This window comes from Spea bombifrons, chromosome 7 (genome assembly GCF_027358695.1).
Source record: "Spea bombifrons isolate aSpeBom1 chromosome 7, aSpeBom1.2.pri, whole genome shotgun sequence".
NCBI lineage: Eukaryota > Metazoa > Chordata > Amphibia > Anura > Pelobatidae > Spea > Spea bombifrons.
In genome coordinates, this window is record NC_071093.1 from 32,695,680 (window position 1) to 32,767,768 (window position 72,089).

At 40.3% G+C, this 72,089-nt stretch overlaps 1 protein-coding gene across 13 annotated transcripts; it reads left to right on the plus strand.

Moving 5' to 3' along the window:
• Window positions 1–2,137: 2,137 nt before the first annotated feature.
• LRRFIP1 (LRR binding FLII interacting protein 1) lies at window positions 2,138–52,081 on the plus strand. Of its 13 annotated transcripts, XM_053470442.1 has the most exons (27): window positions 2,227–2,370; window positions 2,636–2,823; window positions 23,950–24,036; window positions 27,702–27,719; window positions 28,619–28,666; window positions 29,076–29,120; window positions 29,980–30,030; window positions 30,783–30,839; window positions 31,424–31,486; window positions 32,679–32,759; window positions 33,317–33,361; window positions 33,727–33,792; window positions 34,456–34,533; window positions 35,106–35,210; window positions 36,000–36,035; window positions 36,754–36,879; window positions 38,637–38,708; window positions 38,899–39,069; window positions 39,436–39,528; window positions 40,084–40,176; window positions 40,884–40,976; window positions 41,105–41,213; window positions 47,385–47,434; window positions 48,613–48,712; window positions 48,822–48,901; window positions 49,972–50,076; window positions 50,658–52,081. In XM_053470442.1, the coding sequence occupies exons 2-27, from the start codon at window positions 2,734–2,736 to the stop codon at window positions 50,766–50,768; spliced, it is 2,073 nt and encodes a 690-aa protein (XP_053326417.1). In that variant the 5' UTR covers window positions 2,227–2,370; window positions 2,636–2,733; the 3' UTR covers window positions 50,769–52,081. The 13 variants fall into 13 exon arrangements, with proteins under 13 accessions (XP_053326405.1, XP_053326417.1, XP_053326404.1 ...); XM_053470430.1 differs by lacking the exons at window positions 2,227–2,370; window positions 47,385–47,434; window positions 48,613–48,712; ... (1 more) ...; window positions 49,972–50,076; window positions 50,658–52,081 and adding exons at window positions 2,138–2,216; window positions 42,356–45,670; XM_053470429.1 differs by lacking the exons at window positions 47,385–47,434; window positions 48,613–48,712; window positions 48,822–48,901; window positions 49,972–50,076; window positions 50,658–52,081 and adding an exon at window positions 42,356–45,670 and having other exon boundaries at window positions 2,229–2,370.
• The last annotated feature ends 20,008 nt before the right edge of the window (window positions 52,082–72,089 follow it).

The following is a 72,089-nucleotide window of genomic DNA, read 5'->3' on the forward strand; positions in this document are numbered from 1 at the left end:
GGCACCAATACATTGTTGCAGTATAAACTAAAAAGGCTTCTAAAAAGTGTGTGATTATTTTACGTAATTATGAATAGAATGGCCACCAAGGAAGAAAATGTACCAAGACTACGTCCACTAAAAAGGGTTAATACTTAATATGCTACTTTACTGTATTAAACCGGTGTTGTAATATAGCTACAAAACATTGGTAGACCTTATATTGCCCACATGTCTGCAACAGAAATTTGGTCAAGACAGTCCAGCAAGACTCCTATCATTACATAGTGAGCCAGACACTGAGGGTGGTACAGTATGACACCTATCATACAGTGATCCAGACACAGGCAGTGATACAGCATGACTCCCATCATTAAATAGTAAGCCAGACACGGATGGTGGTACAGTATAGCTCCTATCATTATATAGCAAGCCAGAAACAGACGGCAGTACATAATACTTCCATCACTGTATACTGAGCCAGGCTCTGACGGTGGTACACTATAACTCACATCACTATATACTGAGCCAAATATTGATTGTGGTACACCATAACTCCCATCACTATATACTGAGCCAGACACAGAGGGTCTCACTCACTCTCTCTCACGTACTGCCACTCTCTCTTAATTTTCTGCCAAGTGATTAAGTGTCCTTGTCTCTTTTACTGCAGCTCCACGTCTTCTGTCTTCTTTCTTCCCTCCTCTGCTCCCCAGTATCTGCTCTGCTGATCAAGGCCTCACGGAGCACTTCTTCAAAAGGAAGGAAGCAAGGTGCATTCCTCAGTATGCTTCTCACACATGCTCAGTAGAAATTAGATCTATGTTGAATCACTTATGTTAGATCCTTACAGTAAGATTATATTAACCAAGAAATTCCCTCAGAATCCTCACAACAGCAGGTGAATCCTGTCACGCAACTGGCTGGAAGTCAGTAATTCTGTAACTTTGTCTGGTAAGCCCTTCAGGACACACCTCTGGGTCCTTCAGGTATGATCTGGTCTCCAGTAATTTGGTTAAACTGATAACTATTTCCAAAAACTTTTCAAATAGACCCAAGTTGTGTGCTCTTCATTTAAGATGACAGAAATCATAAAAAAAATTATGTATTGTTAAAGTCTTTTAGGGAATATAATCAGATAATTTATTTACCAGAAAGTAGAGTTGCATCAGGTTGATATATTGATACCTTATAGGAGCTTTCTGGAAAGGCTGCATTTTGAAGAACTTGAAAGAATCTCCAGGCAACCAAACTTTAGATTTATTCATCATCATCATCAGATCTGACATAAGCAAGGGCTACCTCATAACTTTTTCCAGAGGTGAAGAATTATAGTTTTCCTTTAAACTTGAGATGTATAATATTGCAAACCTAGCCTCTAGCCACTATTGCCTCTAGCTATACAACCCAGCACCCTGCTTCCTTTTTGTAACACTTTATTGTATCGCTCGCTTACCTTTAAGTCATCAGAAATAAAGACTCCCAAGTCCCTCTCTTCTAATGTCACAGACAATACAGTGTCCCCAATACTATATTTTGCCTTCGGATTTTTACGTCCCAAGTGCATTATTTTGCATTTATCAACATTAAACTGCAGCTGTTCAAGAGTGTCTCTACAATAGGAAAAATAGACTAGTTGAGCCAAATGGTTTCAAATTCTATGCTTCTATGGCATGAAATTGGCAAGCGAAATAAAGTGTTGCAATACTGCTTATCGTCTCTCATCTTACGAATGTTTGTGCTGACAATGCTTTGGCTTCTGTGCTGTCGCAGTACATGTTGTATAAATAAAAAAATAAATATTCAATAAAAAAATTGTTCCCCCATATTCACCCCCAAGTATTTAAATATACAGGCTCACTGGAGCCAGGACAATAATCATCTTTGTCCTTTGTGGTGTTCGCCATTCTGCAATAGAACGATGAAACATTGGTGGATATCATTTTATGAAGGAGTATGCAGTGCTATACTAAGGGTAATGACTTTACCATCTAATAATAAAGCTGATTTACAATGAGTCAGTGTTCTGAGACTTTATCTGCCTGTCCCTGCTGCATTTACCCCTTCCTACTATTCAATGCCTCACCCCCTATGATGCAAACAGCAGAGCTTTGGGGGGAAGATGAGGTTAGTGAGGGGGAGGGAGGAGGGATGTACCCTGCAGAGGAAGAACATCTGACCCATTTCCTCTTGTAGTCTCAGAGCAAGAAGCTGTGTCTGGTGCCACAGAGAGGAAGGTACTGTCACGCGTGGGGTGCACAGCTTTATTGACAGGGGGATCCACAAACACTGCATGCAGAGCTGAGCGCTTAATAATCATACACGTTATCAGCAGGGATCGTACGAGGACACGGTGACCGGGGCAGGCACACGCGGTCAGTCCCGCAGCAGGTACTCCTGGCCATCGGGAAGCAGGGTCCGGGAGCAGCGGGGGGGATTTTAACAAAGAAGCCAGAGGCAGCAGGCATTGCAGTGTACACTGCAGCACTGCATCCGCGAGCCGAGAAGCTGCACTGGGTGAGGGTCACATGAAGGGGCAGGAGGGGACAGAGAAGGGGTAGAGAAGGGACGGGGAAGGGGCAGAGAAGGGACAGGGAATGGGGCAGGAAGGGACAGGTCACACAAGTGCTCAGCTCTGTTATTGCCGTCCCTTCAGCTCTAGGACAGGAGCCGTGGATTAATCTACCCGGAGGCTGCATGACGAGATTGCGTTGAATAAACACCCCCTCATCCCTTCACCATCTTGGCAAGGAGATGGGCACCCAAGGGCCTGGAAGGAAGAGACACCCTAACAGGGAAGGACTTTCCGCCGAGGACCATGCCTTGAATCAGATAGCTCGGGAGGTGAGTTCTGTGGCAGAGAGTGGCAGCTGTCACTCATCCTTTATAACCGCTCTCTCTATCTGTGGATATTTTGTATAACGTTAACCTGTGGTGTGCCGGGGATTCATTCACCTCTCGGAGGTCTTTGTGGCAGACATTAACCATCCCACCCGGGGGGGTCCTGAGCCTCCCCTGTCCCTTGTCACATGGCGCAGTCTGTCAGCTGTCGTGTCACCTGGTGTGGCTGTCAGGCTTGGATGCCTTGAGCCTCCTGTGCCAGCTCTATTTAACTCTTGAGTGGCCTGTTTGTGTAGTGGGTTTGGCATGGTTATTATGGGATGCCTACTGATCTGGACCTACATTAGTGATAACTGGTTCTTTAGTTTTACATTTGGGTCATCTTTGTGCTTTTCTACTGCCCATAAGAAGCAAAACAATAGAAACTATAGAAGAAAGAAACATTTAAATACGTAAAGGGAATAATAATGATTATTTCAAAGGAAAAATGTTAAAAAAAAGATTCCATAAACCAGAACTAGAGGATCAAAGGTTTAGATGTAAGGATGTTTTACTTTACTGAGAGGGTGGTAGATAAATGTCACAGCCTCCCATCAGAAGTGGTAGAGGCCAATAAAGTGAGGAAATGTAAAGATGCATGGGATAGGCATAGAGCTATCCTGAATCTAAAATGAGATTAAGGTCTGAATCTTTGGATTAGGAAAGGCGAGCACTGGACTAGATGAGCCGAATGGTGCCGTCAAGTCCTATGGTTCTAAATTTACATCTACAGATTAACCGTTTGGTTTCCAGAGCTTAAATCTGTGTACAATAGTGCAAAGACACAAGAGGGTTTGTCACCAGTGAGTGGGTTCTGCATTTTTCTGTGCTATACATCTATATATAAATATATTACGTATTCATGTAGTTATCTAGTGTAATCCTGATGCATGGCCTGTTTATTAGACTCCATTGTGCAGGGACATGGCCCAAAATAGCTTTGGCTGTAATACCAGCTCCGGTCTCAGCAGAGGGTCAGGGCCATACCTTGTCATAAAGCTCTCTCTATCATCATCAACCTGATATAGAGGGGTTCTGTAATCCTGTATTCCGATACCCCAATGCTATGCCAGGCACAGCTGGCATTACCCGGGTTATATATGGAGGCAGGGATGAACAAATGGTTGTTGGAGACAATGCGATGATCTTAGGATCCCGGCAAAAATGCGCATCACTAGTTCTATTTCTGTACTGACCCAGTTGATGACATCCTTGTACCAACCTAGCATATGCTGTCAAGGCATACGAGTGATGTATTAGTGCAATAAAAATGACAAATGTCACCCAATGGATCATAGATCTTCACATATTCAGCTTCTGATATTTAGTTTCCCAGGAACTACTGAGTGGCAGAACCAGTGGAATTTCCTGCCCTTAACCCTTTCTTTGGCAGAGAGCCAGGGAAACAGTGTTATTAACCAACATGCTTTCGCATATCTCGCTTGCCAATTCAGATATTTGTTTGGGTGGTTACATGGCCTCGACCCGTCCACACAGTCAAAACAGACCTAAGAAGGTTTTGTTTTTGTGTCTAATAATACACATTTCAGTAAAATAATGTCCCCATGTCCAATAAAGTAAAATATGACATATTTTGCAAGCATTGCTTGCAGGGAGTTTAACTAAGTCAGATAAAGAGAATTAAGGGAAGCAATGAGGTGCTCGGATGTTATTATTGAATATGGTGAGTGCTCAAGGTCAGGTTGTCCAGATGTCATGTATGAAAACATAATAAAAACCTAATTAACCCTTGATGATATTTTAGCCATTAGCTTTGTATCCTGGAGCAATATGTCACATGGCAGTTTTGAAGTTGCTTATTAGTACTTTTAATGCTGGTTTCCAACCAAACATGGAGGTACTTGTAGCCGCTTGCAGCTGCTTGCTTGTGAAAGGCTGTTGGAAATGGCTGAAGGTGGTTTTAGTTTCCCAATTTCTGCTCACTTTTGCATAATCTCATCATAGAGATTACACACATTTGGCCACTTATGGTTCCTTATTTTTAACCTGTGAGAGCATTATAGTTACATAGATAATATCAGCGGAAAAGAACCAATTGCAACATCTAGTCTGCTTTTTTAACATTACTTTTCACTTTTTTATTATTAATATTATTATTATTATCTTTATTTCTATTATTCTTGGTTTTTTTTTAATTCCAGTTCAGTTTTATGCACTTCCTAAACCTTCTTGAATATTTTCACTATGTTTGCATAACCTACTGCCACAGAAATCTAAGTATCTACTACCCTTTCTGTAAAGAATTCAGACTTTTGGAAGATTTTGGGGAAGAGGTCCCATAAAATACAGCAGATTAGCCTCAACAGGCTCATTGATTGTGAGCTATATCCAAGGGTTAAACAGTAGTGGCCCTGGTAGCATCGCTGCACTACAAGTCTCAGAAATCTTAGTTCTTATCAGAGAGACATTCAAACTCGATTTCAAGGGAAAACAGCGTTCTTAACGTAACCCATTGAGCGGTTCTTAACGTAACCCATTGAGCGGTTCTTAACGTAACCCATTGAGCGGTTCTTAACGTAATTCATTGAGCGGTTCTTAATGTGACCCATTGAGCGGTTCTTAATGTGACCCATTGAGCGGTTCTTAATGTGACCCATTGAGCGGTTCTTAATGTGACCCATTGAACGGTTCTTAATGTGACCCATTGAGCGGTTCGTAATGTAACCCATGGAGCAGTGATGTTGTCCAGCTGTAGCTTCTCTATGACATTTGGTTGGCTATAAACTATCTTGTTTACTTTCTTTGAACTGTGATGGCTAGGCCCAGGTTTCCTAAGCTGTGTTCTACTACATCATGCTTTATGATCGTTAACACATCGTAAAAGTGACTATTGCCATTGCTGACATTCTGTTCATGTCCTTGTTTGAACCCTATATGTTAAGCTATGTTAAACTGTTTGATTACCAGTTGTGGAATTACAGCATATTAGTTTGATAGGAGTTGTCTGATAGCGGCTTTGTCCCATAATGTCCATTTCTTTTCCATGCGTTACCTATGGATGACTTTGTAACATAGATATTAGACTACTTCACTTAGCTGATATGAAATATGTGTTACATTTTGACAACATTAATAAAGTAATCACGGCTTTAGCTTTATGCGACTTGTAAAATCACATAAACCAGACACGGTCTCATTTGGCTGTATCCCGTATGGGTCGTGTTCAGCTCTGATCACCTACAGTTTGAACTGGGCTTTTATCTCAATCCTGCCGGGAGATTCATATTTGGGTGGGGGGAGGGGGTATTGGTGTGATCCTCGTCAATAGAATGGGCTCCCAGCCCCCACCATCCCAAAGTCCTTGTGGACAAATAAGGCAAATAAGTAGAGGCCTGGCACTGAGCTATGCCTGGCATGTACTGATAGAGACAGCTGGGCCTCTCTGTCAGGCTGTCCCCGGTGACTGAGCTGTCCTCAGCTACTTGTAAGATTTCTGCCACACAAACTCTTGCGGTCAGACACTTTGATGAATGGAAACATGCTTTGCCTCTGTGTGTTTTCGCTTTTAGGTGGGAATTGTTGACTATTAGTCTGAAACAATATGAGATTACTCGACAAGACGTACAATGTCATCACGCGACTCTCCTGTTAACTCTCTGTGTCATAGGAGTTGATCAGCAAATTATCACCGGTGGCCACGACACGGCTTGCCGAAGTCACTGGTGCCTATAGAGCATTTAGTGAAAGATCCACTGCAAACCTTGTTTCTGCTACCCATGAGTTTTAGGAGAGCAGCATGAACAGTATTGTACAAACATTTTGGGCAGGTGTGAAAAAAATGGAGTAAAGCTGGAAGGCTTTCAAAAATAGTGACATTAATAGTTTATTTCTATCACCAAATTCCCAACTCCTTTTGCAGAAATGTGGCACCAAACTTACAAGGAACCTCCACCATGCTTTTTTGCCTCCAAACACTCATTCTTGTACCACTCTCCAGACCTTCGCCTAACAAACTGCCTTCGTAAATAGCCTTGTTTCTACGCCAGCGGTGTGGCTTTTTGGTTACAAGCCTTTCATGAAGACCACTTCTGACCTGACAGTAGATGGGTGGACCAGTGTCACATTGTTCTCTGCCACTGCTGTGACTCTATACACTATATGCTGATATATATCAAACTAATGGCATACAGTAACACATAACACCACACTCTTATACACATGTACATCCTATCCAACAACATTAACACATGAATACATGTATACATATACACATGCTAACTCTAACACTATTTACCGGTATATATATACATACATATACACATGGCCCTGCAGGATGCCTTGGGGCACCTGCCTCAGCACACACACCTGCAACCAAGACTTCCCAGCTCTTGGCCATGGCGATGTGGCGCCTGGTGTTTGTCGATCCCCGATTATTATCATTATTAAGTATTAAAGCTCAACAACTACAAAAACAAAACTGGCGGATTTATAAAATTAAGTCAGATGATGTACAAAAAAGAATTGTTAAGTGCCGTTGATTATTACTTCCTTGATATATCTGCTTGTCTCTGGAACAGACATATTCAAGTGTGTAGCTGCTATGTGCCTGATTTACCCCTAATTTGGCAGATGCTAAACTTGAGGGTTAGTACATTTCCCTTTTAGATTGCAGGCTCATTTGAGCAAAGCCTTCCTCATCTTTTGTTTCTGATATGTAATGTACTACTTGGGATGTCCAGTTCACCCACTGAACATGTGACGGCACTATAATAATAGTAATAGCATTACTGGGGTACTCTAGAGCCCTTGTTCATTTTGCCTGAGACCCAGATTGCTTCCGAGGTCCACGTCAGATTAGCTGAGCTAGAAACCAGAGTCTGCATATATTACTAAACCTTAAGGTGAAAGAATAAAATGACAGCTCTACTAAGATTTATTTGTTTAGCAGACTAGCGAGAGCAATGAATGTGTTATCTGAGTGGAACAGCACCTTTAACGCACTGAAAGCCAGAACCATTTCCGATGCGACACCCTGCATGAGTGGTTGCATCAGGCAGAGCGATTGTGCGGTGACAGACTGCATATGAATATAGCTGGCATGGCGGCTCGCGGTGCGTTCACAGCAGGTCGTCATGCAGCTTGTCAGTTAGGCACTGTCACAAGTCTGGATGACTTGCCAGAACTAAGCCCGGGGCGTCTCACACAGACCTTAAGCTGAAGTGTCTGATTTGCATACAATTCTGAATTTATGATTCATACTAACTAGAGAGATCTCTGGCAACATGGCGACATGTTTCACTTCCTCGGGGCTCTGTATTATACGTCTGATATTACTCTAGTCTTGGCAATGTGCCAGAAGCAGAGCTGAAGAAACACTAATTAGGCATCATTTTAGTGAATTATGGAGGAATGCCCATTGTTTAATTATTTCTGACAAAGGTTTTGTAAAGGTTCTGGTGAGGTTTGGTGTACCAGAAGCCTGTTTGGTAGGCTTACATGTTGTTGAAATGTCAAGTGTCCAGAGCCAAGCAGTTATGTAGGACAACAAGGAGCCACATGCCTCCCAACCGTCTCACTTTGCATGGGACAGTCCCAGTTTTGTCTCTCTGTCCTGCCGAGCTCTACTTCTGCCCTGTTATTATACCCCCCAAGCTCCACCCCGAGGTCCTGATTCGCCAGGGGTAGAAGTTGGGAGATATGGAGCCATCATACAATTTCCTCCAATCACTGATGCTAGTCATTCACTGTACATGTACTTTAATGTCAATTTACACCAGTGATGCACACTTTAGTGCGTAAACTCTCTTGAAGTGCTCAGGAATTAAGATTGTTGGTATTCTGCTTTAATTCTACATCATCAAGTAACCAAAGATCATCAGTCATAAAGCATACAAAAACAAGCAATATCGTCTCCCTCTTGTGGATCTACATAGAAGTTCCCAAAGCTTGGAAATCCAACATCATGAGGCTAGGGGATGGCTTTGGGAGTGTGATGATCCCAAACTATTGTTAAACATTGACAAAAAACAGTCAATCCATTTGCAATGTGCACAGTTTTGTTAATAATGTTTATAAAAACATTGATATATTTCAATGATTAATACATAAGTCATGGGAACCCATTAAAATTGGTCAACTTCCTCCATTTATGAAAAGGTGAATGACGTAGCGGCCAACCTTGCGGACAACAGATATTTAGTACTTCCAAAAAACGGACCACCCTAGAGGTGCACAAGCAGAGTGGGCATGTTTTGATGTTTTGCTGTTCCTCCCCATTCATTGCTTTGTTCAGAACTCAACCCAGTACCAGAACCTTGTCTGTGATATTGCCAATGAAGTAATTTGAATACTCTGTTGTTACTTTCTATTTAAAGGCCGCTGGAACTATTATTTTATACGTAGTGTGAGGGGTTATTTGAGATGACAAGTTCCATGACTTTAATATGCGTTATTCGTTGGTGATGCTGTGGGGGTCGGTAAACTGTCCCTTTAAGCTGATAAGGGAACGGAGACACTTAAAATCATTATTTCTGGATAAATGTTCATTTCCACTAGATGCAAATTAGCAAAGCAGTTTCTCTAAGAGCGCTTACATCATTACAGTAATCTAATTAGACTGATAAGCTGTTTAATTTTTAGTTTGCAAATAGAATGACCTCTTAGTGCTCTCTGAGCACCAACTTCCAATATGATGGTTAACCGTGTCACAGATTAGAAAGCAGCGTTTCCGTGCCAGGTCCCTAAATGCCCTGAGAATTATTTCTGGGAAGGGCAATTAACAGTCATCTTTCTAAGGCTGCGTTTCTGAAATTGCAGAAATCACCAGAGAGGTAACACAGAAACACAGAATTTGACGGCAGATGAAGCATTTGGCCCATGTCTCTTGTACTGAACTCAAACCTTATTCTGTCCTTTCTGTTTATGATCTTATCTCATGTATGTTTAAATTCATTGTATTAACTTCTATCACTTCTTCAGAAAGACTATTTCACGTATCCATCACCGTCTCTGTGACAGTAAAACGATAATAAATAAAGAACGCAGCTGGACTTGACCATAAAGAGCATCCTACGGAAACAATTGGGATTTAGTAAAACATAGAGGGTAAGGTAATAAAGCGTTAGATCCTGAGGCCATGTTATGATAGACACTGATAATTGCTTCAACATTCTGCTTCTTCTTCTGTTTCATCAAATTCCAAAAGACTACCTTAAATATACCATTTAGCTTTGGAGTCTGAATGGTGGGCATAGCTTCTCATGTGCCCTTGGTTCTAGATCAGTGCTTCTGCATCAGAGGTGGCCATTCCTGTGATGGTACCAGGATTTACCCACAGCTTTCACAGTTGTTGATTCCTGGACCATTAGTGCTTCTGTCCTACATCTAGAGCTGGCCATACTTATGCTGCTTCTGGATACTTCTGCATCTTGAAAATCCCCAGGAACTTTAATTCTCTAGCAAGAAGTAAAAACTCCTCCAAAAAAACTAGGCATGACTGTAATCCACTAATGGCCAACCACTGCTTAGAGAAGGGAAAATACTGGGAACCATATATAGGTAGCCACATCTTGATGAATCTTTTGTTAAAGAGGATCAGGAAAGTAAAAGGCTGACGCAGTACTGAAGAGGGAATACCGAGGAAATAGGCATATTCAGGCTGTACTAGAGATATCCTGCGTCGCTTATCAAACATATGTAAGCAGGAGGAAACACATCAGCCTCTCAGAAGTTGTGCTCAGTGAGCCTGTACGTTGGTTGTAATGTGTGATGAGTCCATCTAAAGGAAGTGATTTTAAGGAATCCGGGGCTTGAATCAGCGACCCGTGTAAAGTACTATATGTGATTGCTGAAAATGAAGATCACATATGAAAATCATACTCAGAAGTATACACTTATAGTCACCCAGGAGCACGCAACGCAGACGTTCTTCACCCTGAAACACCGAGCAAAAGGTTGAGTCCCAGGATAAGAGAACAGAAACTTTGATGATCCCAACAGTGTGGAGGCTCGGGGGCAAATAGGCACTGAGTATAACAGGCAAACCACAGAAGAAATTTCCGGATACCTGTATAGGTAAAACTGCAGGAAGATTTGATGACCAGGGAATACAGGGTGCCAGGTGGGAATACAGAATGGAGACAGCCACAGCCAGGTAGTCAGACCAGGTATGGTACAGAGATCGGGATAGTAAGGTAAATGCGCAGAGAAGGGTGAAAAACAAGCCCGTAGTCACAGTATTTTGTTCAGAAATCAGTTTGTCGGGCAGAATACTCAGGACCACACTAGGGGGCCCCTGCGTGGCAATTCCAGATTTTTAAACGCGGCACCTAGCCTGCCCCGCCGCAGGTGCGTCCTCCGCTGCACATCATTGGCATTATCTTTCCGATGGGATCAGGCAGCCGTTGGGTAAGTGCATGCCGCCTGGAGTCCTCGCGCTGGCTACCAGCAGTCTGCCTGCCTATAACTGGTATACTTTTGTATATATCTTTTTTAACATTTTTTGTAACATTTCATGTTCTCTTCTTCACATCGGTGTTAATATAAAAATTCCGTCTGTCATTTTCCTGTTTAGCTGTATCTGGGAGCTGCCATTTTGCTGGTCATAACATAATAATAATAATAATAGGCTTACACAGGGACTGCGTGGTTATAAATACATTGTAGCCGTGGAGTACTGCTATATTCCCCGAAGGGGTCATGGGCTGTGATGGAAAATATGCTCAGCCCATGCTTTTTGGTGGATGACAAAACTGGAAAAAAATAAAAATGCATAATTTAAAATATTATGTTAAATAAAAGCACCAAAAGTTCTAGGTGGTTTTCACCTCTGGATTCAATTATGATTTTTGTTCTAATGATCGTTCCTCTTTGTTGTTCCTCCTCAATTTAACAGTTTTCTAACTAAATGCCGCTTTAGAGACATCATCCTTAATTAATGGCCAAAACCGTCCCAGAAATAAATAATTTCTCATGTAAACTAAAAACAAATCTTTTATATGAAAATTATTTTACTTATCTACAAAAGCTAATGCAAAACCCTGCTAAATAGATTCTAATATTTTGTCCTGAGTTTAGAAATGTTTTTTTTGCACATTGTAATTTTCCACTCTCTCCACCTAATGTATCAGTTTGTCTTAGTCTGTCAATTCTCGTCTTGTCATACCCCTTGAACATATGTATTGTATTTAACGGCTGCGTAAATTGTTGGCGCTATATAAATAAAAGATAATAATAATAAAAATAATAATACTCCATTTCTAGTGGGAGGGGCACAAGACATTTTCCAAGGAGTTTTTATTATTTTACATTTTTTTGTAAAACATTTTTGTTTATGTTTTATTTTTACATTTTTTATTATTTTTAAAACATTCATTTTCATAGTTTACTGATCAACGTAAGGCTCCCATGCCCTACATTGCTCTAAGTACCTGTAATCATGCTGCAGGGGGGTCTCAGAGGTCTCAGGAGGGTCTGCACAGGCCCTCTTGGAACCTTTTTATTTTGATTGTTTCTGGCCAGCATAAAGGGGGCCGCCATCTTGTTGCGAGACATGTTGCCATTCACTATGGCGTATGTGATTGCTCCGGAGAGCGTTCACACAGCACCCTAAAATATGTTTTTTCTTAGTGTTATTGATAACTGAATGCCTCGCTAATGCATTTCAGCAACTCTGGCTTTGCCCGTCCATTGTTGTTAACTGTATGTTTTCCATGATGTGCCTGTGCCGTCAATCATAATGAAGGGGTTAAAGGTGATTTGGTTAAACCTTCAGAGGAAATAATACATTGCCAGATCTGCTAAAGTTTATTTGCTTAACAAACTAGATTGCCACCAATGTCTTGCCTGTGGAGTGGAACCTTTAAGTGTTGTAAAGGATATAATTATTTATGCCCTTACTAGCTAAACGCAATTAGCTTGAGGGCATCTGGCACTAACTTTGGAGCTCTGACAGCTGCTGACCTCGGACTAATGAGCAATATGATCTCTGGCCAGCGTGCAACCTAGAACTTGTCCCGCTGATGTCACATGGTGTAGGACGTCATGCAATGTCACGATAAGCTCACATTTCTTAGTGGAACCAAGCCCTCTTAAACTTGGATGACATTAAAATGTATTGCCTTCAATGAGTTAATAGCTGGAAAAGCAGTTTCCCTGCACACAAAACAACCCAAACCAGAACTCTGCCAAGAGACAGAGAAGGTAAAAAAACAAGAGCTTACTTTAGAAACGTAAGGAATGCGTGTACTCACAGAGCACTTTAACATGAATTCTTCTACAGTGGCGGTGTTTTGCACAGTGGGGGTGCACATTATTCATTTTCTTGGACAAATTTATTTTCTTTAATATATTGGTGATCAACACCTGTAAAATACTGCCTCTTGTGTTGATCATTGGCGCACACAGACTTTAGTGGAATCCCCCATAAATGCATATGATATACTTATCGATAGTTCATGAAATGAGTATTTGATCATATATAAAATGATAATATATTGTGCTGAAGTTATTGTAATCTAATGATAAGTATTGTGACCAAGGCACGCAGTGCAATGCAAAATACTTGCCAGCAGAGGGTGGTAGCGAGACAAATCACAGCTCAGTACATATATGCGCTTACCTAAAAATATAAATAGTTTAATATACGATGTGAGGTGCGGGCTTTAGGAACTCAAACACAGTTAAGAAAGATTAAGAGGACAGCCTTAATAAATGATAAAATACTAAATAAGAAGTTTAATAATCATTCTTTACCTGCAACGATAGGAAAAAAAATGTACCTGCAGAAGATACTGGAGCATACCGGCTCCTCCGCTCTCCACAATTTGCTGTGGCGTTGGCATCTGATCGCTGGTAGAAAAGCACTCCTGCTGTAATAAACAGAAGCACTTTACATGCATGACTGCAGGGGTCTCCTTAGACCCCACTGCAATTCCCACGCATGCCAGAACTGGATCTCGTCTGGTGGGGAGTATCTGCTCTTGAGCAGGAGATGCTTTTGATGGAGTGCATCCTCTTCCAGATAGCTGGAGGGGGATGCAACTAAAGATAAAATATAAGGCGACACTCGATTATCATATGCATTAAAGTTCACTTGATCGTACCTGGGAAGTCTCCACTTCTGCAGGTGAAGCTCCCCATTTTTAGGTCCCCACGGAAAAACTTTCCGTTGCAGGAGCGATGTTGCGGAACATCTCACTCCCTGTCCACTTCCCCTCCAAAAAGACCAGTGGGACCCCCACTGACATTAGCAGACCCCATTCATAAAGTGGAGGGCTCGGAGCTGAGAAAACCTTGGGTGCTGGGCCTTGGAAGAATGATATCTCTGACATCCAACAATTCCTCCATAGCACTTTACCAATGTGTGCGTTATATCCTGGTTCTCAGCAGCGAGGAATGGCGGCCATGGGGTGCCTGAGGACTGTGCCCATCGGGAATACATCGCTGCCTATGATAGCTGGAGTGTAACATTAATGGCTGGACCTTTATGAAGTTTTCTTTGGTATATTTTATATACAAATGTTTTGCCAGAAGGACTGTGTTTTCTCTTCGTAAGTTAAGCTCTCGGAAAATCCTCTGACTGATTGAAGTAAGCGCAGAAAGCGTATTCTTGCAAGAGAAGCCCTGTTCAGAGTGACGTGGGATTTATGCAGCTTAAGAGTTATTATATCAGTGACATTATGTGTTCTTCTCTCCCTAAAGTTAACTCAGTGTTTTATAGATCTTGTTTAGATTTATCACGTCCTGTAAGCCTTTTGTTGTCTACCTTATTAACTTTTGTTTTGTGTATCCTTTGCAGGTCTTGCATAGAAACATAGAATTACATCTATTCGGCACATGTAGTCTGCCCAAATTTCCTGATGTAGAGACAGATTGTAAACGGTCCTTGGTCTTGACCCTCTAATTTTAGATGATGACATCTTGTTCTAACTTTTCTCCTACTTTGGAATAAACTTCCCTTCTGTACTTTGTTAAATCCCTTTATCTATTTAAATGTTTCTATCACATCCCCCTTCTTTCCTCCAAACCATACATTCTGAATTCTCTTAGTCGTTCCTGATTTTTTTTTACAGAAAACCATTCACCACTTCGGTAGCTCTCCTCTGAAGGCTCTACAACCCATCAAAATCCTTCTGCAGGTGCCGTCGAACTGTACACAATACTTTAGGTCTGCTGGGTTGTACTGTTGTTAGTGCTCTGCAGGTCTGCTGGGTTGTACTGTTGTTAGTGCTCTGCAGGTCTGCTGGGTCGTATTGTTACACAATCCAGTAGACGTCCACCTCGTTGTGTTGCTGTTAGTGCTCTGCTGGTGTCTCTGGCAGTGTGGGAGTTAATGCTTAGCAGATGATTGCCAGGGTAATCTCTCCCAGGCAGCGCTGGCGGCTCTGAGCTCTGATCTCTCTTGTGTTTAGACACGGCTCCTAACTTGACCTTATATGGTCGCACTCATGACATCACCAGCAGCAGCTATGGAAATGGCCCTTTATCACAACCTGCCCTGGATTCTATGGGTAATACAGTCTTTCTGCGGGTGACACAGGTAACCCCTACACACCCAGAATGTCACCTTGTTTGAAGCTTCACAGGTCACAATATATGTATATATCTTGGTGAAGCCTTGGCCACATCTCTAGACCCATCCTCTCTTTTGCCATTTAACATATGGGGTGTAGCGACACTGTTGTTTGGACAGTTGTCTGTTCTAAATGTATGGCTGCACTTATGGTTCTGTTTGTGGTGATTGTGCTTGTTGTGTCTCCATTCACCTGTTTGAGCTGACTTGTCTCAGTTATGTATGTGCCGGCTGTGGTGTCCGCTATTAGAACTGTATTGGTTAACGTAGAGCTCACAGTAATTAGGCCAGTATTTTATTAGCACAGCCGTCCTAAAGTACATTATGGAGTGTTGTGCGTACCTGGGACATGTCAGGGTGGGCTACCTCTTCTTAGGACGTGGCTTTGTGATGGGACTACCTACCCAAAGGGGTGGGGCTAGTCCCAGAGAGCATTACACGGGTTAGGAGTGGGCAGGGAATTAGGCAGAGAGTCAGCAGCTCTTTGCCCGGGGACCCCGGGTGAAACCCACAGAGTTCCCAGGTATCCCCATGTTTAAAAGGCTAAGGGGGCAGTTTCTAACACAAGGCAATGAAGTGTAAACCAGTCTGTTCAAGCTTTATTATAATGCACCCTTAATGTGAGCAATAATACATCCTGCATTATTATTTTACAAATGCTGACAATCCTATGATTAAGGGGTCCTCAAACCCCTCTACCTAAAGAAAAAATATCCTTCTGAAGCAGGGGGTGGCAAATAAAGGTGAGCCAGACACACTGCTTTGAGAGCCATTTAAAAACTGAAGTATCTGCATTAAGATTTTTAGTGCTTGATTTGGGCAGCCCTGCTGTGTGTATGATTTAGACCACAATTTCATCCTAAATAGTGCACGCTAAGGTACATTCTTTCTGATTTCATGCTCAGACGTTTTATCCTCACTGGCGCTTTTGGTTGACATGTCCTGATATGCCCATACCTTCACTTTGCCTTGTGGCATACAATACATTTTCCTGGTTCCCAGTATGTATTCCAGGTACCAGGTATACTGAACTCCAGTATACCCCAGAATGAAAGTCATGCGTCTGGTGGCATGGTGGACTTCCTGCTACTTTAAGGGACACTCAGTTGATGTGTTTGGCTGAACACAGCTCCTGCAGGGCAAATATCTGACAGGCTTCTGCGTTGGGTAAATGTTAATGAAACCATAAACGAATAACATAAGCAAAACACCCAGATACACAATGTTACACGTGTGAGCAGCTATAACAAAAGCTTCCAGGCAAGTTAAGGGTGTGATAGAGTTAGCATACTTAAGTGCGTCTGTATGTATAGGTGTGTGTTAGTGGGAGGAGGTACTGTATGTGTAACTGCGTTAGAGTGAGTGTGTAGGAGTGTAAGGTAGTTCGTATTTTACCTGAGTGGGCACTCGGCTTTATACGTTAAGGTGCCAGCCCTTCCATGCTTTCAACAATTGTGAAATACAAGCCCGAGGTCTAAAATCCATAGTACAATCCTTTATAAAACCAAACCCTCTTTTGTTGACGTGCTACAGCTAGGACACCGTGTGTACGCTCTTCTCTGACATCATTTTCATAGTTTCTCATAGTTATGGGTTTCACATAATCCCAGTGTTTTGTGAGTGATGTTCTTTGGGGTCTGTTCACTATAGGAAGAGTTGGTATGGGAGTTCTGGTTTTAACTTGAAGGTTTAGCTGATCCTGCATAATGCATTGTTCAATTCATTAAGAGGTTATGAGAAGTCTCAGAGGTTTAACTATGCATTACACAGGGCCACCCAAGCTGCTCCTGCAGCGGAAGCTCACTGGATTTGGACCTTCATAAAGGATAGGGAACTCTCTTTCCAACTCATTGTTTAGTGAATAGACTCCTCTGTGTTGCAACCATTTGCCTTGTTTTTTTCCTGCTCTAAAGACTTAAATCCGTGTTACTCAAAGTGTTTAAATATGATTTGTGTGCGGAGTGTCAGACTCACTGGGCTGTATAATGGGTATTATCTGCGCGTGACGGTCTGCAATGTCCTGGTAGAGTGCGCTCTCTGTATAGAATAACTGCTCATTTCCAGCCCTTTTTTATTCCTCCAGTTTCCCAGCCAGATTTCAAAAATGGCATTTACCAAAATAGCTACAGAACGGGTGTGTCTGCGGGAGTCGTCACACCACCCGCCGCCTGAAACATTTATAAATAGATTCCGACGACTGTCAACATTCCTATAGAGCGTAATAAGAACATATACTATATTATGGAGTACTACATGTACATGCACAGAGTTCATTACAAACATGTCTGGAAAAAAAAAGGAGCACAATGGGGCGGCTGAGGTTCACCTCCATGACTTCACTAAACATTGTGAAGAGCCGACCCCAGTGAGCTTCTGCTGTAAGAGGAGCTTGGTCAACCCTGTATAATGTATGGTTAAATCAGGGAGACGTCTCCTGTCTGCAGTGTGTGGAAAAAGACAAACTTGTACAAAAAAGAAATTCTGCTGCTATGGCAACAAAAGCTTCCTGTATCTTATTGTAACTACAAGCTAGACTTGTTCAGCTCCTTGAAAATGTCAGCAGAACAAATGTTTACCCAACTAAAGACTTGTTTCCGTGTCGGGCTAGAACATTTGACACAAATTAGCTTAATTGGGGAGGATTAAGGGTTACTTGTGCCTTGTGCAGAATAACAATTTGTTAGGTACTGTTCTATCTAGTTGAATCTGGAACAGGGTACTCACATTAAGGAATTGTTAGGAGATATCCTGCTTATTATGTCCTGCTTACCCATTGTACATTACTGCGGAATATGATGGCGCTATATAAAACAATACGTTTTATTGAAAAGTATTATTATTATTATATTATTTTTATTTGTGAAAAGGTTCTATTCAGCAAACTAAGCGGGACGACATCTCCATCGCAAGCCGTGGCGTTGTATGTACCTGAGGTCAGCGGACACCTTAGTTGGAGTCCCACTCCGGTGTCTTTCCATCTTGGGCTGATCCGCGCGAGGATAGAAACCCAGCAGGCTTTACGCAGCGAGCGATGCGGTTTGCAGCACGTTGCTTTCTGTTAAAGGGATGACGGTGTACAGACACAGGCTGTTATTGTTATGTGGCTCGGCAGGCTTTCTGGGAGGTGTGATGTGCGGAGGGCGGGCGCTGAGTCACCCAGAGGAAACTGTTGCCTGTTTGCACAGTTCCTGCACCTCCCTTCATAGTCTGAGCACCCTGTACATGCAGGCATCACGCCAGGTCATTCACCTGTCCGGCTGGTTGTGTGCGTGTCGGCCCTGCGTGGCCTGTTGGAAAGTGAGTCACCTGTGAGCCTTACCACTCCTACTCAGGTGGAGGCAGCAGAACAGGTCCTCCTCCTCCTCCTTCACAGCTGACGCCAGCTAATGACAGGCTGCAGAGAGCCAAGGATTAAATCCCCCTCTAAGCACCTGACCTCTGGGAAGTCCGCTTTCAGACGGTGGAATCCAAGTGTGGGCTGTTGTGAATGAGAAAACTACACCGAGAAGACAGGAAGCCATAGAGATGCAGGATATCTCAGACTGTCTAAGCCAGGAAGCACAGAATGTGGTAAGAAAAGCGTGTGTCCTCTAATCCGGCATTGTCAGTGACAGGCCCTCTCCTTCCTGAGACGGTATCGGGTCGCGTTCATGGTGACGGCTTTTTCGATCGAATGCCTCCTTATTGCTCCCTTTAATACTTGGAGTCTATCGTTAAGTAGGCAGTCGCTCTCCCCTGGAAAGTGTGCGGTGTGCCAATACCCTCGCAGATTTGTTATTTTACTGTTTATGGTATAATGTGTGTAAAGTCAAACACTGAGCTGATACTTGGGTAAGCGCTTGCCTGAAAAGCTTCAGCCGCCCCAGTGTGCGTCGGCTGTAGCTTCCATATACCTCGGCCAACCTACTCCTGTCTAAGGCTAATGGGAGTTTGATTCCTAAACCTGAAGCTCCTTAATATCTTTCTGCGTCTCGGCTCCAAATCTACAGGCAGGGGAACTGGATCTGCCCGGTATCGCTTTTAACGGTTCGGCTACCTGAACTGGTTTAAGAAAGGAAAGAGGAACTAGTGAATTTCAAGAAGCTTGTGTACAGGCAATGCAAATGTCTGCGTTAAAACACAGACCGTCTCTGCAGCCACCATCGAGCAGGAGCTCTCACTCCATGGCGTCCGACAGGGCCCCCTCGTGCATCCATAGCTTAATTTAAATGAAGAGAAATGTTGGAAAAATAGGTCTTAATGTAAAACTACTGGATCAGGCTTAGAAATTATGTAAGGAAGTTTTACTTTACTGAGAGGGTGGTAGGTAAATGGAACAACTTTCCAGCAGAAGTGGTAAACACTAAAACAGTGAGGGAAGTTGAACATGCATTAAAGCTATTCTCACTCTGAGACAAGACCAAGGACTGATTAAAGCCTGAGTCCTTGCATTTGGTACAATGGGCCAAATGGTTCTGATAGCCGTCATACGCAGAGCAAGAATAAACAAAGCAAATCACACGTTTTTCTATGTGATGCAGTGGCTGTTCTGCAAATATTAAAAAAATATTTTTTTTCTTTAATGTACTTAAAAAAAAAAAAAAAAAAAAAAAAAGGTCCATAAAGGTACTGAATCATCCGAGCTTTGCACAAAATAAGTGTTTGATGGATCATCACATGTATAATTATTGCTTATTACCTGTGGATGTTTCTATGATTATCTGTTCAACTAATAAAAAAACAATTTAATGTGGGAACTGAGATAGACGCAGCCAGGTATATAATTAAATTGTCCTTGACACCCCTCTAAAGAAGAATACATATTAAAGTACCTAGTGAATTATGTAGTATACTTTCTTCCATAATGAAAATAAAAAGAACTTGCTGTATGTGGTAGCTGCAGTTGCCCTCCTCCTCCTCCGTGGTCCCACGATTCATGCTGCTTCTTGAAGATCAATGGGAGCGCTTTCTGCACATGCACATGAGATCTGGAGCTGATTGGCAGTAACTATATCACGTGCATCTGCAGAATCCCCCCCCATGCATTTACAAAACAGACCCCGTAAAATCATATGTATTACGGGCATACGAGTGCTGCGGTGTCCCTTTAATTTGATTATGCCAGAGTCCAAAAGTGATCTCTGCAGAATGTGTAGATCTCCAGTTTGGAATGAGTGACCTTGGAAACGTAGTTTCCGTAAATATTATTGTGTTTGGACGCATGTATTACCTCTGTTTTATCATTGGGCCGGTTTACACGATCTCTCCTGAGGTCGCGTATTGTTGCCTACCAAACCATGATGGCACTGACCTCCGTTCTGCCGCCTATGTAAGGCTCCGTTGCCTCTGCGACTGTAGACCGCGCGCCAATGCCCAGAGCTGCTGTTGGCAGGCGCTGCTAAAAAGTATGGAAAATTTTATGTTTCTAGGGAAAGGAGTGATGAGCTCCTGGGCTATAATTATAACTCTGGCTTAGTCACACCATTACCCCCACCCTATTACTATACAACCAAAAATGTATTCCTAAATCGCACTAAACAATAGGCAGCATAAACCTTCCATTCATGAGCAGCTGCAAAGTACAAAAATACGCCATTAAAACCCATTACTGTTACACTTTGAGTATAGCTATAAAAAAGCTGTCAGAACATCCACGCTCTAGCAAGATTAAAAAGCTTCAGGATATGGGAATTGGCCTCACGATGCACAATGTTTGAAAAGAGTAGAAAAGAGAACAACGAACTAGTATTGAAAGAATGAATGGATGGCGCACAATGTGAACTAATATTACAAATATTGGCCTATTGGAAGAGATATATGGGGAGAGCCGGTTCTCCAATTTATGATGTGCAACTTTATTTTTTTTAATTTTTTTTTTTTTTAAGAAATTAAATAAATATGTATATAGGAAGGGCACTAGGAGTGGTTAGAGGCAAAAAGTTTACTTGTAGAATGCAGATGATACCAACGTTGAAAAACTAAAACCATACAACCCAGAAGACTGTCTGGAGACACCACCTGCAGAAGCATATTGATGCGTTGGAGAGCATTCAGAGGAGAGCTACCAAAGTGATGAATGGTTTTCAGGATAACAATTATCAGGAACCATGACGAAGAGAACTCGATATGTATGGTTTGGAGCAAAGAAGAGCGAGGAGAGATGTGATGGAAACATTTAAATGGGTAAAGGGATTTAACAAAGTACAGAAGGGAAGTTTATTTCAGGAGCAGAAATGTTAGAACAAGATGTCATCATCTTCCAGTAGAGGGTCAGAGGTTTAGATATAAGGAAGTGTTTCTTTACTGAGAGAGTGGTAGATAAATGGAACAGGCTCCCATCAGAAGTGGTGAAGGCTAATACATTGAGGGAATTTAAACATGGATGGTATAGGCTTTCCTCATTCTAAGGCAAGACCAAGGACTGGTGAAGGTCTGAAACTTTACGTTGGGAAAACTAGTAGACTAGATGGACTGAAAGGTTCCTATCTGGTGTCAGGTTCTGTTATGTATGAATTGTTGGCATAAGCTACACATTGTATACGGTAATAGAGAGACAACAGTGTAAGCTAATTTCTAACAACGACAAGTGGCAACTGGGAAAAAGCTTGCATGATGACCTTATTTCCCAGTTTCATGTTGCTGCCACCATGTAATGCTTTATCAAGATATAATAAGCCCACCGGCAGTAAGATGACGCCGGCTGTCTTTCATCTCGCATCATACTTCCCCCTTTTTTAATTAAGGTTGTAACTTGTAACCAGTGTTTGGAGGGTAGGGGACCTGCTGATCTTGATTGCTCCATATTAGCTTACTAGCAGTGATTGTTGCTTGCAGTGCTGACGGGATTTGACGTACTCTGCGTATAGCTTGATGGTGAACCCAAAAGTCGATTGTGTTCCTGTATGTGTGTGTGTAAGAGTCTGTCTCTTTCTACCATTGCGACCGGCCGTTCTTCACAGAAGTTTCCTGTGTTAGTAAAACGTGTAAATGTCACATTTACTCTCTTCCTTCCTACTGAGGAGCGGGGGGTGCAGTAAGTGAAAGGCACGGCCACCTCCCAGACAAAATGCACCTCTTCCTTTGCTTGTTCTCCTGGGCTCGTTCTCCTTGTTTCCCTCTATCCTTCCTCAGGGATTCGTGGTACTTCATACGCATCCAGTAACCTTAGACAATGGCTATTTTATTGCAAAACAGGTCACTTAAAGGATCTGTCTTTTCTTTTTTTTCACGTATACAAGCTGTGTGAGAAACACCCCTTGTTGGATGATGTTGTGTATGTGTGTGTATATATGTATATGTGTGTGTGTATATATGTGTATATATATATACAAACCAGCTGTAATAGTCATTTACAACATTAACAATGTCTACACTATACAAATTATAAATTTCATGTTTTTTCAGAGTCCTATTATTATACTTTTATTCGTTTTCGCATTCTGTAAGGTTACATACATCAGTGCTTCCCTATATCAAGTAGGACCAGAATAACATACCGGTCACTATGGGCTGTACAGTCACGCCATAAAGGTAAACCATCCGTCCATGCAGTTTTGTACTCAGTAGAAAAGTCCAGCTTATTTTTATTTGTTTTAAAACGAAAATATTTTACTGCAAAGGTCATCTCTATGGTGTCATAATATACAGCCCTACCGTTAACCTTAATAGATATTTTAAGTTTATAGAGTTAAGTAGATCGGTTCGACTTGATTGAGACATAGATCTCCGGCTTGATAGCCCCCCCCTTTTGCTGTTTGATTAGTTATCTTTCTTTTATATATACATATATATTTTTATAAGTACTGGTGTTGCCCTCAGCTTTTTTGGGGTTAGAGAATGCTTAGAATGGATCATTTTTGTTGTTTTCAGAGTCAACTTTTTGTATTAAAGTGCAACATCACCATTTCTGGTGATAACTGGAGGTTGAAGATCTTTGACGTTTTAAGATATGTCTAGACCTGTCTCCAAAACAGCTAATTCTTTTGGGCATGCATAACATCAGCGCCCGGTTGGCAACACTTAGGACAGCTACTGTTTGGGAAGAAATATGCATAGCGCGCAGGTTTATGTCATTTCTGCATCAGACGTCTCATTTTGAGGAATGTCTTCCTGCTGCAAGTGTGGAAATTTCTTGACCCACTGCTTAACCCCCCCCGTCACAGTAGGCGTATGGAGAATCTGGTGTTTCAAGTTGTTAATTGTGTGATCACTGACCTAATATAACTATGTGCTTGGAGATATGCAAACCGTGACATTCTAATGTGTGAGTAGTCGTCCACGCTCTGGGATGTTTGTTTGACGGCGCTCTTCGTCTGGTCTATCAATCGTGATATACTCTGCAATCCTGGCACATGCCATATCTTGATTATTGGGTCAGTTGTGCATGAATCTAATTTGCTTTTTGTTTAAAACCATATATATATATATATATATATATATATATCGGTGCTGGTGCATATGTCATAATGCATGGTTCACTGAATCTCATGGTTGCCACAATGCGGTGCTGGTTTTGATAGGTAAACCTTGTACATCTGTTACAGCCATTGTCTTATTTTGGTCTTATTTTGTCTCTTTAGGCGGAATTGAGGTTGGCGGCGAAAAGAGCAGCACGAGCTGAAGCAAGGGAGATCCGCATGAAGGAGCTGGAAAGGCAGCAGAAGGAGGTAAGAAGGAGTCTAACCCATCTGAGGTCATATAACAAAAAAAGGGGACCTTTGGGAACATGAATTTCTGATTTAAGTGCATTCCAAAAAGGTATCTGAACCTGATGACCAAGAACTAAGATGTATTCATTGCCCCTGAAGGTAAATGTATTGTGGTGACAGTGGCTGAGCTTGCTGATAACACAGTGCAACCAAGAATCTCCAGAAAATGTCTTTTCTGTTGCGCCTCATTATTTTAGGGCAATTGAATCTTCCTCTGAATCTAGCTAAATCTAGCTGATTGATTCATCGGTGTAATCAATGGTTATCTGTCCGTGAGTCGGACCGTCCTGGTACGGTACCTGAAATATGTTTTGAAATACCGAATATGCCTGCGTTGTACCACTAGAGATTTTAATCATTGACTGATCCAAAATATTTTTGAAAATAATTGTTTGGAGGTGTCATGATGATTTTCTTACTTTGAGTGTATATCTATATATACCATAAAACCTTACTGTTTATTGATCATGAACTTATGGCTCATACTAAGAAATTTTGCATTTCCAAAAGCTTCGGAGTTTAAGGTTCACCTTTATCCAGACTAATAGAATCTAACAAGTTTTGAAAAGAGGTCCTGTTTCTTAACGCAAAAAGACATGCAGGCATACGTGTCTCTGGGAGACAGGGGGAAGTTCACTTCTTAGATGTTTTATCTGCCGTTGGTGTCCGTGAGGGCTGAACATCCTGTGTTTTGTCTATGGGGAGTCAGTGTGTGCATAAGCCAGGTCGGGACAGATGAATGCTGTGTCTCCCGGGGTCCTGCTGAGTTATTATACGTTTATGTTAGGGTAAAGTACCCTTATTTTACTCCTTACCGAGTTACTATTTTATAACTGGAGATTCACACCTCTGAGTTGGACCTTTGTCTAAGTCCCTTTATGTCTGGTGTGGAATGCGGCCAATTTTTTACGGTGTTTACACAGCATGGCTGCTCCCCACTAGGCAGATGAGCTTAAATCATTAGTGGAATCCCTCTGTAAACATGCAGGGGGGGAGGCTGTAACCTGTCTCTCTTTATCTGCTTTCAAGCAGACACAACTAAACTGCACAGGCCTGTGATATATATGTGATATGTGATATACCTGTGATATATATATATATATATATATATATATATATATATATATATATATATATATATACACAAACAAAAAAAACACTAAGTCAGTGTTGAATTTGGGATTAAAGGGCCCCAATAGAGCCTCCTCTTGATAGACACTGGTTTGTAACACTGTCCTGGAAAGCTGTAATTCTGCTAAAAATTTTATGACTTCTCTAATGTAATCAAACAATGTACAAGGTATGAGAAGAGCATAGTTACTCTAATGCGGGGATCCAATATAAATCCCAACAATGCCTGCACAATATTATTGTGTTAATACATATAATATAATGTCATATTATAATGGACAAGTATTTCAAATGTTTTTTTTTTATGTGTGTGTTTTAACCCAAGCAGCTCCAGCTCCTATTGGCCCCTCTGCCTTTACTTTATCAGCAGCCGGCAGGTTCATTGATGCCTAGAATAAAATAATCTGGGGATTACTGCCCCTTTAATTGATACCACGTTTAAGAGGTGCCTGTTAGCTGGAAGGTGCAGTCTAATTACAAAACTAAAGGGCTTTACACAAATAAAACACACTTAAGCTTAGCAAGACACAAACTTCTAGGAGATGAATAAATATTAGGCTGGTGTATCCAACGCAATTCTTTTCTATCTGCTTGCTAAATCTACAAGTGTAGCAGTGGTTACATTAAACAGTACACTAAGGTTTGTCCTTGCTGCGTGCGTGTCAGTATCCGTTGTTGTGGCTAACATCTCAATATATGTTTTAATCGGGACATACCATGAACGATGCAATCCTTTTTAACCCTGTCTCTTACTGATTGGCAGCAAAATTCTATTAACGTTCTGTACTTCAAACCGAACACATCCTCCCTCGCTGTGAACACCTGCTATTCCTCCTACGTTGTTAATAATGAACTTTTTTTGGCAGCTAAGAGATAAGTTGCCGTTCTCGACATCGGCTTTCCATCTTCTGCTATATCCAGATCTCCCAGGTGGTTTAGTTTCTGGGGGAGTTGCTCATACTTTCTGCTGCAAAGTCATTTTATTTTCTCCTGTTTAATACCCTGACAGCCCCACTAAAGAAGATTGCGTATTATAATACTCTACTTTAATATGCATTTTTCAAAGCGGGGGAAAAAAGAAAATTAAAGCATTTATCTCAGCCTTTGGCTGCAGCTGTCCTCTTCCTCTGTGCCTTGTGCCCGGGAAGCAAGCACTCTCGTTGAAATCGGTGCTTGTAGGGGTCTAAATAGACCCCCCCACCAGCAGCGTTTGCTGAAACAGCTCTTTAGCTGACTTCTGGTATATCACATATGTTTGACTAAACATGTCTCCTGCATGACGTATAGCTCTGGAGGTAGGGACCACAAGAGACCAGAAGGCAATAATAATTTTGTGCTGGGAAAAAAACCATTGATAAGCAACAACTGACACGCCAAACTTTGACACGTACGTGGCTTGTGCATCAACATTTTCACTTTTTTCAACAGTTTGAAATTAATCATTGACATTGTTATGGGGATGCGTTCTCAGCAGCCACGATGTGAACCATGTATAATGAAGGACATAAGTATTTTAATATGCATTCCTTCCATTGCGAAAAAGTCCTTCTTCCAAAACAAGTTCTGCTTATAAACCACACTGTAAAATTGTAAAGCAGATACCAGGAGTTCTTGAGAGCAGAAACCATTTTTATGGTTGTTTAGTTAAATACATATTTGCCCTGAATATCCATGCTGTTGTTTAAAATCTGGGGCAGCCAGCAGTGATTGTCCAGGCCTCCCATGGTCGCCTTTGAATGTCTTCTTGTTGTGTGGTTGATACAGTCTTATCTGCTGTATGCACCTGCGGGGCAGGGCAGTGTTTTTGTAGCTGAGGGTGTGTAGCAAGTAGTGTGTGTTTGGGAAATAATGGGTTTTAACACCCCCTGGAACTTTGGGCCACTTCCTCGTAAGGTGTGTCACAGCCAATTTTGGAAAATGTACCAGGTCATGTCTGCAACACTTTGTTTCCAGTGCCAACCTCCTAATATGTGAAGCTGTAAAACCTAGATCTATCCATTTTATCTCCATATGGTCACTGAGGAGAGGATTTATTGTGTAGGTACAGTCTATGAACCGCTTAAAAGTCAGAGCGTGATAGTGTAGCCTTCTGATGGTTTGGGGTTAATTCACTAAAGGGAAAGTTGACTGTAGAGTTTTTGTTTCAGCTCTTTGACTCCAGTATGCGTTATGAAGGCCAAGCCCCAGGGAGCTTCTGCTGGAAGAGTTGACTGGCCTTGTATAATGCATACGTAAATCTGTGAGTTCCCCAACGGCTCTGCATAACTGTTGGAGAAACCTTCCATTGTTGGCCCCTCTTTATGAATGGTGAAGTGATCGAATTTAAAGCGGAACTCTCCTGACAACTCAATTTTACCAGTAATATTTACCCTCCTTTTCATTGATAATTTCATTTGAAGCTTTTTTTTCTAAGCTCTTCTGTCTCATTTGTTGCTTATGCTTTTCCTGTCCTGTCGGCTTAATTTTTCTTGCTCTTTTTTTCCCCTTTGCAGATCTATCAGGTTCAAAAGGTAGGTGTGCTCTCCTACTTTGTCTTTTCCTTCCGTTTGTCTGTGTTGTGTCGTTATCAGTGATCCATAACTTTAAATTCAGAATACTCAGAAGCTGGTCTGCTAGTTGTTGTACTAGACAGGTAACACAGATAAACAAACTGCATAGTTTTACTGATCTCCATTGACTTTGTGCACGCATCTGTAGTATCCACATGTTAGCAGGTCCTTCTACTTCAAGAGACGAGAGATTTCTAAAGATGAGATCTTAAAAGAAAACTGGTAAAACGAGAATACTAGCTGCACATTCCCCCTTGATGACTTTAGTGGGGATCTCTTTTGGGAGATGGTCTTAAAGGTCCTGCCCCTCTTAGGCTTTGGCCAAGGATGGAAGGAAGGGCTTCATATTCCCTTGTGGGAACGCAGTCCCTGTAGAAATGGGGATCTCGTCTCCACTGCCCAACCTCTTTTTGGAGCACCTTTTAATTTTTTGTCCCCACATGATGACAAGGCACCTAAAGCTTAAAAAGTCATAAGTGTAACCCACTTTATTTGAGTATTTTTATGAAAGTGTATAGCTATACACTTTTTTATACAGATTAATAAGGTTGGCTTGTACACATTTCTGAATACCATAATTGGTTGCATTCAAATTACATACATTTAAATGTGACACTTAATGCAGCTGGCTAATAATTTAACACCTGTAAGCCATTGTCCTTTTGTTGTAGTATTTATATCTTCTATAGATTTGTTTCAGCTTCTGAGATATATGGAAACAGTCATTCTTAGACTGCTGGTTTCCAAATGTAATTATTTTCATCATTCATATGGTCTGTGATTGCCTGATCAATGCAATGGATAGTTTATATGTTTCTCTGTCCCCTTTGTCTTTCTGACTTCTTTCCTTCCTCTTCTAGAAATATTATGGCCTGGACACCAAGTGGGGGGACATTGAGCAGTGGATGGTAGGCACTTCTTTCATACCTGATCCCATCCATCCAACTTTGTATGGGCATGGGGGAAAACTGAGGTCTAAGCTTGTTCAACCTTTACAACTTTTGAAGAGCAAGATCCCTGTGAATTGCATGTTTAAAAGTCTAAAGGTTATAAGGTGGACTGTGCAATTTAAAGGTCAGTTATGTATGTTTGGGGTTCTCTGAGTGGCCAATAGTTGAAACGGATAGATCCTACTTTCTATTGGGACAGAGCGATACGTCATGTGAGTGAGTCTAGAATGCTGCATTATGGATTTTCATTTACCTGCCACCCTGCGCACTCTCCTTTATTTCCCCAATCCCCTCTATGATGTCCCTCCTTCTCTCCTTGCTTTTGCTTGCTTCATGACTTTCTCTTGTTCCCACGCTGCATTTCCAGGAAGACAGTGAGCGATACTCACACAGACTGCGGAGAAACCCCCAGGTCAGTTTGCTCCACAAACCATGAGAAGGATCCCTAGCGTTTTCTATTCTGCATGTGAGATGCTGATGTGGGTCATTATTAGTTCTTGATGCACGACCAGCTTCAGCTCCCAGTTTTTACATGAAATGTAAAAGTGATCCGCAAAAATGTCTCAACATGCTTCAGTTTTATAATTTTATTTAAACAGTGGCATTTTTAAAACATAATGTTGAATAAAGGTTCCTGCTTTTATTTTCTTTATAAGCTATTGTGGCTAGTATTCCCCTATTAGGTGTGTTGTCCATTCCTTGCCTTATACCAAGCTAAGCTAGAGGTTAATTGCCAGGAGTAGCCGCCATGTCCGTGTACAATAAGGAAATGTCAAACACATGCTGTGAAGAGCTCTGCCTATAAGTGCTTACAGTCTAAAGTCCAAGTCTTATTGCTATAACTTGGAATGGCAGTTTCCATGCATTGTGGACTAACATACAGTTGTTTAGGTGATAGGTCCAGTGAATCCTCCAGGGTGTTTCTTTATAGAAAATATCATAATTAACTAAAGATTCTGCTTACTTTATAGTGTTTTTTTTTTTATCACAGAACTTTTAAGATACGCCTTTGGGGTTTAGTAGTATCAATATAGCTTTTAGGTTGTGTTGTATTTTGGTCATTCTAGTCGGTCTTCTGTTCAGGAGTAATGAAGACCAAGCAGAGACAAATACTTGCATCGTGAAAGTGTGATGCATTCCTTTCCTTCCCGAAGTTCAAATGCTACCCATGATAGTCCTATGTTGCCCAATCTTGTTCTTGGGTCTTTCAGTACTTTGCTTTATTTTCCTGATTCTCTATATCTCTCTTTACTCTCATTCCCTTCCTAAAGGCTCCAGATGAAGATGACGTTATGTCTGTGGGTAGCAGGAGCAGTCTGAGGGTCAGTATCTGGTGTGCCAGTTGTCTTATTAAATGCCGAGTGTTCCACATGTTGCTTGAATTGTGCTAGGTAATAAAAAGGTATTAATGACTTGGGTGCTGTAAAATAGTGCTATTTTAAATACACCGTGCTGGTAATGTTTATCAGTCAGTATCTGATGAAGCACCATCTTGTCTGATGTAGAGAGGGAACACCCTGCTCCTTCTGTGCTTGAGTGGTGGTTTCCTGTCTAATTTGTATTTGTGTTCTTTAAAACTTTTTGTTTTCTAAAACTATACCCATTGTCCGGAAAATTGAAAACCGGACGTGGCAGTGAGTCTTAGTTTTCACTGGCACCTAATAATTGTTTCAGTGCCAGATGCTTATTCTTTACAGCCTGCCTGTTGCAGGTTAGAGTCTGCCAGCCTTGGGCACAACATTTCTGGTCTCAGCACTGAGGATTTTGATCAGTGGAATTTTTTTGCTACTTTTCTAACAAAGGGCAACCAATAATTGTTGAGAATACAGTTACAATAACTGTAGTTGTGGTTACCTATAGCATAAACCTGCTTAAAATGGTAGTTTTCAAGCACCCGTGTAATTAGACAGTTGCTGGTTACAGATGCACACATGCCACGATGAATGGCGTCTTCATCTCCGCATTCAGCCTTTCATTGTATTGTTCTTTGTATTCAGAAATGTAATATGTGTAACACTATCACAGATCTGTAATGAAAACTTTGCTTGGCTTTGTTTTATTTTCTTTCTGACAGACCAATGGTTACGAGGATGAGCTGCTTGGAGCCTCTCAGTATAGGAAGTCCAGCAGGGTCAGTGGAGAGCTGCTTTGGGTCACAGTCAGACTCGGGAATTGGGTGCCTGTCCTGTTAAATAGCAGATGGGGAGCGCCATCAAGCACAGTGTGTGATAGCAAACCTGCCAGGTCTATTTTATTACAGGATAGCCTTCTATATGTCATGGGTCTGCAATCAACAGCAAGTCACATTACCATGTGGTAGTTCAACCTATGGAGAGCTGCTGGTTACTTGTTCATGTCTTAAGCAGATTCTTTAAGATATGGAGCTTGTTCCCATGCTAGCTACAGGACATAATTACACACCCTATTCTTACCTCACATCAAAAATGCATAAATAATGTAAATACTCTATTCCTACTGGAATGTAAAACCTAATTTGTGCGCTAATTAAATGTCTCATAAACCGTGCCTGATATGGATTAAGAGTAGGTTCTCCTCAATATACTCTTTACAAAAGCCTAGGTCCTAGGTGCGCCATCCCAGTTGTAACGAGCAGATGTTTGTACAGCCATTTCATTGTTCTTTGTTGGCTATTGATGAGGAGATAACGCAGTTGGTGTGAGAGACTTATATTTATTTCCTCATTCTTTTAACAAGAGCTCCACAGGCAGCGGAGAAATAGTCCAGTCGTCCCGGGGGTCCACCAGAGATGAACCAATGGTTGGTCCTGTGTGCCCTCGCTGCAGCATGTGTGCATGGAAAGCTATGCACCTACTGATCGGCCTCCTAAAAAATAGTTTAACATCTGTAGATATTAGTAGTAATCTGCAGTGCTTATTTACACAGATATTTGGTGCTATTGCTACATGTAAATCTTTATGAACGGGTTCAGCATAGTTGATATATTTAGATTTTTCTCCTTTAATAATAATAATAATGCGCTGTGTAGCTTCCGTAATGTCTACATACGAGCCCCAAAATAACCAACTAATATCACCCTTAGCATCGCAGCTCATATTTCTGGTAACATGAGGGTCTGGTTGTTGAATGCTTTATAATGTCTTGCAGAGTTTGTGCGTCATTCAGATTTGTCTTAGAGATGCTTGTCCAATGAAAGCTGGCATATTGTACTTTATAACACTAATCAAAACTATTGCCCGGCACCGCTTCTTCTTGTCATATGGTGTAAATAAGGAGGGTTTTTTTTTGTTGTTTTTGTTTAGTATTCATTTGTAATTTTATGCAGTTTCACTCATGTTACCATGACACTGCAGCCATTACAAAGGCCGCAAAAGCAGGCATTCCACAAGTTTATAAATGATTTGCAATGTAAATAAGGACTTTATTCTATCTTTGTTTAACAGTTGCTTAGTTTTTATAAGAAGATTGTTTAAAGTCAAAATTTTAAAATATAACATTTAAAATAAACGCCAGACTTTTTAGATGAAACCCACAAAAAGGGAAAATGTGTTCCCTATTGCTTTCAAAGGTGACTGAACTTGCAAATACAGTCCACCGAAAAGACTAATGTATTATAGTAGGACCCAAGGCCTAAGATAGCGAGGGACATGGACAAGGTTCCTCTGCGAGGAGTCACAATCAAATGTTTTATATGTAGATATTTGGAATGGCCGTGGAGTTGTGATACCTGAGGAAAGCAGTTAGGACATTACCTGTTAGGTAGCAGGCCTGATGGACGTAGGAGTTGTTCTGTATTGTTGTGTCTTTTTGTTATGATTCTGGTAGGCTGGTAGTTGAAGTAGTTTTGGCAATAAGCTTAACCTCCCATGCAATGTATGTGCATTGGCTAATGGAATCTATCGATTTAACCCCGAGGTGGTGTGCGTTTCTTTGTATGTGTAATAAACACAGTCTTCTCAACTTCTGTCCTCTTGTCTCTTCTCATACGCAGAGCACTTATTATTCTGACCCCAGTCTGGCCAGCACTCCACTGACCTCGAAGCCACAACAGGCTATGCACAACGGAAGCCGGGTCTGTCACCTCTCAGCATTAGGTTTTATTTCCTTTCTGGTTGGACCTCGTAGTTTTGATAAATCCCAACGACTTACAACATACACAGAACAAGTTCATGTATATGTATAATAAACACCCAAAATATTAGCATAGTGTAGTATGGCCTCTGAGATTTGGTGTATACATCTTACCATCTAGAGTCAAGGTGTAACTATTACCAGGCCCATTCCCAAAGCCTAGACTTTTTAACAGACTTTATCACCTAATAATAGCTGTATACAAAACTTGTTCTTAAAAGAAAAAAGGAACAATTGAAACAAACCCATTTGTGAAGCTTTTTGATCAAAATGTATACACACATTAGGTTTAGGAATACTTTGATACACCCATACACAAGTGCCTCAATTAAAAAGGAACATCAGAAGAGACACACAAAGAGATTTGGGTCTCTCCTAAAGAAAGACACATGTGGGAGGTATAGCTATCATCTAACATGTCAGCACTGGAGTTTAGTTATTGTTTTCCAACTTTCTTTGCTTTATCTGTCTTATCTAAACTGTATTCCCATTTTGCAGCCATCCCTACTCAACTGCAACACTTTGCCTTCAAAATCACAGCGGGTGGGTTCTTGTGTATTCACTCACTTTCTCTCTGATGCTTTTAGTTGTGTTATGTGTTAATTTATATCGTGTTTCACTTATGGCTTTTCTCTGTATTTCATCATAACAATTTTCTGTATTCTATGTCTCAACCCCAACCAAATTGCACCTTGTGCTGTAACACACTGCCCAACGTTCCCCCATACCCAAACTCAAGGAGCCTCTCACATTCTAAACTCCATCACTCCTGTGTGCCTTGCTTTCTTTGCCGTCTCATACAAACCAACTTTCTCTGCATGCGCTTATACTCTGCTCCTCTCCCACGCGGTGGCTCCTCTGGTTAACAAACATGCTCTCTCCTCTCGACCTTTGTTCTCTACTGGCAGGGCTCTGTCTATGATGAGAGTGTTACAGGTGGCAGCCGACGTTATAGTTCCTCAAGCTCCAGGCCTGTGAGATAATGACTTTTTTGCTTTATTCTGTGTTTGTGGCCTGTTTGTCCAGAGTTGTAATTCAGTCTTTGAAATATAGATGCAGTACATTGTTTTGCATTACTTTAAGTTTTGTTTTTATGTAACATGGGGATCAAGCGTGTCCTACGTGGCATAAGTGGCTGCTGTTCAGCCAATGTCTCTTGTGTCACCATGAGTCAAACTCGCTCTGTGAACAACTGGCCTCCACTCTTACCTTGGTGTGAATGTAACTGGGCTCCGGTCCTGCTTCACATAGTCTATAACTGATGCTGTGTTTGTGTTCCCAGCCTTCCTGTATTCCCCACCCAAATACGTCTTAGATGCCTGGAATAGTTTTATCAAGGCTATATTCCTAAATACCTCTCTCAAGCTGGGTTATTAATAGGATGCCGTTTGGCTTGTAGATTTCATGGTGGTGGCAGGGTGACTGAGTGGGGGAGGGTCATGTGATGGGCTAATCCTATTACTGCTGAAAGAGCACCAATGCATTTTAATGTTCTTTCCTTGGAAGAACCCTCAGAACTGTTGGAAGCTTGTTTATATTCACACACCTTTCTTGTACTAGTAACTCGTGTATTATTCTTTCTCCTTTCTTCCCACCTATTTCTGTCTGTATTCATCATTTCTGCCTGCCTTTGAAAGCCTTCTGAGTACAGTTGTTACCTGGGCTCTGGATCTCGTGCTTCTTCTCGTGCCAGTTCTGCCCGTGCCAGCCCAGTGGTGAGGATTCTTCTTTTGTTGTCCCATAAGCCTCAAGCCAAACATTTCTCCACATTGCTAGAGATACCATATAGACTTGCAAATTCTACAAGCATTCACTCAATCAGAGAATAAAGAATTTGCCTGTAACTGCTGGTATAAGAAGCCTGCACTTTGTTCCAGTGTTTGATATTGAATGGTATGCTTCATAATGACACTTCCTTATCATGCAAGGAATGTGCTCTTGAGATTCCTTGGAGCCTCAGAGTTTGCTGATTTAAAGTTATTTGTTATCACTTAAAATCTGGAGAACTATGTTACCGTTTTTTTCTTTTAATTTTAAGTTTCACTACATGGTATTATTGCACATTTTTGCTTCTTATTCCATAAATTCAAGTCCTGTCTTTAAGGGTTCTAATAACAAATTTACTTTTTCATACTTTTGTTTTTATATTTTAATAAAAACTTTTTTAAAAAAATCTATGATATTGTTATGCTTGGGAACACACAAAAAAAAACTGGCTGTTCATACGGTGGCTTCAATTCCTAGTAATAAGGCCATTGTAACTTCTGGCCATTTCTTTGTTAACCAGTCTTCAGAGGCCCCTGGTGTCCCTATGTTACGCCGTGGGTCCACCTGTGGCAGTGTTTCTTCATTGGGTCTTCTGGACACAGGCTCTATTCCATCGATCCATGGAGTGAGTGCGTGTTGGAGTTTTAAATGTGGAAATCTAACCTGATTGTTGCCAGTGACTAACAACATTTTCAAAAAAATTGAGTATTGTCTTCAATAGAGAAGTCCACTTATCCACCGAGCCGTTTGGGTATTTTCACAGAATATGGCCATTTCACTGACTTTTACTTCTTACATGAAAACGGACAGTTTGTAACATATTGGGAAATGTTTTTAAATCTAAAAGAAGGGGACACAAACTAATATGTGCTCTGAAGTAATCCTTAAAAAGGGTTATTAGTTTCCTACTTATTCTTATTCTGCCATACTAAATATTAAAGCCAAAGCATACATAGTAACAGTGGTTACTAAGGCCCATGTTTACCAGCAACAGAGACAAGTCTTAGTTATCGTTCCCAGCCTTACCATGCTCTGTTGGCCAAGCGACTATTTTTAAATACAAAAAAGTCTGGGTCTGCCGGTTATTCATTCTTTAACCTTTTTGATAATAAGCAAGTTGGGTTGTGGTGGATTTATGCATGTATATGGGAGCATGGTGTGGTTATGTATAACATAAATTCTCTGTAATGTGTCATTAACACTTGCACTTACACAGAAAGCGGGGACATTCTTCACAGACCTCCTAGTGACGAATGTCATTACAGGTCATACCACCTATCCTCTCCTGACCCCTAGTGGTAGATAATAAAACTACACAAGGCCTGTGATGATGATTTACCAATAACTGTGCGGATCAAATGCTGATTTTGGTGATTACACATTGAAGGTAACTTTTATTCATGCCTTTTTGTAGGTGGAGGAAAGACCTGACAAAGACTTTGCAGAGAAGGTGAGAAGAAGAAAAAACTGTTCCTGGATGTTTTTTTTATATTCATAATTATATTTTCATACATACGAATACCAGATTGCTTGTTTCTCCACAACATTGCAAAAATCCATGGATCCATGAATCCAGAATCTTTCTGCCATCTGCAAAAATAAATGTTTGTAACATAATCTAGCATAAAAACTGCCTATTTTAGGTTTCATTTTTAACTCTTCAGTAGTGTTTAAAGGCAGACTTGAGCCAACATATGCAATTAAATGGGTACGTTGGCTACGTGCTCCCTTTTAAATTTTATATGGCGTCCCTTGTAAATGTTAAGTGTATCTTAATATGCATTCTTTAGTGGCGCTGTGAGGGACAGTAATTCTAATTACGTTTAATATTCCCCATCTGTAATATTATATGCCCTATTATGTTACCTGCCTTTGTGTTTAGAACAGGCGCCAATATCCTTCTGACCTCTTCTTCACAGGCTATTTATTTTTATATAATTTTCTAAATGTGCAGATGGAAGGAATGAGGGGACTAGATTTATATCCAGAATGCTTGTTTAAGGAGTTTCTTGAATGGTTAACATTTGTGAAAAATGTGAATGCATCATTTAGACCTTTTGTTGTGTAATGTGTATTTTTTTTAAGTGACAAGTCTACTTTAACACAGATGGTCCCACTGTAAAGAATCACAATCTTATTTTTTATTATTATTATTCTATTATCATCAGGGATCCCGTCCAGCATCCAGTTTGTCTGCAGCTACCCTCGCTTCCCTTGGAGGAACGTCCTCCCGAAGGGGCAGCGGGGACACCTCTATATCTGTGGACACAGAAGCATCTATCAGAGAAATAAAGGTAAATGTGTTGATATAATAATAAGAATAATGCAGTGGTAGCAACACACTTGGGATCTGTACTACGGCAAAACCCTGCAGTAACTGATCCATAGTTATGAAGTTCAATTTCTGTCCCACTGCAAAGTTGTTGGATTTTTTTCTCCTCCAGAATTTTGTTTTGTTAAATATTTTTATATAAATAAATGTAAATATGTATATAAAGCACCCTCATATTATCCAGTGCTGTACAATGGGGGCGTAATAAGTAGTGTATTAAATAACAAATCAGATTTACAAAACCAAATGTTGAGGACCCTGCTTAAACAAGTGTACAATCAAGAAGGTGGTATATTGCAAAAGTAAATAGTTTTCTTTCAGTGCCTTTATTCTAAAATATACACACCTATTTCCTTTGTTTAGAAGAAAAGAAACAGCAAAGAAACATGTATTTCTTTCACATAGCTTTACATATTTTTAAAAATTGTGAACAAAGCTGGTGGAATGGTACAGTGCCCCCAAAGTGTTGTTTTTTGTCTAAAAACAACTTCAATTATTTAAAAAAAAAAAAGTAAAAATACATTTCAATATGCATGTTTTATTTGTTATATTAGTAGTATATGGGACAATTATCTTTGTGTTCTCTTTCATCCTTGTTTTTGGAAATTAATCTCCTTTTTAAATACCAGTAAGAATGTGTTACTGGTCTGATTGGGTGTTCACATTCAGGAAGCTTGTATCCCTTTATTGAAGTGTAGGCATAATGAGAAATTATTGTAATATAGATGTCTAGAAACAACTTTGTTTTTTAAAGAAGGATATTTTTTTAGTTCATGGGCATTATTTCTGTGCACACCAATGTATTGTCCCCTTAAGGCAAAATTTGGCACTCATGACAATGCCCACCAAGTATATATACTTAAAGAATTAGGATGCTCTCTGTGGGTTTTGGTTTAGCTGTATATACTATTAATCTGATTGCATGTGCCAAGCGGTCCTAGGCATTACATTATTTTAGAATGGTTTCTTGTTCTTGCCAAAGACAACATCAGATAGTCTAAGTCTTAAGTCTAAGGCTGTATTTCAATAAAAAAAGGAAAATGATGTATGAATTAAGGTCCCCCTTCTCCAGGATGCTTTTTTATGTCTGTATGTAAAGATTGTTCCACCTAACCATGTGCTCCACAACACTGACCAAACCGCACTGCCACAATCTGTAGCAACATTGATTGTGGGGCACCTGCAAAAGTCCAAGGCATTGTAGTGTTATCTACACAAGCATTTGTGTTTTATATGAAGCAAAGTTATCTAACTTTTTAGCTTGATATTTACAGGTAAAACACAATATATTTTTATGCAAATTGTATATGAATGATTTGATAATATTAGATATGCACGTGCATTAGTGAAGAGTGCACGTTATTCTTTCTTTCCTTGTTATATTGAAGCTGTTGAAAGCAATTTATAGACTAGCATAGGGTTTCGTATTTGAGCATTTTCTTATTTAGTACATCTGGCCCTAACTGTACAATTCTTTGTCCGTTATGAGGAATACAATTTTTTTGTTCTTTTTTTGTTGCCCAATGTTTTATCCAGCTGTGACTTAGATGTTTTCCCATAAACATTCCCGTCTTTCATAAGAGTGTGTGTGTCTGCCTGGCATATCGTTCTCTGTTAGATGAATTCATGTCGTATTCATTCTTCTTCTCCTATTCTCCTTGTCTTCTTTCTTCCATTGTCTGTAACACCATTCCTGTTCACTTATTCCCCCTCTGTCAGGAGATCAGTGAGTTAAAGGAGCAGATTGATGATGTAGAAGGCAAATACATGCAAGGGCTAAAGGAGATGAAGGTACCAATGTGTGTGACACTAACCTTGTGTCCTATTAAGGCACTTCATCAGCTTGTTTTAATATCATTTAATATTATATAGTTGTGTGAAAAAAATCCTCCTTATGTTCAGATAAGTTTTTGTACTGAATATGATTTTGTAAATTGTTTTCTAAGAACTATGTCTTTGAAATCTTCTGTGGTTTTTCCAGGACTCCCTGGTGGAGGTGGAAGAAAAGTATAAAAGGTCCATGGTAACAAATGCCCAGCTGGACAATGAGAAAAGTTCCTTGCAGTATCAGGTGGACACACTGCGAGAAGTACTTCTAGAACTTGAGGAGGAGCTTGCGGAGTCCCGGCGCCAATATGAAGATAAGCATAAAGTGAGTAGATTTGAAAGGTGTTTTTTTTACTAGGGTGAAGCACTTTAAGAAGCCGGTTAATGCTGTAGCTAATCGGGTTATGTATAAACGATATGTGGTCTTATCACCATAGCAACTGAGAGAATGGTCCTTTCAGCAGAGAAATTATTCATGGCAAGTAAGGTCTTCGTTTTAAAAGCTACACCAACATGTCCTTTATACATAACCTCAAAAGTGTGCAGTGGTCAGATTCTATAGACTGTTGCATTTAATTGGGCGATTTGGTGCATGGGGAAGGTTTTCTTTACAGAGGAGGATACCAACAAAGGTCACCATATGAAACATTAACCCAGTTACTTTTCACGTCTCTCTCTCGCTCTGTTGCAGGAGTGTGAACGTCACAAACACGAACAGAATGTCCTGCGTTTCCAACTGAGTGAGATAAAGGGGGCTTTGGAGCAAAGGGAGGAACTGCTTACGGTGAGAGAAGAATAATGTTCTACTTTAAACGTTTTTGTAACTGCTTTATTATACATTCCTGAGAAATTCTGTATAAGCCTGCGGCAGCTTACGAAGAAGAAAGTGGGAGTGAAGAATCTCAGCTATCCACAGTGTCCCCTAATCTTCACAATTGTACTGTAGGATATGTAACCTTTCTCTATCTTTCTTTGAACCAGCAAAGGCAATAGCTACATATATTATGCGTTCCTGTGGATTCTTTTTCGCTCAAAATCTCTCAGATTCACTGATAAACAATTTGTGAGCGTCTGCAATGTAGATTGCATTCGAGTAAAAGTGTGCGTTGAAATAAATAAAACTGAGGCCTAAATGATAACCTATTAACCCCCACTTGAGGACTTGTGATACATACAAATCATTTATATTCTGTGTTCTTGGCACTTTTATGTCAGTTTCGTAGATCTTCTCTTCTTCAAAATGTTTTTTCTCTCTCAACTCTCCTTTCCCTTTTCTTTCCCTGTTCTGTCTACAAACAACCCCCCCACACCCTGTTTTCCTACCCGCGCTGCCCCTCAGGAGATCCGTCAGCTACAGCAGAAGCAGGAAAGGAGCGACCATGAAATCTGTGACCTGAAGGAGACCATAGAGTGGAAGGATAAAAAAATAGGGGTAGGGTGAAGTATGAGGAGTTACTTCCCTGCAGTATGAGGGCATTTCTGAAATTTCCTCTGCATGTCCTGTTGGATTGAGAACATAAGAAGCAGTATCTAGAGATTAAGTTGTCACTGACTATAAGCAGCATGTGTGGGCTCACTACGGGAGCTTTTAGAGCCAAAATATGTTATTTTGCCACAGTTACCGTAGTTTAACTGATGCTAATTTATTAATATGCCTCTCTTGTCTCCTATCAGTAAAAATTGAACTCGGTCCAAAAGCTGCTGTAACGTTTTGCTATGAGCAAGCATGCAGAGGTTGACAGCTAATAGCCCAGTGGATGGACTATTAAAATCCACTGGAAAATAACAATTTATTGACATGAACAGCTAGATAAAAAGCTCATTTAAGTTTGCTACGTGTCTAAGGCATGTGTTGCTATGAAACAAAGTCAACCCCAAAGAGGTACTAATTGTTCATTAACCTCCAAAACAATTGGGCAGGATAAGAGGTCACTCTCCTCTAGCTCTGGAGAAGGGTATCCGTTCGGTGGCAGCCTAATGTGAGAATATTCAGCAGATCTCTAAGGCCCTTTAATATCACTGACTTGCCTTGTGTCCTAACTTGTCTACATTTCACTCCAACTGGCTTCTCTCTTGCTTCTTCTTTTGATTCTTTCATATTCTTCCCTTATCCTTTGATTCTTTTCTGGGGAAGCGTAGGCTCTAGAAAGACAGAAAGAATTTTTTGACCCAGTTCGCAACGAGCGCGATGAACTCAGGGAAGAAGTAAGCCGACTAAAAGAGGCATTAAAGGTACATGTGTGTTAGCCTTTCCTAGCAACCGACTTGATTTTCTTAGTTTTTTCTTTTCTTTTCTTCATATGTCCATTGATATGTAACCTTTGGTATTTTATTTGTGACTTTTTTTTTTTTTTTTATAGAAACATGGAATTGCACTAGATTTGGAGGGCAATACAAATGGACACTCCTCATTAGAACCCCACATCAATGATGACAGCCATGACCCTTCAGTAAAGGAAGCATCTCTGGGTAAGTCATAGCTCTATCACCTGCTTTTTGACCATTCTTTCTCTTGCCAGCCTTGCTTCCTTTGCTGGGTGACTATGCACTATACTTGTCTTCTTTACTTGCTAACTTCATTTGCTAATGTGTAGGTAAGATGATATCTAATATAGAGCGGCAGTCCTACCTTGAGCAAATAGGGTTTCACAGATGGAGATAAAACCTGCACATGTGCTATTGTGTTGAAGCGAAGCGCAATAGTTTTGGTTAAACATAAATATGACATCACTGGATGCTGTGATGCAAGGTTGAAAGTGTTTGCATCTTTAAAGAGCTTAAGGTACTTGAAATCATACATATATATTTTTTCATTTTTTACTCATGTTCAAAAATTGCCTTAAAAAATATAATATACTCTTGCAAGATAACGGGTCTATTATAAACGGTCATTGTATGCTGGGATTGGTATTCCAGGCTCAGCCAGTTCAGCTTTAAAGGCTGTGTTTTTAACATCTTTTGTCCTAAGGTCAGGTTGTTTTTTTTTTTGTGTCAGAATCTTAATTTAACTAGTCTATAAGTGACTCAAGTGCCTCTTCTAATTTTTTTTTTTTTTTTTTTGACAGACAAACAAAACAAATTCGATTCCAGGTTGTTTTTTATATATTTTTTTAATCTATTTTACAGGGTGCTATTATCAGACTTTAAAAAACACCTTGTCATTTATACTTTATTAATGCATCAACTTATAAAATTATTATTTTTGTAGAATGTTCAGCTGAAGAAGGACTGCTAGGTACAAATCCAAAATGTACAGGAGACATCAAAGTGATCTGTTGTCAGTGCAGGCCACGCCAAGTACTAACTTGGTCTATTTTTCTTGGAACAGTATGGAAAACGCTTCTCAACTTTACCCCTTTTCCATTACTAAGCATCTCTATCTTCTTCTTTTTCTGAGTATTCTGGATCTGCTTTGCTTGAAGTGTTGTCTTCTTAGCCGTCCTTTTGGCTTTTTACAGACGTTGGCATCTCTTCTACAATATACTATTTGTTTTTCCATTTTCCGCAAATGAAGGCATTCTTCGCATTTCTGTCTCTATCTTGTTTAGCTATTTTTGGGAAGTGGGCTGTACTTCCTAGGATCCTTCAATTATTTGTCCATGGTCTTTTAGGCAAAACCAACGAAGCAGAGGTGAAAAAGGAGGTGATATCTAGTCAGGGCTCCCAAGTCAAAGAAATTGCTTCAGAGGAATTGTCACGGAATGAAGAGTCAAAAGAAAACGCCAAGGAGCACAGAGAATATGAAATTGCCAATGATAAAAGTGTCAAGTTAGCAGATGTGGTTAATGATAATGGTACACTTGGCATGTTGCAGGTCTGTTCCAGTCAACAACACGAGGGACCAGAAACTGATTTAAAAGATATGAGCAGTGAGGGTGAATGTGAACGAATAGATGAAGTTGATAAAGAGATACATTTAGGCACTGTTGAATTAGAAAGGGAAAGAACCCAAAATAATAGAGGTGTTAGTCCACTAGGAAGTGAAGTCTTTCAAGATGCTTTGGATTTTGTTGAACCAATGCCAGAAGCAACAAGTGGACTTCAGGAAACATCCAACTGCTGTCAGAGTGTTTGTACAGATGTGGATAAAGAAGGTAAAGTCAGTGAACAAGAAGTAACTTCAGAGGATGTCATTAGGTGTGATGTACAATGTACAGCAAGTGAAAGTTCTGTTGACCAAAAAGAAGTGGTTAATGCTTCCCAAAGTAAGCCTGAGGCTTCCACAGAAGAAAGTGACGAGGCAGGATCCACTAAGTCTCTCTTCCCTGAAGCATGTGAGAACCTGAAGAGTAGCCAAGATGATATTGTAGCCAAACTGGGGACAAAGGAATTTGAAGATACAGAAAAAGAAACTAGCAGCAGCAGTGATGGCTCTTTTAAAGAAATAGAGGATCAAGTATGTGCATGTGATGAATTAGATGTAGGTCAGAAACCGATTGAACTGGAAAACTGTGGCCCTGAGAGTGAGCACGTTGGCCATGAAAATATACTTCAAGACCCAGAAACAAAAATAATTCAAGGAATTACAGGTGAATCATCAGATGTTTTGAGTAATTTAGAAGTGGAAAAGCCTGTCATTGCTGCAGAAGGAACTGGAGTGACTGCTGATACAGAAGAAGCAAAACTGGATACTGACAAGACTGATATATCGATTGGGCAGTCACCACAAGAAATAGCTTTAGAAAATAAAAATGTCCATCTCGATGACTCTGAAACGTACAAAGATAAAGATGTACCAGATACTGTAGCTAATGAAAGTACAAATGTTCAAGATAAAAAAGTTGATAAGGGACTGTACATGGAGAGTGTCAGTGGCCAAGAAGACGAAAGAAAAGAAAGTCAAGGGGATGTTGTGGCTTTGGAAACTGACCTTGGCTGCAACATAGAGGACCGGAAGACTGAGGAATGTTCTGTGGAAGAAGACACTTCTGAGTTCAAGGAGCATCAGAAAAAAGTAATAACTCAAGATGAAGTTGTAGAGCCTGACAGCGATGTCAATAAACGGTTAAGCAGTACACAGAGTGTTGGTGAACACCAGAATGAAACTTTAAGTAGTGAGGAAGAAACTTCACAAGAAGAGACGGACTCTGATGATAAAGAAGATTATCATGGACCAAGTGAGAAGTACCCAGGAGAAAGTGACATACCCAGGTCACAAATCGGATCATCAGTGGACCAAACATCTAGCAGAGAGAATATACATGCAGAAGAAAGCACAGAAAAAGTTGTAAGAATGGGGAAAGGCAAAAACAAAGAAGACTGTGTGGTATCCTGAAAGAATAGACTTCTGAGCTGGACACTGCATTGTATCTGCCACGATTTCTTATGTTGCACTGGTGCCTTTCATCTTTTGCTGTCAGCAGTAGTTATATCTCTGACACAGATGGGTATATTAGGCAAAAAAAACAACAAAAAACTCTATAACATATTTTCATGCTTACCTACAATTTCAGCCTATTAGAGAATCAAATGCACTGGGTTGTAAGACGTTTACTAAAACGCATTGACTAGATTTGACAAAGTCCTGCAGCTCTCATCTGATTGTAGAAACCTGGTAGGGTCCATTGTGCATTAGGTGTGTCAAACTGTAAGAGTCTACAGAACTTGAAGCTTTTTTTATTAGTATAGGTAGTCCTGATTTACATAGGAATTCTATCTGAGGGTTTAGCTAAAGTAACTGTCTCTAATGTATACCGTTGGTAGACTTTGGTCACCTTTAAGCTCTCCATCTTCTCGTCTTGCACCATTAATATCAAACTAAATATCTGAGTAGCACTGCTAAATGGAAGCAAAAAATGGATTATAAAAAATCACCTTATTTATTTCACTTGATCATTCCTGGATTATTCCTTAATTTGTTCACACGGCTGATTATGGGACACATTTTTAATGTATGGACGATGATTTATTACAAATCCCACATCTATGTATGTTTTTGATTGTGTAACACAAAAGTCTTGGCAAGCAATATAATACATATGCAGACTTCCACCATCTTAATGCCCTTGTATCATTGACTTACCTAAAATCAGAACATATTTCTTCTTAGACCAATACCACATTTTAAACCGCTTAATCTTTTTTCTCATACAATTTGCACTGATGCCTAGAAGATATAGAGCGTAGGGAATTGGAGGCAATACATATGTCTCGCTCTCCTAAGCTATCATCCACATAAAAACAATAAATCAACTGAAATCTAGCAATAAACCATATCAGCCATTTCTTCATTTATTTGTTTTAAATATTGTGAAATCTTGGGGCATCAGCGTTCACACATTCCGGTCCGTAATTGCTAGTGATATAAATAGTCTGGAGATTGTCAGCTCCTGCCAGATGTCTTTTGTCCACAACTCCAAGTAAAATGCGCATTCCTTTCAGCTGCATATTTACAAAACCTTCTCGTTTCATAAGGAAAAATGGTTGCCTAACACAAGACACATCTATAGCACTGAGCAGCTTTTTAGAATATAATGGTTTTATTTTCTTTTTGGACTGGGGCAACAAACAAATCAGCTTATTATGGCCTCGAATACATACCGATTTAGTTATGGTCTCAGAATGATTAGTTGTGTTCTTGGTGTTTTTGCCCGTGAAAGTATGTTGTGCGTGGTAAGACAACATCAGAGCCTCCAGCAGAGAAAGGCAGATGTTGTCCTCTTTTCCTTAGTGTCATGTGCTCTTATTCTTCCCTTACCCCATAGAGGGGACCTTTACACACTGTATACATTCCCAGGTGAAACCTGCTTTGCTTACAGGAGATATATTAATATATGCACACTGTGTGCCTGTTACAAACACAATCTGCTGCTAGTGAGAAACCTATTTTTGAAAAAAAAAAATACCTAAATCTATACTTTCCTACCCTGAGCTGTATATAATGGAAATAAACCAGTTTTATTCCTTTCAACTGTTTTGCCTCCTGTCTTATTTACAAATCACTTTTATGTAACCGTTTTCTTGGGCCAAACAAGCTAATTCTGAGTTTTTAGCCTCTGTGAAGAACCTCTGGCTTTTAAGGTATAATTTAGTAACCCATTGGAGTGCTACCTACAGACCACGTTCATAATGCCACACTAGGGTTTCCTCGGCACGATTGCTGAAGTATACAGAGAAATAATCTAAAATGATACACGATTCCTCGTCATGGATTGGAGCGTTTATAAAATATTTTCTCATTGGGATGTAAAGCTGAAAGAATATGCTCATGCAGATACAATAGCGGGTGGTTTAGCCTTTTCCCAATCTGAAAGTTCTATTTGACCATTGATTCCATTGTGGTGAAGCCAGGGACATTAAATTGTACAATATTAGATACATTTTGCATGTTCAACTCCCAACTGGAATTTTTTATGAAATTCTTTCCTTTCCTTCAATAAATGTAAAATGATTTTCTTGCAGAAAGGTGACTATTTTCATAACAGAGTCTGTGCATACACAATTGGATGTATTATCACAAATCATGTGCATCCCATGGCATTACGATTAAAACTGAAAGGTCAAGAGGAGCGTTTTCATTACATTTTACTTAAAAGATCATACTTCTGAAGTGTGTGCTATATTATTACATGCATTCATAGATATACCGTAAAGCCTTTCCTGTGACACCATTCTCACCCTATGTCACCTCTTCCGTTCTTCACAGTCCATTGGTTAATTGCATACACCACAGTTCAAACGTTTGGGGTTAGAAATGTGCTTGGTTTTTGAAAGAAAGGCAAATTCTGTCAATTAGAATAAAATCGAATGGATGATAAATACAGTGTAGACATTGTTAATGCTGTGAATAACCTATGGTATGTTATTGGTATATCTTGCAAAGGCCCTTTCTCACTCCCATAGGTCCTGTGTTTGCAAATCCAAGTTTAAGGCTAATTGATTACTAGAAACCAATTTCGCGTTTACGTTACACAGCTAGAAGTGTCCTTATATTCCATGAAAACAAGTGAGTGACCCCAAATGTTTGAACGGCAGTGTATATATGGCTCACTCTGTGTGGGGTGCACCGTTTGGTCACCAGTGGGGGTGCAGAATAGTTGAATAAAAGTTTTGTGCTACTGACTAAGGTAAGTTTAGCTGGCAATTGCTAGATTGCGATGTAGACGACTTAAAAGGTAAATTCTCCTTATATCTACTGTCTTTATTACAAGAGCAACTTGGTTATTGTTTCCTTTTAAACTGGGATCTGGTGGCAAATCATCTGCTGAGCTTCAACGTCCGCGATCCTTCTCCGACACAAGCAGCTGTAGTGTTAAGAGAGCGATGGTTTAACCACCTGTATATGTTTTATTGAAAAGACAACTAACAGAAAATGTAGTTTTAGTACGTTTTTATTGTGCAGGTAATTTCCCATCCATTACTGAAGGGAGCTAAGCATCTAGAAGACCAAAAAGTGGCTTCCTAGTATGAGGGGGTTGCTGTAAACAGAGGGTCCATTTGGATAACGGAAAGACTAAAATTTTATAAGCATTATATTACTCTTCAGGTGATTGTTCAAAAACCTAAAATATCTGTGGCCAAATAATGTTGTGCTTCATACTTTTGCTTTCTTTCCTTTGCTCAACTCTCTTTTTTCCCTCTCTTTTTTCTCTCTCTTTTTTCTTTCTATGCTCTCCTGTGTTGCTATTTTTGTTTTCTAAGACATCAGACTGAAGAAACTGCTGGATGAAAGAGAATCCTTTTTGGACCAGGTAAGTTTTTTAGTGTGCAAGTAATATAGATGAAGTCGCAAAAACAATGTAAACATCAGGAAGTTACGTGTGCAAAATAATGTTAATGAACAGAAACTCCTAATACATACGCACCTTCAATCATTTGTGTAAGAAGGTCATCTCTATACTGATAAGAAAAATAATGGTCAGGTTGAAATTAAAATGATAAAATTGCATAAATCTGCCCCAAACGATTTCTTCCGGGTGGAACCTATCTAGCACAATTGCATACTAAACAAAAAACGGAAAATACACAGAGCGTTTTGGGCCTGGTGTTTAAGAGCCATGTGGCTGAAAACACGCTAGGCCAGACTTCTGCTCCCCGCAGTTTGTCCCTGTCTTGTTTATTGTTACTAATAAAGTTTTGCCAAATTTGGATTCCAGTAGCGTCAGTTGTTTTTTTATGACTGTCTCATTCCCCACAGTGCTGGACTTTTCTCTCCGTTTTCTACCCTGATAAATCAGCTGAGCAGGGTTTCAGAGTGGGGTATTGATAAACGTAGGATAAAAGAATGAGATTATAGTTGTCTGAGTAATCATGCCAAAAATTCTGACTGCCAATACAAGGGGGGGGGGTAAAACGATTCCGATGCAAAGTTTCTAAGGAGGTGTTATCACCATAACCACCAATGGAACGTCCTATGAACGAGACGTTACAATATGTTTTACAAAAAGCAAACTGTTTCTTCTACTGAGGACTGAGCCTTCAAAAATGCATATCGAAGCTGATGTACGAATATATTGCATACCTCCCAATTATCCTATTATTACTAGTGTATTAAAGTATGCTAACCCACAATGCATCAGATTTGATTTTGTGTTAACCATTGCATTGTGGGTACATAAGTAGCCCACTCATCAGATAAGAATACGTAACTATTTTCATATCCTTTTTTCAAATAGCTAGGTTAGAAATATAATGAAATATTTCACACATATAGTAGGTAAGCCTTTATATTTAAATTCCCTAAATGGATGTTAATGTTTTGCCAATTTGAAAAGTTTGAGGTAAATTAAAAATATCTAGGTGTGACCCTTGCCAAATAGGTATAGACGTGCAGCATCAGGCTGTATGTATGTGTCCTATCAGTCTGTGCAAGTTGGTTTGATGGCGTCATGCCTCCTACAAACACGCACACACTTTTCTTTTGTCTCAGATCAAGAAACTGAAGAAGCAGTTGGAAGAAAGAAGTCTAAGAACACAAAGCCCAGAAAATCTAGAAAATGAGAATGTGGAGAATGGTATCGACAGTCAAAGTGAGTTTTAAACTGCAACCGGCATCTACAGTAACCTTGTAACATTATATTGCTATCACCTTTTGTCACCCAACTAACTCGATATGTTGGTCTGCCCTTTTTCCTCCAGGAGATGCCAACAGACAAATCAGTGACCTCAAGTTCAAACTCACCAAATCCACACAGGAAATAACTGCCTTGGAACAAAATGTGAGTCGGGAACAAACTTTAGCTGTCGTACAACATAGAATTTGATGGCAGATAAGAACCATTGAGCCCATCTAGTCTACCTGTTTTCCCTCCATCCTTATTAAGTCATTTGTCTCATCTTAGAACAAGGATAGCCATGTGCTTATGCATATTTTAAATGTTCTTACTGTACTCATCTCTACCACTTCTGCTATGGCGCTGTTCCACTTATCTAACACCCCCTCAGCAAAGTAAAACATCTTTATGATTCAAAATGTTTCAACACCGGAAAAGTTTAGGATTTTATGGCACTTGTTAAAAAAATATTAGGATTTTTTGCATTAATAGCTTATTTCATACCCTCCAATGCCTCAGGTGTCCAAATTGATACCCTTGTGTTGGGGTGTGCAAGAGGCAGGGAGGGGTGGGTCAGTGCATGAACTGGGCAGGACCAGAACTGCTTGGATGGGGATGAGTTGATTAAGTCAGGAGGATCTGTAGAGGTTGTTGGCCGTTCAGTTGGCTTGATTAGGATGATGGCTGAGAGTGTTGGAAGAAATGTTTTGAAAGTTGTGTAGGGGATTCCAGAGAAGGGGTACAGCACTGTGAAATCTTGAATGTGGGAGAGGTAATGCTGGTAGAAGAGAGGAACAAAGAGGTTAGGGTAGTTGCATAAGAAGGTAGAGATGTAGGAGCGCCAAGGGGTCTGTAAGTCAGGATCAGAAGTTTGAATTTTATTCTGGATTTTGATTATGGGGAGCCAAGGGAGCAGCAGATGAGAGCCAGTGACAGATAAAGATTAATCAACCTGCAGTGCTGAGGACTGATTGGAGCGGTGAAAGGCAGGAGAGGGGTTGACCGCTTAGTGGAAAGTTGCAAAAATCCAGATGGGATATCACAAGGGAGTGGAGCAAGTCAAGGAGTTCCCCAAACAGCCCATGATCCCCACTGGCTGCAAAAGCTGGACAGCGGAAATATTTTTATCAGTAGATTGGGAAGGCAGATAGTTGCCTTCTGACCCATGCAACTGAAATTTGCCATTGTTAAGCCAAAAGGTTTACGTTATCTGTATATTAATATATTTTCTTCAGATAATCCGACTGGAAAGTCAGGTGACGCGATATAAATCTTCAGCAGAAAATGCTGAAAAGGTGGAAGATGAGTTAAAAGCAGAAAAACGGAGGTTACAGAGAGAGGTAAGTCCTGAATATATAGTCTCTTACATCAAATTGGGCCTTCTATTTTAGAGTCTGGTCATAGAGTTTTCGTCTTATATGTATTTTGGTGAATTTGATTGTCTTCATGCATTACATATTCTTGACTATACAACAAGAATGTAATGATTTAGCACAGCTACATGCATCTACTTATGCGGATAAGACGGAGGTTCTTGAGATCTTGAGAGAATACTTTCGTGGCTTCTCAGAGCATTTCAGTTGTTGGTGCTAAAGACAATGATTTGCTCATCCGTAAACATAAGTAAATGGAAAATTCCTTTTTGCAGTAATTCCTGAGTGGAGGGCTGTGTATGAGCACACTAAAATGGAGGCCACATGAGCAAGGAGTACAAGGTTGGGGAGTACAAACTTGTGGAACATATAGGTTAGATACATTAAGATGGATTCCATGATGATTGTTCAGATAGCCTTAAAACAAGCATGTATTATAGAGATTTTGATTGTGAAACTGCAGTATAAACATTTTGTATCTGTGTCACGACGCTTTTGACATTCAACCTCTCTCTTGCCCCTACTTCCCCTTTCTCTATCCACTGCAGCTCAGAACTGCCTTAGACAAGATTGATGAACTTGAAGTCGGGAATAGCCATTTAGTGAAGCGTCTAGAGAAAATGAAAGCTAATCGGAGTGCTATCCTATCTCAGCAGTGACACGAATCAATTTCATGATACCAGGAGCAGAAGTACTGGTTTCAAGCTAGCCAGACCCACGTGTTTGCCTGTGTCTCAACATTTAGCACTGGGATGCCATGGGTGAGAAGAGGGGCCTGGATTTTGATTTTGTTTTGTTTTTTGCCAGTACATCTTCTCTTAAACTATTGCTGTCGGCGGGCGGCCCCTACAGTATACCCCATGTCAAGAGGAGGAACAACACCCAGCTGTTTGTCTATTCACAATTTGCGTCATATGGAGGATGCTGACTTGCTATGGAAAGTTATTTCCAAAAGGGTGAATGTTAATGGAAACATGACACAGAAGCCTTGTTTTCAAGTATGTACCTCGGCTTTCTACATCCCTGGACTACAGAGAGTTCCAATGGCTACTTTCTAAGATAATATGTCAAATGGAATATCGTTCTGGTTCCCATATTTCTTATTGTGGACAATTCCTTGGATCCCCCCCCATAAGAATGTTGTGTTGAAATGCCACAGGCAATACAAATGTGAACATTATCAGTAATACAATTATTATATCTGGTGGTCCTGTGTGGATACACTGCCCCTCTACCTATAATAAAGCACAATGTGATAAAGGGGAGGTCACATCGGATTCAGATTCTGCACACAATTTGGTTAAGGTTTGTTACTTCAAGTACTGTGTTTCCTGCATAGTTACCGGCTGCTACAATCCGGCATTCAGTCTAAATATGCCTGGGTGAAGATATAAGCAGAATGTGCGTGCTTACAAATCAGCGTCACACGAGCGGGTGGTTTTACTACTGGGAATATGGTTTAGCATCCCAATATTACATTATATCGTAAATTAAGTAAATTGATTTTATTTCTTGGGTATCCCCATATGGGCCTTTCTCAAACACTTGGGACATTTTTGCATATTTATTAAGCAGGAGAAGGCTTAAAAGGGGTTCTGGATAATAACAAAGGGAAACCTTTTTGTCATAGGTTAATTGCAGTTGTCCTCCACTTGGTTCCAGAGACAATTCTGTATTGTTTGGAGATGACTGGATATGTATGAGTGATCACAAATGGAAGACGGATTGTGCGTACGCAGTGAATAATACATTGGGAACCAAACATGGCAACTCAAAACTATGTGATAGCATTGGTTTTGTGTGCCCATCATCCTGTATGAGGGAAAGTGGCCTTATGTGACTTGTGTGTGGTTTGTAGATAAATGAGCATTATGCTACTGCTGTATCACTTCTCCAGTCATGGGAGTATTCTCTTTCAGGGTTAATAAAAGCTAATTGCTTCACAATAAAGGGGACTAATCCTCAAACATAACAGGCTCCGATCTTTATTTATCATCGTTATTGTCGTCATCATCATCATCATCATGAGCCTACAGTGGAAGAGGGAGGTCATTTAGATAGTTTGCCCTCCTTGAATTATAACTTAGTTGATTTAACACACAGCAGCAAGAGTCCATCATAGTTTGTGAAAGTAGTCCTGAGCGGAGGCATCTGACATACTGAATATTCATTACAAGTCAAGATGAAGGAAGAGCGTATGTATTATAGTTTGATGCACTTGCCAGCTCTAATGGATTCAACATCTGTAACGTGATTAGGCTGGCTGAAACCGTTCTAACTCAAAGGCCACTCACCAACAACAGGGATAATGAAAACCATAGGTGTTTTAGTTTTTAGGATTTTACATGCAAGCAGACTGTCACTCCAACGATCACATTGCTGCCTGTATGAGTTAATCTCACACATCCCCCACTATTCCAAGTTTGCAAGAACTCCACCTTTAGCAAATACATCCCAGAATCTATTTTGTACCCTTTGTTCTCTTGACATCCAATATCCTGGTTATACTCCTGTCTTCCGGGTAGAGTTCGTACGTAGAGCCTTCTGGAGCCTCTGAACAGCAGACGGAGACACTGGAAAAATCAGTATTTAAGACATCTTCAAAAAACACTAAAAGAGAGCAAAGGAACTCCAGCATGTGCCATGTCTTCCCGGTTTCACAGGAAACAGATTCCGATGCACCAAATGGCTTTTTTCCAGGTTAGAATGCATGCCAAGGATATCCACTGTATCTACAGAAGATGGTAAAACCTACACTAAACATAGACTTTAAAAGCCCCTGTCCAGTTATTCTGCATATACAGGTGATTCCCAGGTTGGTCTGAAATGTGGTTATGAGCCGGGTATCCTTACCTTATTTAATACCCTCACCTTGGTGTGAAGTTGTCACCTGTCGGCCAAGTCGAGAAATAAAGGAACCATAGACACAGTAACTCAGGTGAAAAAATGTCAAACAGTTTTATTAGACATGCCTTTTCTTACACAACTAGTAGTAATCTAGAGATGCATAAGGTTCCCCAAGTAACCATAAACCTCTATATGCACCTGAAAATACAATCGCTCTGTAAATGAATGTTTTAAACAGTTACCTTGTGTGTGTTTGTTTTTTCTTTCATAACTGATTCGGTATTCCGAAACACCGTTTTAGTTTATTAATTTGCTTCGTTAGAACACGTCACAGCTGGAAAAGAAAGCAGGGGTGTTGCTGAAATGTCAGTTATCTTTAAGGTAGTCACATCTTTCCATAATACAGGCTATGGGGGTGGTGCCGGATTTAAATGTCCTGAAGTCCTGCTTGCAGTTACCCTTGCGTGGTCTTCGTATTCAGACATGCTGCAGTTCTCTTCTATATTGTTATCTTGTGTACCGAATCCTGGCTTGTGTGACTACCTTCTCCGTGTACCGAATCCTGGCTTGTGGATTGTCAAAATACCCTCTTGCAAATTCACTATAACCAACTTGCATTAACGCTCGCAAACAAATACACACAACTCACATACACTCAGCGGCAGGAGAGTTGAGTGGAAGTGAAAAGTAGATGTGAGTTAAAAAAATAGCAACTTGCAGGCTTATTAACCATCAAAGTTACAATGAAGACCTGTACCTGTAAGACCCCCTATCACAGGGACTGAAAGGTGAGGATGAGGCTTTTTTATTTGCAATAAGATATTTTTTTTAATTCACTAACTATGCCCTCGAGTTGGACATCTAGTGTTAGTCAACTCTTTTTTTAGAGATATTTATACTTTATCCTAACAAACCTAACAATTGTGGCACATAAAAAGTTTCCTAAAAAACAAGAAAAACACAATTGGGAGATGTTTTTGAAAGCTTTCTTTTTATTGAAAGTTTTGCTGTTTTTATTTTTTACATACAAAAAAGCTAAACGTACACCCGAAAGAACCTCAGGTTTATAAGGTTTATTGTTCAACCGCAACATTCTTGGGGGACCCAAGTTGTCAAAATGTACTTTTTGGAAGGATTTTAAGCTCACGTCTTTTTCAGGATGCCAGGAGCAGAGCCTGGGATGGAGAGAGTCACTGACAGCGTGGTGCATGCGCACAAATGAAATCTGAACCGTGGCATTGTGGTCCTCGATTCCACTGTCCTGTTGAGTTCTATCTCTGTCTCAAAAAGTGACACAGAGGTAGAGCCCAGTGGGACAGCGGGAAAGAGTGTCAAAATCAGGACAGTTGGGAGGTATGCAAAAGGGAGAAGCTACACCCAAGTTTGCATTAAATGAACTAGCTTCTCAAACAGAACACCAGTGGTTGGAGAGTAACATGCATTCTTTAGGCAGCAAGTTAGGTATCTGTGTTAATATGTCAATTCTGCAAATTAAAGGAAATCAAGAGATATGCAAATCCAATTCGTTGTCTGTGAACATTAGAATTCAACACCTCGATGAATAACAGACCTTAGCTCCATGTAAACAAGAAAAAAAGTACTTTATTAAAAGATGGTAATAACATGGAAAGATTGCCATCCACCTGGATACGACCCTTTACTCCCTAAATACTCCGAGGTGTCTGGCGGCATCTGGAACAAAGAAAAAGTATGTGAGTAACAAAGCATCTAGTAAAACAGATCAGTAGTTGACAGAAATTTAGGTCAACAAACATGTTGTGATTATTGCTTAAAATAAAATAACACCATTAAAATTTATTTAGTATATAATATAATCTATTATATATAATATAATTCATACAAACTCTTGTGTTCTTACATTGTATGAGAACTACGTCCATCAGTTGAAGAACTCCCAGCTCTTCCACCTGCTCAAACAAGTCTGCAGCCTTTAAAACAAAAATATATGAGAATGACTGATTAATCTCTGATTTTAAGAAAAATCTCACGGAGAGAAATATGTATCATAAATGCCATTGAACAGAGTAGATATTAGCTTCGCACAAATACTGATGTATGTACAGTGATAACACATACCCTGGGGATTTCTACTCTAGCTCGGCATACAGGACATGATGGATTTTCCTGTAGCCATCTCTCTATACACCCAGCATGATATCTATGGCTGCAGGGGAGCAAGGTGGTGTGTTCTGCAGGCTCGATGTCACCAAGGCAAATAGTGCAGGTGTCCTCAATATTGTCACGTGTCCTTCTGTTCCCTGGTGGAGTAGTGGAACGAAGTGGACTTCTGCTCCTCTCCACCCTGCTGTCTCCTCTTCCTCTCGCTTGAGATCTAGAGGGTCTCTCCTCACTACCACCTGAAGCTGCTGCAGCCTGGCCCCTAGGAGCCACTTCCCTTCTCCTTCTTCTCCTTTGAGGCATTGTCAGTTGACAAATAGCCAATATATGCAGGAAGAAAATTATACACAACTACCACTGCGAGTTTTGTGCAGATAATGCCACAAGAACTAGAATGTGACAGTGTTTTGTGCTTAAACAGTGATGTCACAAACATGGCAGAAAGTGACAAAATGAAGCAGCTACTGACACAGGATGTCCAAATAAGAAAGATAGAAAGCATTTAGTGAAATATTGGTGGGTTTTATTAAAATTATTTATTAAGATTATTATTCCTTGCCATTATCTTTCCATCATTTAATGACATATAGAAATTGATTTGTTTTAAAGTTGATGGGAGTCCATTTTATTGTGCGATCATAGAAAAATGTAAAGTTCAATAAGCTTTCAGTCTTTACATCAGGATAAATGGACAGACTAGATGGACTAAATGGTTCTTGTCTGCTGTCAAATTCTATGTATGTTTCTATGTTTCAATGTACTCAGAGGGTTTGGGTGTCTGTGATCTTTCTAGCAGTGGTTAAATGCAAAGTACTGTATCTACTCCTAGGCATTGTAAGGGTTAATGTGCTTTACAGTAACAGGACTTCCCATGTTCACACCAGCTTCCCTTGGGTAATCTTCCATCTCCTATAAGCGGTTGGTCACACCCACTCCCTGTCCCGGTCCCGCCCACTCCTACCTAATCTCTGCCCTCTTGCCGCCTCTTCAGGAATAATTTAAAACCCACTGCCACTATTGGTGGAAAGGGAGAGCTCCAGGTGGCCAACCCTATGATGTTCCCAGGTATGGTCATGTTCGTGGGCCTTGTGGCTCCTGTAAAGAGACTTCCCCCCTAATTGGCTGTGAGTTCGTCCAATGCCTTATTCTAGAAACCTGCAACTCTTCTGCAGTAGGGAAACTTGCATACCAAAGCTCTTTTCAATATACATTAAAGAGGGCAGTTTGCGTGTACGGTGTTTGTGTTTTACTCTGCAATAAACGACACACTGAACCATGGAGCTTCAATAACATCTTTGTTTCAGGGTTTCAGGCTATCCACAAGCACCAGACAACTCTTCATACATTAAGTTATATAGGTACTGGCAGGGCCGGCCCAAGACTTAATGCCGCCTGGGGCGAAGTTTAAAATGCCGCCCCCCCGCCGACGCCGGGGGGGGGAGGATTTTAAACTTCGCCGACGCCATTATGTATCCTAACCCCCCCCCCTGTTTAAAGGTACTTACCTTTAAACAGTCCTGCGGCGAGTCTCCCTGCTCTGCCACGGTGCCGGCTTGTAATGCTGAGCGCCGGAAATTGACGTCACTTCCGGCGCTCGGCATTACAAACCGGCACCGAGACCGAACAGGGAGACTCGCCGCAGAGGAGAGAGAGTGGCGCCGAGGGGGTAAGCGAAAACCACTCGGCGCCCCTCTCTCTCATCTGCTTAAAAAAAAAAGCGGTCGGCTCCATTGTAGTACCTGGGTACTGGTTGGTTATATAGGACTGCTGTCCTTCCTATCCTGGTGCAGGTCATTACGAGACCTTCACCTTATTATGGAGGTGAATTTAACCTACCTTGGGACAGCCTGATACAGGTGAGTTTCTTGTCAATGAGATTTGGGACACCCAGATGAGAGTGGATGATTACTATTTTGGCTTCCCCAAACTTTTAATTATGACAGTGGAAACACTGTTATTCTGTCACTGCAGCAGTACAGAGCTCCGCGGGGTAAGAGGGAGACTGGAGTAGTTTGTGTGTGTGTTATTGTGTATGTATGTGCACTGTACTATAGTGTTAAAGTAAGTGTTTGTAATATATATATATATATATATATATATACTGTATATGGATAGTACCGTGCAAAAGTTTAGACAGGTATGAACAAATGCTGTAAAGTAAGAATTCTTTCAAAAATAGACATGTTATAATAGATTAGTTTTATCAATGAATAAGATGCAAGTGAGTGAACTGAAGAAAAATCTGAATGAAATCAATATTTCGTGTGACCCCTCTTTGCCTTCAAAACAGCATCAATTCTTTCAGGTAGACTTGCACAAAGTCAGGGATTGTGTAAGCATATAGTTATATTATTATTAAACAATTACTGAATATCTACTTGCAAACTGTTTTTAGTTACTTGGCAGTTATTCCCAGACCGACTTGATGATGTTTAGATCAGGGTTCTGTGGTGACCATACCATCATATCCAAGACTCATTGTACTTTTTCACCTTAAGGACAATGGGCGGTCCCTAAACCCATTGAAAACAATGCATTTTGAGCCCGTACATGTACGGGCTTTGTCATTAAGGAGTTAAGTTAAATGATTTTGGTGTATGTTTGGGGTCATTATCATGCTGCAGAATACATTTGGGGCAAATAAGATGTCTCCCTAATGGTATTGCATGATGGATAATATCCTGCCTGTACGTCTCAGCATTGAGGGGAACATTCATTCTGGCCAAATCCCCAACTCTATTTGCAGGAATGCAACCCCAAACATGCAAGGAACCTCCATCATGCTTCATTGTTGCCTGCAAAAAGTCATTCTTGCACTGCTACCAATCTTAGACAAACAAACTGACTTCTGCTACCGACAAGTTTTTCAAATGTTGACTCATCGGTCCAGAGCACCTGCTGCCATTCTGCATCCCAGTTCCTGTGTTTTTCGTGAATAGTTCAGTCGCTTGGACTTGTTTCCACGTTGGCGGTTTGGCTTTTTGGCAGAAGGCCTTCCACAAAGACCATTTCTAACCAGACTTCTCTGGTTTTTTTCTGACAATGCTGAGCTGGGGCATTTCTGGCCATCTTTCAATTATGAAGGAAAGTAAGCACAATGTGACCACTGCATCTACAATCCTCAACATTGCCTGTTTCTTTGTGCTTTTTCAAAAGAGCTCGGAAAAAACATCTGGAAACCCCTGTCTGTTTTGAAATTTCTGCCTGGGAGAGATCATATTGATGCAGTGTACTGTTTCAGGTCTTAGTAATGGGGATTTCATGAAACATGAAACAATAAGTCTGAAGCTTGGAGGCTACAAGTCTAGAAAGAACCTGCCTCAGAACTATGTGTATCACCTTCATCTCACTAGTGTCGCTTATACCTAAAGTACTAAACCAAGGCTGGTTTTGTTTGAACTCTGATACAAAGTATGGTCCAGTTTTTCCTTTGGGAGCTATAGGTACAGCACCACTTTTCAAACATTGCACAACAACCGCTTTGTAAAAGTAGCCCATAGGAGGTTAGCTACCAAACTGAAAGAATTTATATCATGGGAAATTCTGATTATTTTTTATATGAAAAATATAATTAAAAGACAAACCCTCTGCCTTGGGGACAGATCAGATGGGTCTATTCACCAAACTTTAAGTACTTGTGGATTTTCAAAAGGCCATCTTGCAAATTCACTATAACCGACTTGCATTAACGCTCGCAAACAAATACACACAACTCACATACACTCACCGGCAGGAGAGTTGAGTGGAAGTAAAAAGTAGATATGAATTAAAAAAGCAAGCAACTTGCGGACTCATTAACCAGCCAAGTTACAATGAAGACCTGTACCTGTAAGACCCCTATCACAGGGACTAAAAGGCGAGGCTTTCTAGTTTTTGTTATATATTCTGATCAGGGGAGGATTTTCCCGAAAGAGCTGAAGAGGGGTTTTTTGGGTAGAAGGCAATAATTGGAGGAGGTTTTCTTGATTTATTTTTAGATTTTTCTTTTTTATCTCCTTTATCTATCATATCTCCTTTAGGTGCCATATTAGAAAATAATAGGCAATAAATATATAAATATTGAAGATAGAACCAAAAGTTTCTGTAAATAATATTATATTATGTTATGGATTAATCTTTTCTTTACCATTTGCTCGTGCGTCCCTTTTGCATTAGTACTTCCGATCCTCGTGTAAAGTGGTTTTTAACTGTTTTCAGAGTTCCAGGGAGCCTTAAAATATGAAGCACATAGAGCTTTGCATACCCCGCACCCAGAGCTCTTCGAATCAAAAGTGATGACAGACTTGGAAGTCAGTATTTCTCACCTTATATAAACGTGTGCATCGGCAGTACAAAAACCTGGCAGATATGTAGACAGCCACATTGAGTAGCACGCTGGCAAATCGCTGGTAATCCCGGATTGTGAGTAAAAATGCTGTTTAACAAGGCGAGCAACGATGCTTGCAGTGGTGGACAACCAAATATAGGTCTCCTGCGGCAGGCGAACAACGAGGACAGCAGTCAGCGGACAACGGAGCTCAATCAAATGGGGCCTCACAAAGCTCTCTCTCAGGCAGAGTTCACTCCCCTCTCCACATCGCAGGTCTCCGACACCTCCCAAACATACATGGCTACGCCATGATGTCCTACCGGGATATTGTTAATTTCCAAACCAATAAGATATTTTTAAAAAAATTCACTAACTATTCCCTTGAGTTGGGCATCTAGTGTTGGTTGAGTTAACTCTTATTTTTAGAGATATTTAGGCTGTATCCTAACAAATCTAACAATTGTGGCACATAAACGTTTCCTAGAAAACAAGGAAAAACACAATTGGGAGATGTTATTATAAGCTTTCTTCTTATTCAAAGTTTAGTTGTTTTTATTTTATTTAAAAGCTAGAAGTACACCCATAAGAACCTCAGGTTTATAATGTTTATTGCTCAACCAAAACATCCTTGGGGGACCCAAGCTGTCAAAATGTACTTTTTGGAAAGATTTAAAGCTCACATGTTTTTCAGGATGCCAGGAGCAGAGGCACCAAGTTAGGTATCAGCAAATTAAAGGAAAACAATAGACGTGCAAATCCAGTAAGTTGTGTGTGTGTGCGTCAACAATAGAATTCAACACCCTGATGAAAAACAGACCTTAGCTCCATGTAAACAAGAAAAATGTACTTTATTGAAAGATGGTGATACAATAAACAGATTGCCATCCACCTGGATACGGCCCTTCACTCCCTAAATACTCTGAGGGGTCTGGCGGCATCTGGAACAAAGAAAATGTATGTGAGTAACAAAGCATCTAGTAACAGAGATCAGTAGTTGACAGAAATTTAGGTCAACAAACATGGAGTCTTATCAACTTTGAATCACTTGAGTTGCTATTATTACTTAAAATTAAATAACACAACTAAAATTAACTTAGTATATAACGTAATCTATAATATAATTCATACAAACTCTTGTGTTCTTACATTGTATGAGAACTAGGTCCAAAAATTGAAGAATTCTCAGCTCTTCCACCTGCTCAAACACGTCTGCAGCCTTTAAAACAAAAATTTATGAGAATGACTGATTAATCTCTGATTTAAGAAAAATCTCATAAATGCTATTGAACAGGGTAGATCTTTGTTTCTCACCAATACTTAGTGAAAGATCAATGAGATACAACTACTGATGCAAGTACAGTGATAACACATACCCTGGGGATTTCTACTCTAGCTCGGCATACAGGACATGATGGATTTTCCTGTAGCCATCTCTCTATACACCCAGCATGATATCTATGGCTGCAGGGGAGCAAGGTGGTGTGTTCTGCAGGCTCAATGTCACCAAGGCAAATAGTGCAGGTGTCCTCAACATTATCATTTGTCCTTCTGTTCCCTGGTGGAGTAGTGGAACGAAGTGGACTTCTGCTCCTCTCCACCCTGCTGTCTCCTCTTCCTCTCGCTTGAGATCTAGAGGGTCTCTCCTCACTACCACCTGAAGCTGCTGCAGCCTGGCCCCTAGGAGCCACTTCCCTTCTCCTTCTTCTCCTTTGAGGCATTGTCAGTTGACAAATAACCAATATATGAAGCAAGCAAAATACACAACTACCACTGCGAGTTTTGTGCAGATAATGCCACAAGAACTAGAATGTGACAGTGTTTTGTGCTTAAACAGTGATGTCACAAACATGGCAGAAAGTGACAAAATAAAGCAGCTACTAACACAGGATGTCCAAATAAGGAAAGTAGAAAGCATTTAGTGAAATATTGGTGGGTTTTATTAAGATTATTTATTAAGATTAATATTCGTTGCCATTATCTTTCCATCATTTAATGACAACTATAAATTGATTTGTTTTTAAAGTTAATGGGAGTCCATTTGAAACTGATACCTTTTATTGTGTCATCATGGAAACATTTAAAAAATAACATCAGGAAAACAGACAGCCTAGATGTCTGCTGTCAAATTCTATGTATGTTTCTATGTTTCAATGTACTCAGAGGGTTTGGGTGTCTGTAATCTTTCCAACAGTGGTTGAATGCAAAATACTTTATCTACTCCTAGGCATTGTAAGGGTTAATGTGCTTTACAGTAACAGGACTTCCCATGTTCACAAAAAAAAGGGTTGCAGCTGTGGTTCCAGATACACAAGGAAAGTCATTAAGGTTGATTATTCCTACCATTCACTATCCTATTCCCTATACTGGTTTTTCTCACCTTTTTTACACACTTCCCATGTTCACACCAGCTTCCCTTGGGTAATCTTCCATCTCCTATAAGCGGTTAGTCACACCCACTCCCTGTCCAGGTCCCGCCCACTCCTACCTAATCTCTGCCCTCTTGCCGCCTCTTCAGGAATAACTAAAAACCCACTCCCACTATTGGTCACACACCGTGGAAAGGGAGAGCTCCAGGTAGCCAACCCTGTGACCTTGTTCTGTCAGTTGAGAGTGGATGAATAACACTGTTCTTCTGTCTCGGTTGAACAGTTTGTAACAGTTTCTGCCTGGGAGAGACCTTATTCATGCAGTATAAATACATTTTAAAATGATGATCATTAGCAACTGTTTTATATAATTATTGCATTGTACACCAAACTATATGTCTACAAAATCCCTTTGCACTGTATTGTATGTTGAAAACTAGAAACATTCTATAAAGCTGTTTCAGATAAAAATGCACATTTTTCAATACCTTGTTTTTCCCCAAGAATAAAGCTCCAGACATAGAACTCATTCCCCACTGCATCCTTGAAGCATTGCTGAATTAATAGAGGAGCATATGTAGAAATTGCTTCAAGGCCCCAGTATTCTGAGGGGCCCATACCTTTAACAACACATTTACCATTTCCACTGACGTAGGACTGCGCCCCCTCTCCCAGCCGTCCCTGTCTGCCCCCAGCATCTGCACCGCAGTAAAAGGCGAACAGTGCCAAGACATTTAGGGGGACACCTCTTGGATGATCCTCACCTTGGTTTGGCAGCAGGGGGACTGATGCCCTAGGTGTCTGCCTACAATGTCAATAAAAGACTAAAGAAATCAAGCATCAGTCCACAAAAGGTTACTAGTGTTTTTATTTTTTATAAATAGTTTGTTTATTGCTTATTTTCACATTCAAATATAGAATTCTATTTTGGCAAGTTAGAAATAACAGTTTATATATTTGTTGTATGTTACAAACCATTGTCCCCATAAAAAGGTGGTATTTCAGACTATACATTGTTATAGTTAATTAAGAAAAGCCTATCTGTATTGTGTAATCACCCTAAAAGCTATTTCTAGTATAAATGATTACTCAAATTATTATCATTATATAAATATTTGTTGTGTGAATGTTAATGCATACACGCCGTACATGTTACCATGTCCATTGGTAACAACTATTACCATTTAGCAGTGTACAGGAGAGAGGAGATCTATGCTCCTCTGGTGCTTGGCTCTGTGACTTGTGGCTGCACAGTGTGATTGTATATAAAAATGTATTCTGGGTGCCTACACATTTTGGTCAGTAGAGGGGCTCCCTCATATGGGTTCAAGAAGCACAGGGCTTTAGAGGCAATACAACAACATGTTAAGTAATGCTGCGGATGGTTTTGAGTCTTGAGAAAGAGGCAGCAGTGAGAGCTGCCCTGAAGATGGGAGAGGGGAAGAGAGTTAGTGTATGCTATTAGAGTATGTCTTACTATATAGCATTAGTGTGTGTTTATTCTATGGTGTTATCCTATGTGAAAACATATGATCTTACTATATGATGTTAGAATGTGTGTGGGTCAGCAGATGGTGAGTGAGTGTATGTAAGTGTATGGTGTTAGCATTTGTAGATCTTCTCTGTCCCTTCTAAAGCTTTGATTCCTCTTCCTTTCTTGTCTTCTTCTCTATGCTGATGTTTTACTATTAACTGCAAAACAGGATATTATGAGACTGCCCCTAGTCTCCCTTGTTGGACTATTGGACTTTTTGGCCTTGCAGTAGTGTGGATCCTATTTGGTTGCTCTGTGTATTTCCTGGCTTTGACACCTGGCCTTGGATTGTGACTAAGCCCCCGTTTTTCTCCTTTGCACTTTGTCTGTGATTATCCTGATTTGACCTTTGGCTTGGACTGTAATTACTCTCTTGGATCATCTTTTGGTATCACGTACTTCCCCTTCGTGTATGACTTTAGCTTTCCAGATCTTGTTTGCCAGTTTCCCAGTTCATCTGCCAGACTGCTGCCCACTTCTATCATTATATAGCAAGTCAAATACAGAAAAACTCCCTCTTCTTCCCAGTACTTACCTCTATTGACCAGACCCTCCGGAGAGCTTTAGGACAATTGTGCAGTATCTTGTCCAAGTGTAGAAAGATGGAAATAAATTGCACTTACAACATGTAGAGCACATTCAAATATGTGCTATAAGGCCATGCATCCCCAATCAAGGTTGGTCCTAGTTGAAGTAATGGTCTTCAGATATTTATAGGTGCTTAAAGTGCTCCGGCCCTTATCTCCCACAGACAACAAACCAACCGTTAACTTTCACTGAATAAACAACACATCCAATAATGTTTTTATTGTTCTAGGTGTTGAAATAAAAGATGACAGAACAACATATCTAAGAAACAAAAAAGGAGCAAAGATGCAGTAACTTTGTTGTCATGTATTCCAGTTTCTTATAAATGTCTCACTTAGCCTTGGCCCTGAACACTATAGGTGTATCCTGTGCACCCCAGTGACATGGAATAACAAGTACTGAACCACAGCTTCTTTAACATCTTCTGTAGCTGCCCCTTCCCCACTCCGTTAGCTCCCATGTTTAGAGTATTATTACTCTAGACAGGGCTGAATTTACACCACTGACACCCTCTTTTATATTATTCTCTTAACTAGAAAGCAGTAGACCGGATGACCTAAGGAAGTATGTTTGACATATTGCTGTGGCTCTTTATTTGGATGTACTGGTTAGGGTGACCGCATCAGCCATATTTGTCAGGACTCGTATAATTTTTTTTCATATTGCTAATCAGCCCAAAGAAAAAGTGCTGCCCTGCAGTATGGAGGATATATCGCTCGCTAATTAACTGTCTCCCTTCCAGCAAGACATTGCAGATGTGGTCACCCTAAATACTGGTATATGGCATTATAATCAACAGAGATATTTTAATAACTTTTTTTGAACTACAGGAAAGAAACATAACAAATGCCCTGAAGGAGTTAATGAAAAGATTTTAAGATTTGCTTCAAGATTCCGTCCTGCGGTGCTTTGCTGAAGGCAAAGTAATAAACATTACCATAGAGAGCTGTGTCACCATCCAGCTGCTGCATAAATAAAAATTTTAAATATATACTCACTTTTTTTTCTTTTTATAACTGATTCAGTAATTTGAGATGAAGCTAGCTTTAGCTTATTTACTCAATTTATTCTTATAACATGATAAAAAGGTTATGTACCGTGTTAGCCGTTGAGAAAGCAGGAGAAAAGTATAGTTAAAATGATACCATTTATTGGCTAACTGAGAGTTTGATTGTGAGCTTTCGAGACCAAGTTGTTAGGTCCCTTCCTCAGGCATTAATGAAGCTAACACAGACTTGGTCTCGAAAGCTCGCAATCAAACTCTCAGTTAGCCAATAAATGGTATCATTTTAACTATATTTTTCTTATACCATGGCACCATATCAAAATCCAGAAGGGGTGTGCCTGGACTTTTAGTCATCTTTGATTCCCTCCCCAGTATTTTATGTAATCTAATGCAATAAGACCTAGCTGAATCTAGACCTTGGATGTGGCTTATACCCCCTTTAAAATAATCCGTGTCTCATTACAACCTCAATATTTGTGGTGCCAAAACTGTGACTTTGTTTCGGGTGTGATGCAAGAGATATGGGCAGACTAGAGGCATGGTCACCTGTCCACCATTCCTGAAGAGCCACCTTGCAGCGCTCAGGGTGTAGTGAGGAGACCACATGGGAACTGCAGTGGCGCACAGACATAAAATTGGAACTCTTCTGTGAAAACCATAACTCTTGGGAGGTATGCATTAATATTATGTATTTTTCAAGCACATACACATAATTATTCTGTTCCTCACGTTTAACATAATTGCGGTACATACCTCTCAACATTTCTAATAGCCAAGGTAGGGTGCTTTTGCCTTAAGGTATGGTTAGAGGTGTGAGTAGTCTGCAGGGCCATTTATGTAGATGAGCAAGGTATTAAAGCATAATGTAGTTTATTTTAAAAATCAATTTCCTGCTGTTTCCATACACATTATTGGGATTTTAGGTCATTATACAGTCATAACCAGCAAATATTCTGAGCTCCTATTAAAGATACATCGGAGCAAAGAGCGACATAGGGATATCTCTCACCATGCAGCACTATTTAAACAAACAAAGCCACTGTGTGTAATGTTATTATATCATGCATGCTCATAAGACACCCTCCCAGGTTTCTGCCAGATGAGCCTGCACATTTTAAACAGAGTAACAGGAAGCCTTGAAGCTATGATCTCAGGGGGCATATCGCTAGGGACCTAAACAACTCATACATACAGATTCGATTCTTACAAATTTTAAGTTAAATACATTTTAAAAGGTCACATTTGGGAGATGCTCATCTCAGATTTTTTAATTTGATATTTTGGTATCTGGTCACCTTGTTTGGGACATCATTGAAGTCGGCCAATTCAATTTACCCCATCGATCCATATATTTTTTTAAACTAGACACCCAATGGTATTTCAAATGCTGGTATTTGAACTCTTTCCATGTACTAATTCTGCCACCAGCCATTTTTTTAAAGTTTGCGGTAGTATTTTCTTTAGTTTTCTTCACACACATTGTGCTTTAGGTGTGATAAGGGGAAGAGAATTTACAGCCAAACAACACCACAATGTGTTCAGCAACATGTTCTATGTACAGTAATATCGCCCATGCATAGGTGTTGGGTTGTTTGGGGGATAAAAGACCACATTTAGGAGGTTGCTCATCAGAATTTTGGCATCCTGTCCCCGTGTCCTATTTGGGACATCTTTGAAGCAGGCTATTTAATTTTAGCCCATCAAACCATATATTTTTGAAAACTAGACATCCCAGGGTACATTTACAGCTCCTGGTATTTACCACTGCCAAAACACACCCCAATATGTGTTCATGCATAGGTTTGTTGGGCTGGTTGGCTAAGAAGCCACATTTGGGAGGTGGGCAATTTTTAACATCTGGTCAGTCTGCGCCTATGTCCTTTTTGGGACATTTTTGAACAAGGCCAAATCAATTTACCACATCAAACCATACTTTTTAAAATACCCCAGGGTATTTCAAATGCTGGTATTTTAACTCTTTCCATGGCAGGACTTTTATACAGCATCAGCTTTAGGACTTTTTTGGACTTTTTCTGTTGTATCGTCAGTACGTTCTCATACTCTCATGGGTCCATTATTATTGAGACCAGGCTAAACAGGACTATGGCAGCCTAGCTGAGAGTATGCCAGTCCTGCTGAGTTTAGCTGATATCTCTTGGACCTTGTTTCTCTTCTTCAAATGAACTTTCCCTACCAATGTATGTTGAACAACTCAAACATCTGGGGATCTACCTCAGCCTGAACCTTAACCAGCTGTACCTACTAAATGTTAAGCTTTTGCGAGGTAACCTTAAACGTTATCTATGTAACTTAGTGTGGACAGATGAACATTCTTAAAATTAATTTTCTCCCTAATATACTCTGATATGTATCCACTGTGTTTTTATGCTAGGGTTCACTCACTGTTTATTTTTTAATATGTAGGAATTGAATGCCTGGACTGAGTATCTAAGTCCTCTAAAGGGATAAGATTTGGGTCATGGGAGTGCCAAGTATTATCAGGCCTGCCATTTGGCTCGGACTGTTGAGTGTAATCAATTGATTACTCAGAAGATCTGGGTGGCATTGGAGGCGGGTTGGGCTTGGGCCTTCTATCTTCCCTGATGTGATGTGGCTCCCTGCGAGTCAAAGACCAAAAATATGGAGGCATCTCGCCTACTCTCCAGATTTGAGATAGATGCAGCAAAGCATATGGGTTTACAGCCTTTCTCTCAACCTGCATACCACTCTTATGCAATTCCTGTTTTCCTACCGCCTAATAGTGTATTAATAATGTCTTATGTTCTATCTAATTTTGGAGTCCTTTTTGCTTAACAATTTTGATGACTGCTGACCCTGTATCATTCACTTGATTTTGGTAATGTTCATTTTTTATAAAGGATGCATCACATGTACTACATGCATATTGTGACAACAGTTTGGCATCTGTTCTAACACTACCAGGAGGGGTTGATGGATACAGCTTTTTAAACTTATATTTCTTCTATTATCTTGCTCACATTTTTGATTTGTAACCCTGACAAAGACCGCTGACTCCAAACATCAGTATCCCATTTTAATAAATATTTTTAGTGATTTTGGGTGTGAAATTCTTCAAAAATGGCACAATGTTACATGCCCCCCCTCATAAAAAGCTATAACAATGCTATCAGAGGTATTAAAGCAACACCGCTGCCATTGTATGCAGCACATGAAAGCCGAGAGAGATCCTTTTATATTTGCATTGCGTACCCCTTGCAAATTAATTTTCCATGACCTCGGGGCTATTTGTCATGCTGGTGGTGTGTTTGAGTGAACCGATCTTATTGAATATGATACACTCCAGGGCTGTTGGGAGGTCAAAGGACCCACTGGGGGGGGTGGGGGGGAAAATGAATGGTAACACCATGGAAGAGGCAGGGATCTGCAGCTTCTCCATAAAATATTTTATTTTTACATTAAAATTAATGTATATTAACGTATTTACAACGTACATTAATATGTATCCTTCTTGGGTGAGGCTGCCTCGGACATTAAACTGTCACTTTAATTTGATGAGCTAATTTTCAAGTCATCATTAAGTTACTTGGAAATAAACTATAACACTACATTCCAGTCAGGCATTACAAGTGACATTTATTTCAGGTTGTCGTGCACTTTAGAAGAAGAGCAGGGCCACACACGCACATATTAACCCCTAGCGAGTAGCAGCGCTTTAAAGAGGGAAAAGGTTGGGACTTGGGAGGTACTGCGCTCGGCCTTTAACGGCGGGTTAGTATTTTCCCGCCTTCGGTTCGTATCCACCAATAGCAACAAACCACCAGCGGCTCTCTTGGTAGAGGTTGGTGGAGCGCGCTTGGATCACATGACCTCGCTTAGAGTAGCTGCGTAACTTCAATAATTTCTAGGGATCGGTGCGCCCCGGAGGTATTGTGCGGCCTTCTGTACGTTCGTAACTATGGCCCAAAAATATGTGGTTGACGTTGGTAATTTTCGGTCTGCAGCCGCATGAGCACTCTGAGGGTAATTGGCGGCATGAACGTTTGGGACATTTAGAGCAGAATTTGTACAGCGTTGTTTTTTTTAAATTTCTCTAGTCAAAGGCAGAAGCAGCCATTAACGGTTTACGTGCTTTCCAGACTGGGAAATTCTATTAAAATTTAACATTAATGGCGGTCGCTTCTCCCAGTTATGTTAGAAATGTTTAAAAAAAAAAAAACGTATAAAAGTGATTTACAGGACCTAAAATGTAGTGGATGTTCCCACATTTAAGAGGTCAAATATAGGCATGAACAATGAGTAAGGAAAACGAATTAGGATCTCTGTGTCAGCAGTGAAAGGTCTCATTATGAGTAATGCTCATCAGCTATTAGTGTGTGTTTGATTTGGAAAATAAAACTATCAGTCCTAAAAAACTAAAGTTCTGTGATGCTTCTGCCTTTACCATTTGTTTGCACCGCGTCTGTCTGTGCGCACGTTCATAAATACCCATCACTAATGATTTATGCTGAGACAGGGGCCAGGTAAATTGACAAACGTAATTGCAGTATAACTGCAGATCCTCCTGAGAAAGCGTGTTGTTTGTACTACATAACAAGTTTTTGGTGTGTTTCACTGGAGACACGAGTGTATTCACTTTGACCAGATACTTGTGGCTCTTGCTGATGCTGACAATTAGATTATTGCTGGCTCAATCCTTGTTTAAAATCCAAAAGCAGGGTGCTCAGGCGGCGAGGATCCCAGCACATGCCGGTAAAATTATCCGGTGGCACGCCAACGTTTCTTTGGAGCGCCATCGGATAGTATGTTGGCTCTTTGCTGATTGTGTTTCTTTCCTATCTTAACAATAATTTGATCTTTATGTGCGTTCATGTTTGCGTGATTTCAGTTAAAAAAAGATCACACTTTTCTTTGCAGCCTGCATACATATTTGTGTTCTGCGGCATGCATTCAATGTTATATCACATGGACATAAGTGATCAAGGGGCCTATGGATTTGTAGTGCTGAGTGATGGCCCCACATCAAGTAATCTTGATTAGAAAACCCCCCTCGTACATTCACACGCGCATGCATGGCTTTTAATTCCTGCTTTTGTCTTAACATTTTGTGCTATACTAACCTCAGTAAATGTTTGGAGCTATGTTACTTTTGTAGATGTTAAGAGCAGTACAGTATTTGATTTATAATATTACAGTAATATTTTGTGGGAAAATGCTGGTAGCCTTTTACCCCTATTGACGGCAGCATTTTTGAGTGTATGGAGTTTAAATAGATTGGATGGTATGGTGCAATTCTGTGACAGCGGGAAATCGAGGAGAATGTCAGGCTTTGTTTGTGAATGAATGAGAGACACCTCGGAACATGCTGTAATTTGATTGGAACAGGTGGCGATTATGTTTATGTTGTTAAAATATTGGATAAATATGATAGTTGGTATTTCTTGTTGTATGTGTTTGGATTTTTTTATGTATAGTCTGCTAGCTTTTGCCACCTATATTGGAATGCATGACCCACCGTTCCCTAGATTAATGGGTACACAAAACGCTGATGTCTCACTGGCACTGGTAGTATATTTTCAGGGGTAAAGGCCGTATGGTTGTTGCTTGGTAATAGTGAGCGATAGATATTACATAGTTATTAGATATGCATTAACCTGCTTCAGAGAATGTGTAATTCAGGTTATAGTACTGATATGTTCTTAGTGGCTGCTTTTTGGGCAAACATGTATGGCAGGGATTGGGATTAACCCTAGCCATTAAATTAGCCGAATTGTGTGTGTTACATTTTAGTATGTTTCTCATTGACTTGACATCTTTATTTTTAGGGACCAGCCCAGCGTTGTATTGTGGCATTTGCACCTGTGTTTGATGTTTCTGGTCTTGTGCCGTTTTAGCTTTGACAGGTATCATGGTTGTTGCTGTGTGTGTAACTACTTCATTTGTTTGCATTTCAGGAGCCTGTGTGTTGTGTGGGTTTGTTTTTTGGCTGTCTGGCATCCTTAATCATGACGCACCCTGCCTTTTCTAATGGAGGTGACAGGTGGCTTCCAGGTTACTGTGTGCGTTCTGAATCCTCAAAGAGAATTGTTATGATTTTTAATGATGAGCTTGCTCCCACTTGCCTGCAAATGCTGTGTCAGGACCTAGGCAGTCAGTATTGCACGGGACAAGTGCTAAGTTATCAACAAAGTTATGCACCTGTAGTTTCTGGTCCTGCTGCGTTGAGATATTCTGTGGATTTCCCATTTATTCCTCCCCAAAATACAGGCTTAGTGTGTACCACACTGCAGGAAGACTCAATGTATAACTGCTCAGGTGAGTGCATTCTCTTTCTGCAATGACATATCCTTGCTCCTAAGATGTCTAGATGTAAATACGTTCCCTTAATGGTTTATATTGTGAGTTTCTCTGTATGGGAATTGTGAAACAACAAATGGCAAACCTAGCACATTTAGTGGGTTATACTTGACCACCTTATTGCGCTTACGATTATTTTTTTACCTAATATGATGGTTGTCTGCTGGGCATTCATATCTAATAGATAAATCTCATAGGTCAGGCATGTCCAAAGTCCAGCCCGAGGGCCAAATGCGGCCCACGTTCCGGACTGATAAGGCCCCACAGATAAGTTGCCCAAATATAGATCTGTTTTTTGATATTAATGGCAGAGTGATTTAACACCTGTTTAGATTTGTCATCCAAGTCACAAAATGAAAAGTATGCCGTTTTCAATAAACTTTGCATAAAATAGTTAATTTGCATTTAATTTTAATGGTTCAAAGAATGTCAGGCAAAATGATCGGTCCTCGCACATGTTCACTTCATCAAATCTTGTACTCTTCGAAAAAAGTTTGGACATGCCTGTCATAGGTGAACAAAGCACTTTATCTATGAAGAGTATTTATGCTTGGCCAGAGCAGTGCCACAGCCGTACTATCTTATTGTTAATATTAAAATGCTGCTTGTTGCGTTATTTATTTGTTTGCTGTAGGCCTCTCTATTTTTAGGGGGTTGTTTTTCAAGGACGAGCAGCTTTATTTCCTGTTTTCTACCTGGGAGATCCTATTTATCCCTTCTTCTGGTTGGTATTTTACACTATTGGTGGGCGGTTCACTGGTGTTTTTATAGTTATTAATGTCTGTAGAATTATTGTAGCACTGTATGTGTCTTTCCAGCCATTGTATGTCCTTTAATGTATATAATAGCTGAGTG

Coding starts and splice junctions, on each gene's coding strand:
- LRRFIP1 (XM_053470430.1), top strand. CDS start 2,734: ATGGGCACCCAAGGGCCTGGAAGGAAGAGACACCCTAACAGGGAAGGA. Junction 28,667..29,075: donor GGGACATTGAGCAGTGGATG/GTAGGCACTTCT, acceptor CTGCATTTCCAG/GAAGACAGTGAGCGATACTC. Junction 32,760..33,316: donor CTATGCACAACGGAAGCCGG/GTCTGTCACCTC, acceptor CCCATTTTGCAG/CCATCCCTACTCAACTGCAA.